This window comes from Bombus pyrosoma, linkage group LG10 (assembly GCF_014825855.1).
Source record: "Bombus pyrosoma isolate SC7728 linkage group LG10, ASM1482585v1, whole genome shotgun sequence".
Lineage (NCBI taxonomy): Eukaryota > Metazoa > Arthropoda > Insecta > Hymenoptera > Apidae > Bombus > Bombus pyrosoma.
In genome coordinates, this window is record NC_057779.1 from 1,772,953 (window position 1) to 1,840,425 (window position 67,473).

At 37.8% G+C, this 67,473-nt stretch overlaps 1 protein-coding gene across 1 annotated transcript; it reads right to left on the reverse strand.

Moving 5' to 3' along the window:
* Positions 1-10,897: 10,897 nt before the first annotated feature.
* On the reverse strand, positions 10,898-59,784 carry LOC122571574. The gene is made up of 19 exons (XM_043735504.1): positions 59,042-59,784; positions 40,978-41,038; positions 39,649-39,766; positions 37,436-37,929; positions 34,892-35,146; positions 33,975-34,291; positions 32,901-33,028; positions 29,502-29,628; positions 27,816-27,967; positions 26,751-26,949; positions 26,049-26,201; positions 21,144-21,440; positions 20,691-20,832; positions 20,460-20,611; positions 20,079-20,268; positions 19,843-19,996; positions 19,640-19,763; positions 19,411-19,559; positions 10,898-19,060 (listed from the first exon to the last, which is right to left on the reverse strand). Exons 2-19 carry the CDS (start codon positions 41,028-41,030, stop codon positions 18,872-18,874), a joined length of 3,393 nt encoding a protein of 1,130 aa, XP_043591439.1. The 5' UTR covers positions 41,031-41,038; positions 59,042-59,784; the 3' UTR covers positions 10,898-18,871.
* Between the last annotated feature and the right edge of the window lie 7,689 nt (positions 59,785-67,473).

Here is a 67,473-nt window from a genome sequence, read left to right on the forward strand (position 1 = left end):
GGATGATACAGTTTCGCGGAATCGTTTGATAGGTTGATTCGTGTTCGAGGTTCTTCGAAACGATTCCAAGTTAGATTGGATTTTTATAGGTTTGCTGGTTTTATCGATGATACGATGATTATCGTAGAATATATATTATAGGAATCATTAGAATCGCAAGGTTAATATTGGGAATGTAACGATAGGCGAAACTGATCAAAACAGCAGTTTCGCTGCAAATGCAATTTATTGTCTTCGCGTCGATTATTAAAAGTATGCTGGTACTTTTGGTAAAATTTATGTTGATTTTTGCGAAGCTTCTTTTCCACGTTGTGTCGTTTATCGATGATTTAATCAACGCTACAAAATTGAAATCCAAGAGACAATTCCTTTCTTCTTTTACGTCTCGAATCCTCTTGTACAAGAATTCGTCACTTGCGTTATAATTATGTAAATAGTTTTCTTGCAAATTTATTGTCAACGCAATTGTAAACATCAGCTTTGTCTTATTATTGACAATTTATGGGTCACAAAGGAGGTTTCTCGGCCAGTTTCGCAGGTCGGTTGAAGCGTGTCCGAAGGCGTGGCAGAACTTAATTACTGCTTAAACAGGAGTCCTCTCCGCCTACTAAAGTATAACCCATCATAATCCTCGGGGGCTCTTTCGCTCTCGACCCATTACCCTGCCAGAGGTATTATAGTTACGGCGGCTGGCCCCCAGTAAAGCAGGTTAGCCACTGGTAAATTACAGGTTTGTTTTAAAGCTGACCCTCGCAACCGCGCATCAATACGCTCTTAATTTATCTATGGTAAACGAGAATAAACTGTTTTCAAATTTTTTCTGTTCTAGTTAAGTCGTTCTTGACAATGTTTATCCCCTTGGTCTTTTTTCTATTTCAGGCATTATTAATAATTTATAACCAGAAGGATCTTTTTCATAATCAAACGAAACATTCTATTCTGAAAGGGTCAAAGTTGATATGTGAATTATTACTATTCGTGCGTGTGAACAAATACGATCGAACTTCTGAACAAACAAGTGGAAGATACAAACAAATAAACAGAACTATAAAAGATCGTGAAAAGTATAAACAAGCAAATCAAAGGTACAATTAAATAACCAAAGGATCGTGTAATTAATTGATTGAGATGAACTGAGATTAAAATTGGCCCGAAAATAAATTAGAAAAGAGCAAAGGATCTCGAACAACAAACAATTTCTGTTTTGCTTCAACTAGCAATCACAAATAACTGTTCGTAAGACTAAATTTTCTGGAAAAGCGTGGAGCACCAACCTAGAGCTTGCGAGTTAACGAGGTTGTTTTGCATGACGATGGGCTCGCCGTGAGATCGCCGCTGTTTTCCTCGGTTTGTCTGATTACCGTGGGAAGCATCGGTTCGCAGATATGTCATGGAAAAACAATGGAGGCAAACGAAGCGAAACAACGTCTTCTCGTTTCGTTATGGAACGATCGAGCGGAACGCGGAGCGGAAAATTGCCTCGGCGAGAGAAATCTCGCTGATTCCACGCTGGAAATTGGGGATTTCGAACGGTTAACTAGCCGAAGAAATCACGAAAGCTCGTTACTATTTTGTTACGTCATCGTCTTGCTTGACGAATTATCTACGAAATCTCTACGATTAAATAAATTGCGTATGATTGCTGAATGACTCGTCGCCTATTCAGAATGTTAAAAATTCTAGATCCGATATGCTAAGAAGATAATTCTATTCTTAACTTATCAGTGAAACCAAGCAGTGAGACGACGTAAAGTGTCGAACACTGTAAAATACTTTGATTTCTTCAAATGTTATAAAGTCGTGAGATAACAGAAGAAGTAACAAATAAAATATTGGACGAGTTTTTGCAATTTCTTTTCGTAATCTGCAACTGAACTAAAGAAAGCAAATCCCAGTTAAACTAAAGAATGGTTCTACAGGTACGTAATGGCATACGTAACAAAGGGTTAACATCTAGGTGGGATACACTTCAAACCCTTTCACCCTCCCAACGTGTTTCTCTTTTTTGTTATTAGCGATAACAAAAAAATTCTAAATACTGAATAATTCATAACCAGCTTGCTATAATTTTGTTTCCAAAATAGACCGTCTCCCGACAAATTGTACGATACGATGCGGGCCTCTTCGTTCCCCATTCACGGGTTAAATCACCCCCACGTGTTGAACGAAGCGGGATCCATCGTCAATCGAGTAGTAATCGAGTATACCCTGGGCGAATTCGATCGTCGCGGATAACCAGCTTATCTAGATGTCGGGAATTAGGTGTATTGTAACAAAACTCGTTGTTGGACGAGCATCGAGGTCGAAACAATTAACCCGCGTGCGTAGGCGTGCAGGCATTAAGTAAAATCGAATTGCAACGACTGTTTCGTGTCGTCTAATTGGCTCTCCGACGCTGTCTAACCGTTACCATGCAACCCTTCCTATGTGTTTGTTAGGAGAATGTTCTCGAGGTAATTGGATATCATTAGAGGGTGTCGATGATGAAGACACTTGTCCAGTGCTTCTTTCATTAGGTTACTCACAATGTTGGTTTGCTTTTGGGGATTAGTCAGTTTTAAATTAGTAGATTAGTAAGCGTTGCAATTTGTTAATTGGGACATTTTTCTACCAGAAATTTACTACTCTTCCCAGTACTTTCTGAAGTACTTTTCTGTTCCTTTCGTTAAATTGCCAGTGACGTTATTTAATTTGCAAGTACAATTTTAGAATATAGTTGCCTTCTTCAGTAGAAATTTGCGTAATTGTGAAATCAATAGTTAGCGAAGACAAGTTAATTTCAGATGAAAGAAACAAAGGCGCCAAAGAACAGGGCATCCATAAATATAAAAGATTCTTTTCTTTTTATCGTTTAATTTGTAATTTACAATTTATCCAGCTACACATTCGGTAAAATTTTTTATATAATATAAAAGATATACAAAATCGATAATTCTAGTTACGGCTCAATCCTAAATCAACTCAACTCTTGTTTAACCAAAGTTTACTTAGTACGAGAACATAACTTTAATTACGGTAAAATATAGTACCGTTATTTAAACCAATTCAGTATAAATCACTTCTAAGTGTACTCTAAACTGTACTTCCTTAAACTTCCTTACTATAATCTTCATTGCATTACTCTTTCCTGCTGCGTTCATTTCCTTAAAACTCGGAGATCGTTATCACGTCCTTGAAAAACCAGGTAACAATAGAACAGGTGTTCGAACCTTTTATATCTTAATTCGGCTTATCCCTATAGAGGATGTTAACCCGATTAACGAAATTCGCGCAGTGTGAAATGAAGTGTCTCTTTTGAAAGAAAGAGGAGCCTAAAGAAGACCGGCGAAAAGAACCAACTGTTTGTCGGTAGCCATAAAAGGAAAAGGAAAGGTTAATTCCGATGAAGCCTGGAAGCCGGACCAGGCTGTGGATTTTTAATTAAGGAATAATTAAAACAGAGCAACCTCTCTGCTTTCCAACGTGCCAACGATAAATTAATAAACCGAGTTACCGTTTGTTGCTCTTGTCTGTTACATTGATATATAGCGGGGCCAAGTTCGTTTCGCGATAATAAGTTTGTAATTAAAGCGCGGCTGTGCCTTTATCACGAGAGACCCTTCGTGTCTTGCAAGCTATGGAATGTCGTTTAACACGAGGATACCAGAAAATTATTGCAGCGATCTCGTCGACAGTCTCTTTTGCGAATTAAAACTAGTATTAATGAAAGAACGCGAATAAATATTTAGGTGCGTCGAAGTCTAAGTTTTGAGAGAAGTGAACGCTATAAATGATTCTTCCCTAGAATTCCACTACTAAAAGAATTCTTCTTCTAGGATTTTAAAGTGTGGAGGATGGTTAGTCGTGTGGTTTGAATGACGAGATATCTTGATGTTGAAACCTTTCAAATTTTGACATTTATAATTTGAAAATATTTAATAAATATAGAGAATGTTCGCTAAGAAATTGGTCACCTTACAATCGCGTTCGTTTATTTATACTGGTCGAAGAAGAGCCGGAAAATTTAATTTCGACTTTGTTTGACGGTTGCACATAGCGGTGACATTGTTTTACCCGCAGTTTATTTATTATTTCATTATGTGTATCCTAACGATATTGATACTCCGAGGCGAAACAGCAACATGATTCGAATTGTCTTCTAGCTCGTGTGCCGCTACAAAAGTACTGCGATAAGGAAATTTTCTTGAGTCTGATCTTTCTTTAATTTTACCCGAAACATCTCTAATATTTAACTTGGAAATACATTTTCACTCTGGATGAATTAAGCGGCTTTTCAATGAACAATATATATTTATAACATTATAATAACAATATAACTACTTATAAAATCATGGAAAATTCGCAAACGATATTATTATCGTATATCTTAAATATTTCTTCTCTTTATTTTTTATGTTGTATACGACGAAAGGTGTGCGATTCTCTTGAGGCAATTTACGAATAAAAAGTGAATCGCAAAGACACGGGATGCTTGCAACAGATAAATGACAACTATTTATATGGAATATTCGTCTAAAATTTGACGGAGACACGCGATCAAGAGGGAAGATACACACGTGGACGCAGCCAAGTGCGCTGGGAGCCTTTGCGCTCCATGCACGCAAGCTTAAATCCGGATTAGACGGATCACCCAGCGGGTGCCTAAACATCGATATAATCATAGGGTCGTTTCAGGCCCCGGTAGCAGCCTTGCCGATATCCTGATCGCGTTCTCCGCCCATTTAAACCTTCTAAAAATATTATAATTTTTGCGCCAAGCGACCGAATGGCTTAAAATTTTGTTTATCACCAGAGAACTGTATCAAAATGAAGCTTCGTCGACGATCGGAAGAAAACAGTTGCTTCACGTTACAATTACCAAGACCCAAAACGATCTATTCGCAAATTTTCGCAGAAATTTTATCTGCTAATAGCGTTAAGACAACGATACGAAATTAGTGGAAGTAACATACTTTTCCATCGAAATGGATGAAACACGTTTTTTTTCTTATTATTATTTAATTTGTACTTTACAATTTGTCCAGCTGGACATGATGAAACACGTGAAAGTAAACAATAGAGAAACTGAATTATTGGAAATTTCTTGAGAAGCACGATACTCTTTGGATTGTTCTGTGGTGGAGGGTGGGACGTGTTGTTGGCTAAATCAATAACAAGACGAGTTAATTTAATTAACTATATTTACAGATATTTTAAAGTGTAGAATACAAAGTTAATCGCAAGCGTTGTTCGCTTGATGGTACTCGTTATAAGATTGATTCGTTATACTAGTTCGCTCGACTGACTGACTTACTGACTTGATACTGATATTCATTCGCACTACTACTGACTCGTGGAGAACTTGGTCGTCTATTTATACTGGTCGAGGGGGGTACCGGAAGGTTTGAACTTGTCGCCGGTGGTAGGTTGCACATAGCAGCGAAATTGCTTTATCCAGAGATTGTTTATTACATTATGTGCGTCGTGCAGTGTTAATCCTCTGTGGCAAAACAACTATGCGAGGCATCTTCGTATCGCAACGTCCTAAGACGCATATGCCGCTACAGTTCTTTCAATCCTTAGATTTTCGTGCAAAGAGATAAACTCTGTTCTTCGTACTTTCGAAGAACGTTCTGCGGAGAGAAGTGGCGGCGTAAATATACCTGTGCGAACAGTCCGCGGACACGTGTACGGTCAATTAAAAGCTGGCTTCCAGAGATGCGAAGAGAGAATCGAGAAACGTGCAGGATAGAAAATTCCAGGCGCGGAAGCCGACCAATTAAACGGGATATTTATCTACACGCGATAACCACAGCGACGACTCAATTACGACTGTGTTCTCTATCGCCCAACGGAAATATAATTGCGGTTTCATTGCTTCTAACGTCTGTATTTCTTGCAACTGCGCCCGATAAACTTCGTATAGCTGCAAACGACCGACGGTGCAACGAAAAATCATCCATAGGTTTCAAAGATGCCGGCGAATCTTGAAATACCATTTCTTATCTCAACGAACAGATATTGCGTGTTAAATATTAGGAAAATTCTTATGAAGTTCAAATAATCTGCTTTTCATATCGTCTAAACGTTGTTACCAGTATCGTTAAGTGTGGTGTCGATACTTTCAGGACTTAATCCTTCAATTGTCATAGTTACTTTGCCAATCCCTTTTTCCTGTAAAATACTTTTTATTTCTTAGTTCTGTTACAGATTAGAAATTATTTTCGTACCTGCATGGTTATTTTTAATATTTCATTGCTTTAACGAACACCGGGAAAGTTTGTTTCAACGATAACTCTATGCAACATGTTCACTTTATGTCGAAAGGCACCCTGCTGGTATCACTGGGTTCTACCTAAATGTAGTTAGAAGCTGAAACATCATAATAATATTACTAAATACTGTCCGCATTTATTGCATAAACGTTATGCAATAATGTACGCTTGAAGTGCATATAATTTACATTAATCTTCTTCTTAATATCCCCATGGCGAAACTATTCAAGCAACGCGAAACATACATTTACCTTGTCAATTTTAGCCACATTACCGGACTTGGCGTTCGCATAAGCGGATTTAATGGATACGAGTACGTTCGGTCTACTAATTAAGACAAATATCGAAATCAGAGAATTGAACTCTGCCCAGAGATCGGCAAACTAGGAATTTTCCTTTAAACAGATTTCACTAAAAATCTCGCACACTTATAGTCGCTCGTCGTTGCTCGTTGCTCGTCGCCGAAAGAGAAATGTCGGAACTTCGAAGGGGTTGAAAGGGGCGCAAGAGGAGGGAAGTGGAAGAGTGACGCGGCAGCGACGATTATAAATTCAAGCTGAAACTTATAATCGTGTTTGTTTTAATTAGAACCGCAGCGTGCGGCTGCGTTCATTTAAGACTCGAAGTTGGCGGGCCCCCGCTCGTTTCAGCCAACGTTCGTTGCAGCCAACCCCCCGGAAGCCACCAGGCCCCGTAGTCTCGACTCCCGTTAATTTCGCGCCAGGCATTAGTACGTTAATAAACCGTTATTTATTGGCGCGCTCCTTAAGAACATTTATTTCTCTCGGTTCCGACGCATTTTCCGCCGCGCCTTCGTTGCACACTAAATCAACCACCGATCTCGCTTCACCGAAGCGGTTGCTCGCGCGAATAAATCTGCCGATTCCTTTTGCTTTTTTTTTTCTTATCCGCGTTTCCGCCCCTTTCTGAGAGAGGTCTGTCTGAAAGGTCACGAGGATTCCTCGTTTGCTTTCCTTTGGTTCTTAATAATATAATTATATGCTTAATAATAATGACTTGAGAATAAGAATTAGTATAATAAAGTTAATACTTTGACTGCAACGTTGGTCATATCACATCGCGGCCTTAAGATACCTACAGTTAAAAAGGAAATATCCAAATTCAGTAATAGATATAACATAAGAATTAACAACCACCAAAAGTCGTTAATTACTCAATTACTTGACACGACGGATTAGGTCCGCAGGCTAAAAAGACATTACCCTTTAGGTTTAAGCATTAGATTCAACTAGAACCAAACATACGATAAACAGTTATTATAAACGACATAGTACCACGCCAGAATAATTTACTTATAATTCCCAATGAGAATTGATTGTAAAATTTTTCCAAATAAAAAAAAAATGTCCTGCTACGGTTTCTCCTGTAACGCCACGGTGGTCATTGGCGACCCGAATTGTAAAAATTGAATGAAAATTGACAATTAGGGCATTTTGAATATAACCGGTAAATAGAAGATACTTTGAAATAAAAAGTGCCCCATTGAACAATTAAACATTTTTATTAGAACATCAATAAAAAAAAATGAGAACAAATATTGCATTTAACGGCGTACTGTGTTAAAACACCTTAAACATAAATGTGGCTCATCAGTGCAATCTGGACGATAGGTGGTCACCTTTTTGGTCCGATTCTTAGCAATTTTTCATCCTAATTGTTTGATCCTAATCTCTCTGTAAAATTTTCGTGCCAGGTTCGCCGGCCCTTCTTTCGTCTGCATTTCGTGTCGCAATCTTTGTCGAACAAGTATATTCGACGCCTCTGGTGAATGGCACTGTGTAAGGTGCATTGCAGGTGCCATTCTAAAATCTGGTACCTTGATTTTTGTTCTTGTTGCTTGTTTATAAAATATTGTCGCATTTGAAATTCATGTATTTAACAGTAACTCTAAGAGGGTTTTTCTATGTGGTGTAGAATACGCTATCATTTGATCTGATAAATCTACAGCACATTTTCCTCTATTGTAATCTTCCACTACCATTGGTGCATCACAAACATAATATTTTTTGCGGACCTCTACCATTTCAGCCGAATGTTTCGTCGAAATTATAAAAATAATCGTAATAATGTTTACTAATATCTTCTACACGTACAATATACTCTGGACGTTTTGCTTACGACGAAATAACGAATGCGAATGGTTTGTTGAAATAAACGAAGCCCTGTTATAATATGTCGCTATCAACTGTTACCAAGGCGCCACCGTGGTCACCCGTGATCACCTTATAAGATGAACGGTCGATTGGGGAAGAATGTTGTCTTACATCGTCAATTTATTATTATTTTGCCATTACATGATTTGGATAATAAAAATACTCCCGTGACGCCCTGAGCGAAACATGTGATGTCGGTGTGACAGTCAAAATGTTGACATATATTTTGATAAAGATAAGTGTCTTATAAATACGCGTTAATAAGATTCTACGTTTGTGACTGGGTTCTGATTTTAATTTCATATAGGAAGGTTTATAAAAGAGTTTCAGTCAAGGATTCTTCGTTTGTTTTGACTTGTTCCTATTCTTTCGAAACATCTCGAAATTTCAATGAATTTTTACGATCTCTCGTTCGTGCCGGGATCGCCAAATCAATTTTGGACGAGGAAGATTTATTTTTTTTTAATCGCTTCGTTGATAGCTTCCTAATTGAAATTTTCGTGATTTTTCCTTTCCATTTGGAATTTCAAATGAAGTTTAAAGTAGGCAGGTTGATTAACACTAGAAATACCACACCAGTCGAATCCACTGGCTTTACAATTTTATTTTAAAATTCCTACTTTATGTTATATCTTTTTCCCGCAATGATGTAATGACTTTCGCAACTATAACTAAAAGAATAATAAAATGAATTTTATTTTATTTTTTATTCATTCAAACTAGAAATAATTTTGTATCAAGGCTACTTATACCAATGCCAATCAAAGTGACTGGTACTTGTCAAAGTGTAAAAGAGTCCTGCAATCTATTTATCGAACTCCAATTAACCAGTTTCCTCGTTTTGTACAACTTGCCACACGTTTTTAAAATTTTTCCTGCCTATCATTCTATATGATGATATCAGTTATCAGGAAAATTCCGGATCGATCGCTAGATCGCTAGATGCTAACACTAAAAATACCACACCAGTCAATATGACTGGTTTTACAATTTTATAAATATGTCAACCCTCATTTAAGGATGCCAGATGGATTAATAACACCAAAAATGTACTACATAACATGGAATTCCTTCTGTGAGAAAGTAATAAATCAATAAATATAAAAATATTCTATTATTATGTATTTTTTAAAAACCAGTTATTTTGACTGGATTTGGTAGAAATAGCTTCGTGTTGATTATCGCTAGTTCTAGTGTTAAATGTATCAAATTCAGAGTGAGAGAATTGAACTTCTGAGTAAATTGATCCATTCATAGTCTTTCGAATTGAACTTTCCATTTTTGCTTAGATTTCTAAATTAAATTTGAAGTAAACTTTTTTGAATGAAATTTCCGTTATTCCATCGACAGTCTTTCAGTCGAATTTGAAAGTCCTTAGAACAATAATTCGAGACAAATATCCAAGCAAATGTGCGTGAGCGCACGTTTCCGCCTGGTTGTTTTAGGAGCACGCCGCACGGATTTCACGCGGATAGGTTTCAAATCGCGGCAAATCCCATCTCGTGCATCGTTCGCTCTGGATTTTCGCCCCATTATCCCGGAGGACTCGACGATCCTGTGCGATGAATGGAACCCTTCGTTTCACGATCCTCAACCAGTTACATCCTGCTACGTTGGATAGGAAGGCAAAACGGTGTGTAATCACTGTCGTCGGATTACGGTGATACTATTCCTCGAAGAATGACACGCTGCACGAATCCCTTCGTCCTTTTTCTGGATTACGCGAATACGGCGCGACGTTGATACGTTTTAGTTTGATTCTCGTGAAAAAGGAAATCAGCTTGTGCGGATAGAGGAGGATCATGAAGAATTGAGGAAGTCGAGTGAATGTAGATTGACTCGAAACTTGTTGAACGATAGCGTATTGAAGGTAGAAAATAAATAGTTTATTATTATTCCTTCTTTCTTTTTTTTCTTTTCCCTTTTTTTTTTTATAATTGATAGTTTTCTTAAGCGATAATGTGTAATACGATTTATTAGGGGCTGTAATAGTTCGAATAGGCTGAACGGCACTAGGGTACAATGTCTGACATCTGGGCATTGAAGAGGCCAGTTCTTGAGGAGTTATCCACTGAACTCTGAGCGAGCGAATGGTTTTTGATTACCGACATTCGGTAATTTTATTCATTTCCTCTGATTTTCTATTTGGATGTAAAATCAAAGATACGAATAACAAATATGCAATAAAGATTATAAAAATAATAATGTTTGATTTACAATTATTTGACAAATAATGCATCAACATTCTGTCCGCTTACCACGAAGGATAAAATGATTGCTATTTTCGATTGTGTAGCTGCACGATGACATCGCAGCCGGCAATACACTTTCACTTATCAATTCAATTTATCAAAAATATATTTGTAATAACATATATAATAATATTGAATATTCTTAAAACTTCTAAAAGAAAGAAATAAAATATTTCTCAGAAAAATAAAGACTGGGATATATGTGAAAAAAGTTTGCTACTCTTAATACATAATTTATTTCTCAACACGAATTTTCCATAAATATATCATATATCAACATTCATCATAGATATAGTGTTTTTCTTGCATAACTTGCATAGTAGTATTCTCTTACAGCACATACATCTTTGTCTTATCTCTTATTATGTTTTTTGTATTCTTATTCTTCTGTTTTTGTTTCTTTGTAGTATAATTCTTTGTACCGATCCGAGTTGCACTTACGAGCTCATAGCGCGCACCTGCCGTACCATTCTCCTTAACGACGAAATCCATTTTTGCAGATCGAAACACTCTTCCGGTATAATCGAAAATATCGACTTATCCCGTTCCATTTCTTTCCTTTCCATTTTACACGATATGCCCGGATATGTCTGGCAAAAAGTCACTTGTTTTATTGTCTTTTGTACTTTGAAACTAATCAATTTTCCTCGCATTCAATCTGCAAAAATATATTCCTCCTCTTCTTGCATCTTTTCGAAAGAACTTCAACGTCTCATCGCAGCCCTTAAAAGCTATCATTAAATAAAGTCACGTTAATATTGTCACGAGTGAAATTTTATCCAACCACGTCTTTTTTTTTCTGTGTTTTAGAAATTGATAATACGAGAGAAATGGAATTTTCATTAAATCGTTTCCAGTGAGTATAAATAACATTGCGATGATCCTATCGATGGACGATAATATTACAACAAAATTCGTGCGGGCTGAAATGTCACGCATGATAGCCTTTAAGGGTTTCGATTCTCTGATATATAAAATTGCATACGAGTAGAGTAATTCCACTTGAAGAATTACAGTCGAATGAAATTAATCTTCTGCTGTCGTTAATCTGAAATTATCACAACGCAGATTAATTTTGGGAATTAAAATTTCAAATGAGAATATTTTTTAATAATTTCAGAGAGCAGAATGTTACAAAGTGGGAACGAGTAAGCTCGTTCCTATTATAAATTCTGTATCGCGCGGCCCACGCGAATGTTCCGACATCATAAATTCCTTTACTTTCCTTACTCTCCTTCTTCTTTACTTCCCCCCGCCCCCCGTCTCGTTTTCTTGTTTGTTCTCGCGGTTTAAAACGCGAGACCGCTGCAGGTAGATGCATCTTCATATAGTTTAGATATACTGCTAATCGACACGCTACAACTCTCGGCCAGCAAGAGTTCATTTCACATTATTTCCTCCTGGTAATCTACTACCATACATTATACATTATATAGTATATGTTACGCTTATATAGATATTTTTTCTCCATTTTCTTCTTTTTTTTTTTTTTTGTTTTTATTTTCTATCTGCTTTTACTTAAGTTTCTGCGGACATTCCAACACACCGATATATGCGTGTATATGTAACAACGCCACTTTTGTTTCTCTTCGCCGTTCTTTTTGAACCGTTCAGAGGCCAGACAGTCATTTCTCACGCGAAAGGCAGTGCAAACATGGAATCTACTGCGTTTTACCTTTCTGTCAGCTTTCAATTTCTCCTTAGACAACCGCGGTAGCCTAACTAATAACGCTGATACGTCTGGCAACACGATCGAAGATTGATATTAATTAACGAAATATTTTACTTCGGGAAATTTGTCAACAAAGCTTCTGAAAGTTCTTCCAGCCTTTTGATCGATTACAGATTCGACCGTCTGACCATCGATTTACCGATTTTTCACGCAAGTTGCGAAATTACGTAAACACAGAATGCCTCGACGTTATTCTTATACAACGCTGATACATTAGAAGAAAGCTGTTGTAATTCGTCGCAAAGTAAACTGACAGATCTCCGAGACTCTCCGGATCTTCTTTCGAATTCATTAAAGAAATTTCATTTTGACGATTTTCTCGGTAACTGTATATTTTATCGGGAGAAGACTCGTGTCAGCGAAGCCCGAAACTAACGATCGGCCGATTCGAGCGATCGATGGCAATGACTGTCCCGGTTCCTCGTTAATGATAATTAGAAATCTAACGGTACAACACTGGCCTAAGGTCTATGTACCAATCACAGCGACACAGAACGCGTGGAATGTTTACCTACGTTTAGAGTCAACGTTAATCTAGCTGCGTATATTATAAATATACGTATGTGTCTGTGTATACATTAGTTATGTATGTACATCTACGTGTAACATATACAACATACAAACATCGCTTATGATTTAATTAAAATCCTTTGAACGAGTCAAAAGATACTCTTTCTCTCTGGCTATAGAATTATTTCATCTTGTAATTAATTCTTCAAACATTCTGCAAACATTAGCGGTTTCTTCTTTTTATTTTTCATTTTTTCTCCTTTTTTTCTTTTAATATATATTTTTTTATATGTATATATATATATATATATATGTTTGTGTATATGTATTTGGTATATCGACCACTGATTGTACGATTAGGATTTGTGTCGGGCACAACAAGCAATCACATTTAGACATCCCCGCGTTGTATTCGCCTGTTTCATCTCTTTTATATTATCAACTATGGAGTATTGGGATCGTGTTAAAAAAGTTAATTCTCTTGATATTCTTCGCTATGATTGTTCTTCGGTGTCGTTGTTAGCTGTTTCATCGAGGACCCGATCGAATAGAACGCGGGGCGAGATACGTAGCATATAAATGCGCCGTTAGCACGCGACTAATTAGGCGTGTGTTACACGTGTACTTAAATCTAATTCTCCTGCTTGCAAAACGTTTCCACAGAGAATTTCTATTATTTTCTTTTGAAACGGCTTGCTGGTATTTTTGACAACGACTGCTCTTGAGATCTTGCAATGACAAGGAAGTTTTGACGGTACAGTTTCGTAATAAAAAAAAAAAAAAAAAGAAAAAATTTGTATCACGCGCAACGTTTTCTTCGAATTAAAAAAGCACGTATTTTGATAAAATTCTACGATTAGAAATTGTCGCATGTATTTGATATTTAATGTAGTAATAATGATTCGATAAATTCCTAGTAATCCTGGAAACTTCCTTTCGGAGGAAGATCACAGAGCAACTTTTCCGCTACACGATCCGCTAAACCCAAATCGAATCGCGTTAGTATATTAGTCTATCCAATTATATCCTCCTCCCACGTCATTTACTTTCGTTAAAATAATCCTATTACACCTGGTTTATCCTTCGAAACTTCGAATTGACGTATAATTTACCCGATACGGATTTAGCCGATCGTCGATTCGATAAGTAATTATACAGTGACGTATTTATTATAACAACGTTCAAGCTCAAACGACGATTGTATGGATGCGCTGGTAACTATCCTCGCTCTTTCATGAATCTTAAAATTTACATATTTTAATTATTCCTCTTTTATGGTACACATCTGTCACGACAACATTTTTCTCTCTTTCCTTAAGCTAAGTTTCCTTATCGTTTAGACATTTCATTTTTTCTTACATCTTATACTCCGATGTTAGACGGCTCGAGTGTAAATCGTTCAAGATCGGAATATGTTTGTACAAATACGTTTACAGCGTGTTTAGGTGTGAGTGTGTATAAGTATACCATTTTCGCTTAGATAGCTTAGAATAATCTTATCGTAGATAGTTATCTCATTTTTTTCCTTTTCCTAGCTTTGTAATTATCGTAATTAATAGGATTACTTCGCTAATCGAAACATTGACTTCACAGGAGTAGTTACACAGTTTCGTGATATCTGTCGAAGACTTTCCTCTCGAGTCTTCTTCTAAGGAAGAAGTTTTCTTCCTTAGGGGGACATCGGTTATTTTGTGCGCAGCAAATTCGCGACAACCTCGAGTATTTCGAAATTAATCGATCTGGGAATTTAATCACAAAAAAAAGACAGGAGAAAAGCTTATCGACCAAATGTTCGTAAAATAAAAATTTCTGTATTCCAAACGAAGTCTACATGGAGTTGAGAAAGTAAGCGGAAACGAAGAAAAGAATTTCAAGAAATATAGAAAGATTCTAGCAATTAGAAGATTAGTGAAGTTTCAGAAAAATTAGAAAAATTCTAAAGGAATGTTAATAAAACCAGTGGAAGTCCAAGAGAATCGGGAAGATTATTAAAAAAACCTGTAAAAGTTGCAAGAAAGGATGCGTTTTCTTGTTTCTTTCTTAATTTAAACAAATGTGAGAAACCATAGAAAATGAGGGGAAACGTGATCTACTCGAAGATTTCACGGTACCTAACAAGTACAAACATTACAGCCGTCTTGCCTACGATACATCTACTCCTAAATTGACTACGATTATTGACTCGTAACGTTTGTCGCGTAAAAAACCTCTAAAATCATTCAATGAAACAAGGACTCTCACGATTCTCACGTTCCGCATGATCTACGCGCGTATCTTTTTCTCTTTTTTCGCTTTCTCTCGTCGTTTCTCTTGGCATTCTTCTACCCACGTCGATAAAAAAATATATAAAAATCCATCGTGCGAAACACGTTTCGTCTCAAAGGAAATATACGATCTTTTTTCTTCTTTGGTGCCGGGCCACCAACTAAACCGAGCGATATCGTTTCTGTAAAATAGATTTGTAAGTTCTCTTAACCACCTGCTTACACGTTAATTTATTTATAGACTTACGTATAAGTGTCGATTTCATGTACAAACCGCCACCTCATCACAATAGTTGAAGACGAGATTCGAAAACTGCCATTTGATATGAAATCTAAGAGAAAGGAGAAACACAGAAGCTACTTTTTTTTAGATGCAAAGCAAAAGTACTTTCTACGTGCTGTTTATCGTAAAACTTTGCATCATCCGCTCTCAAATCTATCGTACTGCGAACGTTTCTAAATTATTGTACGAAATCAAGCGTCCCTCTACTCGATTTAGAAAAATATCCTCGTCAAGAAAACGTTCTAACATTCCTGATTGTCCTGTTTGATTTTTAACTTCGCCATTTTACGTTTTACGTATTTTCTCTTTCGGCTTCATGTACGAGCTAACCAAAGCTTATGAAAGTAGCAGCGAGTAGTGAGACTGCATATGACAATGGGCAAACGCTTATTTTACAAGTTTCCTCTTAGTCAGACAGTAGCGGATATTTTAAACTAATGTTTTAAATTAATTCACCGATTTAACTAGAAAAAAATCGAGCTATAATATTTGGAAACCGAGGCAGTACTTCTTTAACATTGAATAGAATCTGGCAATGGAGAAACGAATTGTTGAGAAACATTCGAAAATCAAAGATTAAATGCTGACTCAGTTTAGATCTAGCGTTTCTTAAATTTTAAACTATCATCTTGCTCAACGACTACATCGTTGATACACGTTGCACGAGAGAATTGTTCAACGATCACATGCATATATCTGCTGGCTTACCGAGTTAAATTATATCCTAACGAGCTTACGAGCTAATTTATTGTCCATTCTGGAACATTTCCTAATATTATTTATTGTCTGCTCACACAGTATTGTCGGTTATTATTAAATGTTACATTATTCCTCGCTTAAAACTACCTGTTGTCTGGATACTAAGGAAGACTTTTATCCTCTAACGCGTCTTAGGGATGAAAAGTGAGCATTTCATTCGAGAAAAGGAACCGTTCGAATGATTACGAAACGAGAGCAAGCGTCGTTACTTCCGGAAACGGCGGAGCAGAAACACGTGGAAGCATCCTTTTACCTAGCGACGGTAAAACGTTCTCCATTTTATACAAACTGAAACCTCTATAGATAAATTGTCCCTTACGAAATATCTATGAAAAAATTCACGTAAAAAACAAGCTTCGTATTTCGAACAGTACAAAAAGTATCCCCGATGGAGAGAGAAAGACGGATAAGAAAATGGCGCTACGAAAAAACGAGGTCGATTATTGTCCTGACCAACAATACCGCTATTCTTATCGCTTAGAAAAAGTCTAAGTCAATTAGTAAGGCTCCTAGATTTTCTTCTCATAAACAATATACATATCAAGTACAAAGTATACTCGTTTTTAAAAACTATGTTCACTTCTTTTTTTTTTTTATCTTCGTCTCATCTGGGTGCAGATCAAAAAAGTGCTGGTGCAGAGTATTGTCCCTAGAATTCAGTCAACATGTGTTAATCTAACGTCTAAGCTAGCCGAGTGCTCTAATGAATTACTACAAGCAGCGTTGTATCAGTTATAATATCAGATACTATTTTTGCTTATGCTTCGAATGCTTTCACTATGAATCAATGCCTTCGAAGCACGGGCTGGAGATTAGTATAGTTAGTACGTATATTAGTCAAGCTTTAAACAGGGAGCTGAGAAAATTAAATTGAAAATTACAGATATTATAATGTTAGAAGTTAAAATCAGGAAATAATGCTTCCTCTAATTTCTCAAAGATTAAGAAAAGCAAAATGATTGTTAAATTTTGCGACATCGGTAGATTGAAATCGCTGCAAAGACATTTTGCTAGATTATTGACTATGAAACAAGTTTCATTAAAAATAACTGAACCTAACGATTGAATCGAACTCAGCTCCGATCCTAACGCTTACATATTCTATCTTTGCATACGTATTTATGTATGTTTCTTCTGTCTATACTTACACATGTGAGTTACATTACTATATAATTAATACACGCAACGCTAAACACGTATACATATTATAATTTACATCTACGTTAACAAACATACACCTTAGATTAACCATATCGATAATACTCTAAAGTAGACTCTTATAGTTAAACGAAACGTTTATTACGAATGCACTGATGCATCTCATGCAGTGTGTGCATAGTATTTTACCTACGTTGGGTGTGCGTTTGTAAAACTCGTACAAAAGTATCCGTAGCAATTTTTTAAAAGCAGAAGCGATCGTGTCTTAATTCATCTTGCATCTTTTGTAAAGAAATCACGATCCGTTTGTTCATTTTACGATCATTTTTTATTGCCACAGTTTCCAAATTTACCATCGAACAGAGACGTTCTTTAGTAAAACGCACACCCATTGAATTATCGACCACTTGGTGGCACGTACGCGGTTCCTCGAAAAACCGACGGTGATAGAAAATTTTCTTTCTTATCTCTTTCTTTTCTGTAATTATTTTGTCGCATCTGATGCAGAATTTTGACCGCCTCCAACTTCGACGGGAAGTTTGCGCACACTTTCGCTTAACTTACTTCGATTTTGGTTTTTCTTTTTTCAAAGTAGAAGCGGCCGTTGACTTTCTAGAAAATGGCGACGAGAGCTCGTTGTCTGAAGCTTTCTTCCTCCTTAGTATGTTTCCGCTTATTTCACCTTTGCTTTTGCATTCTTACCTAAATTTCTTATCGTTAAAGTGTAAAAGAAGCTTTTAGAAATTGATCAACGTAGAATCGAAATTTGTCGACGTTTGTCTATGTTGAAGTTTCAAAGTACCCTCTGCATAGAAATGGAAATAGAATGCAAAAGTCTAAATTCATTGCTTAAAGCTATTGTCGTAGGAAATCGGAAAGATACGAAACCGTTGTTTAATCTACGTCAACCAACTTCCTACTTTGACTCTGAACTTTGTTTAAATAATCGTACATGGATTATTAGAACTTGATCACATTTGCATTCATCCTTAATGTCGTCAGATTTATTGTCATTTAGAGAGAATGTCAGGAGTTCATGGTAAAAATACTTGTTGAAAGGAGCAAGTTTCATAGCTAAACGGAATACGAAGACTTTGAACTGTCTGTCACGGCGTCTGTCGTAATTGAGATTGTATCGTCTTTATAGAGAAAGATATTCTCGAAAGATTCACCAGTGTACAATGTTTCAAAATGTGCTATTCAAAAGGGAATTTGTATCAATATGTTCACATTTTGTGCTGGTAATAAAGTAGAATCTTTATAAGCTAACAGATCAACACAAACGGCTGGAATAATCGCGTCTACCTAAGTGTATAATTACTAATACCTTCAAAATACTTTTTCATGACACCTAACAAAGTTCTTTAGTTTCTTGACTAGACTTATTGTCATTCAAATTATTGTCTTAACTAAATACCTGAATACTTCTTCGGTGAATGACTCCTATTAGCGCGAGTCATCGTCGTCCCGATCTTTATTCTTTAATTAGCCCATACCTATGTCAGAGTACTTGGCCATCTCACTGCGAATCCAGGGCACGTACTTTGGCACATAAGCGTACACCCCTGGTAGTTTCGGGTGAGCACACATTATACCCCAACTAACTATTCCACCTACGAACCATTTCTCTTTGTCGTGCTCGTCTTGGCACAGCAGAGGACCTCCGGAATCGCCCTATTAATTAAAAGGGAAAATTTGCTTAAAACTCTGACTTTAACGCTAGGACTATCAACAATCAAGATTTCTACCGAAGAAATCAAACGGAGTTTTCCATAAAATTTTCATCAAGGAAATCGAAATGAAACGTATATGAAACGATATGCGTATAAAGCAAGGAAAAAGATAAATTTTTATCTACGTATTTTACGAAACAAAATCATTTAAATTTCCAAAAGAGCACTGTTGTAAAATCTTACTGTTGCTGTAAGCAATCATAGCTGTGGTAGTTCTAGTGTTAAAGATCGAAGTCGAAATTTTCATTTGGAGAAAAATTTCATTTTCAATTGTAGAATTTCCAAACTTACCTGGCACGCATCTTTCCCTCCATCCGGATATCCAGCACATATCATTCCATCGGTGACGTTCAATTCCTTGTACGTGATCCACAGATTACAAACTTCTCTGTTTAAGACTGGAACTTGAACTTCGTTCACAGCTAGCTCGTATTCAGAAGCTACATACAAATTGATTTCGTTAAAATTCTCGTATAATTTTAACAGTCGACACTTTACACTGTTAAGACGTATTACATACAGTCAGTATCGTTTTTCTTTCCCCAGCCAATCACAGTGCACAGTGTTCCAGGTATTAGATGGGTATCAGCTGTTGGCAGACAGACTGGTCTTAGATGTTCGTGAAACTGGACTCGTTTTTCCAACTAAAAATAATTGCAGACAAATTTTCCTTAAATAATTATTTCAAAGATATAAATTAAAGTCATATTAATTAGTATATACCTGAAAAAGAGCCACGTCGTTGTCCTGAGCGACACCTACATTGTAGTCTGGATGAGGAACGACTCTTTTCACTTTAAGCTTCTGACCAAGGTAAGTGTGCGAATGTCTTCTAGTAATCCCCAGTTGTATCGTCCATCCAGTTATATCAGTGTAACTGGTAAAACAACATTTCGTTATTTTCTCTATGGTAAGTTCAAGTTCCTTAGAAAAATTGAGAAAGGTGTGTGATGACTAACTTTCCCACGCAATGAGACGCAGTGAGAACCCACTGATCTGCGATCAGAACCCCAGCGCAGTAGAAGATCTGTTCAGGACCTCCAAGAAGAGCTGCTAGAAAAGGCCAATCACCAGGAGCTGATTCTACACCACCTACGATTCTCGTTTTCGCTTTCACGTGCCCATAAACCGTGTTTCTCCGTCCACAAGCTGAATAAAATTTATAAATTTGCAATAATTAAACGTATAGCTCGTTAACAGGTCCCAGATTTTTACTCCAATTTTTTTGCATGTTAAAAATTATAACGAACTATAATTCGTTTATATAATTCATTTTGGATACTTCATGCATAAAAGATCATGGTCTACTACTCATTAATACGTCGTTGAAAGTAGCGTACCATATTCTGAACAAGTTAATTCAGCAGTTGGATAGGCTTCTTGATCCGTGATACATTCTTGAAATTCTTTTAGAAGGTTCGTCCGGCGTGCCTTAGATTCTCTTTGAGTAAGATTCATACCTTGCGCCATCAACCTGGATGAAAGCGGCGCCCTAAAACGATTTAGTGACAGATATTTGTCTTTCGTCTGACAAGATAATATAATGGATATTTTATTGCGAATGTTCTTACGTGTATCCGAGCATGGAGCAGATGGTTTTAGCGGTATTCGAATCCCAGTAAGGGATACAGGCTGGCATGAACTTGCCCATCTCTGCGTGGTATACCTCCAGCCTTCCTTCACCCACGTCACCGTTTCTTTGACTCAGTCTCACTGGCAAAATATTAAAAAAAGATATAGACCTCGTAATGATATTTAGTGGGCGAACACAATTTCTGCGTTTATAAAATTGTGCATAATTATTTGCAGTCTAATTATTACATTATAGGATAAGTGTAACATATAATTTATTTTTATATGTCTAATATATAATTTTACTAAAAAATGACTCGTCTCCAAATAATTTAACGCTATCTCTCAGCTTCTATTTTCCTCTTATCTATTAACCCTTAACTGTTACCTATCAAATATTCTACTTCAAATAAAACAATTACCCTCATCTACAACAAAAATGCTTCACTTACAGCAATATCGCTCATCCTGACCCCAAGGACAATCCATCTCTCCGTTGCAGATGTGGTTAGCCGACATGCACCTTCTTTCCCCGCAGTGCAAAGCAGACTTGAACATGGTGTTCATCGCCAGGATGGGTTTCTTCATGATCTTTGTGCTGTTGACGGAGGAAGACGAAGAGGAAGAGGATGCTGCACACTCGCCGCATTCAGTCTCGTCGCTGTGATCCGCACAATCCAAGTAGCCGTCGCATCGCCAGTCAACCGGAATGCATCTGGTGCCATCGCATTGGAACCCACTGGTGCATACTGTGCAACGCGTGCATCAAGAAATGACTAACGGTACAGTTCTCTTCTACATACTACGTACACTCGCGTTTCTCCTTCGTTTCTGTATTTTATTTCCAATTTTTTTCATCTTGTTTTTTACGTTTTCCCCTGTACAGAGTTTTCGATGGTCTCGTAATGGAAGAGGAACAGATGAAACGTGAAAATGTAAAAAAATTGAAAGAATAGAGGATCAGAGAATGCATGATAAATGGCTGTGATTGTCTTCTGGTTGGGGATTTGCTCATTGTGAAGCTGAGGTATTACGGGACGGTATAGTTATCCACTTTTTTTATGTCTTTGTATTGAGATAATTAATGCAGGATCGATAATGTTAATCGTCGATGAGATTTCTAGGTACAAATCTTCCCTCTCGAGCGAGCATTTAAGCTTCTATAATATCACGTAATTTAGAAATTTGATGATTAGGTATGTACATTTTATCAAAATAATTATGAAATTAATCTTCTTAGTTCTGAAATTAAAATTAGAGATTGTAGTTATATCAGTTATAATTTGTATCCTTATAAACAAACAAAATTCCGATTAAATTAGAGCGTTAGTTATTAGTTATTCAATCCTTAAAAGGATTTTTATCAATTTACTTAAATATAGAATCATTTCTTTTAATTTGTCAGCTTCTTTGTAAGGAACTTCAATTATCGTAATTCCCGTAGTAATTAAAATTAGAAGCAACTTAAAATACACCATGAGAATATACTCGTATCAAGGCAAATATAATATCAAAGGTCTATTTAGCGAGTTAAATTTGTTCATGTTCTGGTTCTAGCAGCCATGAATCTTTCCAGCGTATTTAAACATCGGTTTCCTCGTTGCAAAACGACGAAGATGTCGCGTTCACGGCTCTTTGATAAATGTTTATTCACCGCAAGTATATCGTGACGCTCGTTTAAGATACATGTACATAGTCTCTCGAAGCGAACTCCATAAAGCAGGCCAGCGTCGAAAATCGCCCATAGCGCGATCGTTTAATATAGATTTTGCAATTAAGTTTCCATTAGCAGCGGGACACGCGTGCCACGTGGAATCGTAACGCGAGCTGATGCATCCTGATATCAATCGAACATCAATATACGTGACTTCTCGGAAATTTATATTATAAATAATGAATCGTGTACCATTTCTGTAAAATTCATATTTGTTTTACGCATAAAACTACGATGTAATACAGTGGCTTACGAACATTTACCTTAGACAAATTTTATGCATATATTTTACGTGTTATATAAAATATTAAAAAATTTCATTAGTCGCAGTGAGATACAACTTTAACGACTATTCAAATACCTATTTAAAATACCAAAGTCAAATACCATAATGATATACGACTTTAATCCTCGGTTGTTACATTTGTTTCACGAATTTCGGTTGTCACATTGAATCAGATAGACTCTGTTCAATTTGCAAATAGTTGTTCAAAAAATTGCAGTAACATCGGATCGAAAAAATGTGGGAATATACTTTAAACCTCTTAGAGCGTGTTTCAGTAAAAAAGAGGTTAACAAACAAAACGACATCGTTAAAAAGAAATCTTTTTTCATCTGTAAGTTTCGAAAACGAACATCTTTATGAGACAATGCTATATCTTTTTTACGTTGTTACATTTCTCGCTTAAAATTGAGATGGTGCTTTTAAGATGTCATACTCTGAGCTATAATACTCTAAAAAATAGCTATTCAATGCATGTTTCAAGAAAGATATTTATTTGACATATTGAAGAAGAGCAAATTCTCATCGACCGAGGATTAACGAAAATTTAAATATCTTCAATGAAAATTCAAATACCTATAATACAGATAATATATTCATAATATGCCTGTTAACACTCAAGAGTTCAACTGCCAGATCAAATATTTCAAATTCCATTTAAAAATACTTCGTATTATTAATCTTGATCGTACGAAATTCTTTACAAATCCCTAAGAATAGCCCGTCAAATATAATTTATGTATTCTGATATATGCTAACTAAACCGAGGGGTCGTTGAAAGGGGAAAAAGTGACTGAAAAAAGCACGTCGGTCGACGAGTTTTCGAACGTGGCCGTAAATTCGCGTTGAAGGGCGACGTTCCAAAAGGGATTCTAAATTTCCCCGATATTTCCAGTCGGCGTATAAATAGCTAGGATATAAAGGAGGAAAGTTGTTGGACGTGGAAAAAGGGAAAGAAAAGCAAACGGCGCCGAAGCGTTAGAAATCACGACAGAAGGAATCGAATGGGGTGACCCTGTAATCAGGGCGCAATTTAATTTTAATTAACCGCGAACGCAAATGAATCAGTTTATCAGACAGCGAGAGAATCGATCGTCGATTGCATTCTGTCGATCGATAACAAAACTTTCCAGCACTTTCCTTCGGCCCTGGCTCCATTCACCGATTGCAACGTGTACCTTGGACCAGCGATCGTTTAACCTCCCGATTGTCGGTCGGAACGTCCGACCAAAATCAACTTCTACTACTGAACGGAGAGGCAGCCGCGGTAGGAAGTTGTTCTCTCGTTTGTTGGAACCTTTTCGAGGGGAATTCTGTTGACTGTGAAAAGGGGATTGTTATAAGTTTCCGTTTTATAAAGAGTCAAATTTATCGAGGTAGAAAAGCGATAAGTTGGAGCCAGAGGTCCTACATTTTTATATATTTTATATTCAATATTAGGTTGTAGCGCGTGAAATGTCCAATTTCACGATGAACTGAACATATAATACCTCGGCTATAAAAAGTATTTGCATATACCTTTGTCTTCTAATGCACTTCTTTCATGACGATATTAAATCAATTTTATTTTACATCAATTTAGCTGCAAATTTTCCGCAATTAAATACCATCACTCTTTAGCCTCGTATCCACAAACATTCTAAGAACCTACATTTCCTTCACATTTTCCACGAAGGAACCTATTCGATAAAATCACAAGTAAGTCGATTTCTCCTTTGTCCAAGTTCGGTTTATGCGCGCGATAAACACAACGATGTTCGAATCGAATTACGCCTGACTAGTGATGCGTAATTTCACTTGGATCCGTTTGGCAAACCGAAGATGGTCGACATACTCTGTATTTACTCGATCGGACGAAGCTAAGAATCACCGAGGATGTAATTAAATGGAACCACAGGAACGATTAAGAAAACCGAATTGCTTCGGGACGATTGGTGGATAAACGCGGCTTTCCGGGAACACGACGAATGGTCAACAATGGAGACCATTTCGCGGCAAACAAAAGAGCTGTACACGTGGATGAACGCGCGAACAATGAACATAGGTTCAGCAGGTTAGTCGGCAATTAGTCCGGTTTCATCTCTATGCCGAGGGATTGCTTAAACAAAAGACGAACAACGAAGTCGCGTAAATATTTCCGGTCCCTCATTGTTCCGGCAACTACGAGGCGTTGGTGGATGAGATTCGAAAGTAGTTTTGTGATTTGCAGAGCGTTGTTCGCAGCGATCGATTTATTATCATTGTTTAAAACCATGGTTTTGTAACTTGATAGAATTTTCTTCTTCTTTTGGCGAAGGAAAATTCATTTGACCTATGTGCGATCAGATTTTTCTTCGCGTAAAACTGATTTCTTAAATGCTTCGATACATCGAATAGAAAAATGATGGATTGCTGTGCTACTTAGGTTGCGTCTTTTATAGAATATTTAACGTAAGATATTATTTAAAAATATCTCTTTCGAAAAAAGAAAATATTTTAAGCGAATAAGATACGTACAATTCACTCTGAATAAAATTTTCAACAAAATAATAACATCAACTTCCCCATATAAAAAAGCACCATAAAGTATTTATTTCAAGATTATCGTCTTACTACACGAACGAATGAATAAAGAATAAAAGCATCGTCTTAAGAAACGTTCAAACGTATTAGTTTGTGAAAAGTTTGCGGTTTGCGAACTCGTTTTCTTAATTCTAACGAGGTAGAGAGTTTCAAGAAGGGCGTGGATGGAGATGGCCGCGTCTTCCCAGCGTTTTATCGTGGGTCGTCTATATTCTAGTCGTCGTCCGGCTGTCTCGGTGAGATTATTTTAATCCCACGATTATCCATCTCTTTATCAAATGCTCGGACTTTATCCTCTAGACTTATCCATGCCAGAGGAACCGAATAAATGGCTATCGAAAATGACGAAACACCCATGGCCGACGGACAAAGAAGTGGTTCGAACCAAGTTCGACTTGCTTCTTTCGCACTTTTATCCGGTTATCGAACTTTTGTATCAACGAAGGATATTGCAAGGTGCGCAAATCGCGATTGGCTTCTTTACTCGAGAATTGTCTTTGAATCACACCTTTAGAAAGCTCAGAAGGTAAGGAATCGACTATAGAAGAAATAAATAGATTTTGATAGATTTGTGATGTGTGTAAATAATAATTGGATGAGAAGTGCAAGAGACTCGAGGAAATGGTATAGAAAAATAAATGGATCTCGGAGAGCGTGCTTCTTCCTTCGAGAATTGACTTCGACTCGGAGCCTTAGGAAGTTCAGAGTATACGGAAATAAGTAGGTTTCGAAGATCGTACGATCTTTGTTAGCGCAATCGAAGAAAATGAGGGTGAAGAGTGTCGTGATAGGACTTACCAGGTCTTTCAGCTCTTCGAGCTGCCTCCAGCACTTCTTGATGCCCCACGCACTCGTCCGGATTGGAATTTTCAGGGAACAGATCGCATTCCAGATACTCCGGCAAAGTCAGGCCGAACACTTCCAGGAAAAACCCACACCGTCTCTTGGTATCTAAAGAGAAAGCAAAATTCCTCGATAAATTTATAATAGACTATGTTTACTAAAACTTACAGGAACTGAATTTCATTACCCAGGGATGCGATTAGTATTCAACACTTCATGAAACAAATAACCTATTTCCATAAATTTATTGATCGTACGGAGGCAGCATAAATAATCACAAATTTTTAATTCAATTAAGAAAGATTACGTTTACAGCATCGGTTGCATCAACGTAATATTAATTCATGGAATTCATTAGCATGACAATGAGCGACTCACATGCAAAATTGTATAGTATAAACTTAGGCGTTTTATTAAAATTATTTGTCAACATGTTATTATTATATGATAGATAGTGTGCAACTATTAACGAACATAGATATGGAACAAACATCATCAAAATCAAATAATTGATGAAAGAAGCCTAGTCATCCAAATATATATAGCCTTCGCTGATCAAACAAAGTAAGTCAAGTCAAGTAATTAACCATCTAAATCGATATTAAATCTGGTCTGACGTGATTTATCTTGAAGAAAGAGAACGAACGGATAACTTACGAAAACAGAGACTACGGCAGGGTCGCACCACGTGGCCCCGAGATCCGCATTTCGGCACAAAAACGCTGCATAGAAAGAGGGCGGCCAATTCGTAGCATTTGACGTCGATCACAGCACCATAAAGCTCTAGCTCGTGCTGGGCGTCGCGTTGCCCAAAATTGCCCATGTAATTCGGGAAGATGGTGAAGTTATACGGGATCTGAAGGAATCAACAACGAAACGGCACACGTAAATGCGTCTGGCTCACTCCATTTTAATTAGAACGTCCCGACGTACCACTTACCTTCACGCGTCGTAACTTGCGAGCAAAATTATCATTCCTATCTCTCTCTTTCTCTCGAGGACTTTTCGTCGAAATTTACAGACACGAGTTGAAATGTTTTCAGTTAAATTACTTAGCCCTCCATAACTTCGCGCGGCTTACAATTTGAAATTATATCAATAGAAGTTCTATTATTTAATTTTACTTTAATCGTATACCACGACGCTCTACATTATTATCGTGTATTATCAGCGTACCGATATCAAATAATCTATTTATCATATTTATTGGTTTCTAGTCTCCAAATCGATGTAAGAATTAATTACAACTTTTGTTCTTACCGGCAAACAAAATTCCGTTACAGAACGGTAATTGTCTGATACAGTAAAAAAATCTTGCAATTTCTGTAAATAATTTGAGAACTTCTTTTTCCTTAATATTATCGTTTCAAATAGCCAAGCATTTAAAACTCTGTTCCCCGAATCGCGATTCGAACGAAAGAAAGATTAGTTTCAACTCCGCGCTGAAGAAAGATTAATTTCAAATATTTGCAAAGTGTGAAACAAACGAAAGAGAAATACCATGAACGCGGAGGAGCAGTCCACGATACCTCGAGCGTCTTCTACATAGTTGAGCATAGATAAAAATACAGCGATCGGACGACACGCGTGACATGCATTGTTTTAATTCGATTCGACGACTCCGGAGAATCTCCTGGACGGATTCCATGCGAGCTTATTGGAAATTATTTCCAAGAAAATCACGCACGGCACGTGGACAATGGTTGAACGTGGGAGGCTTACCTTATGGTACCTGCAGAAGGTCACGATTACGGGCAGACACACTCCTGGCGCCGGATTCCTTTCCTCGGTCATCGCTGGAACTCGTTCCGTGAACGTGACCATGTTCGTGTAGATCGTTTTGTTCTCTACTCGTATAAGCGTCTCTGGATACGCTGTAAACCAAATATTTTTTATCAAATAAAATGATTGTTTTGTACATTTAAGTTGATCCACTAATCGATGTTGTGTTAATGCAACATTTCCTTTTTAATACCTTTTTTTCAGTCAATTTAATATATTGAATTATTTGATTGATTTTTTACGAGTATTATTATTATCACAATTATACGAAGTTTGAAGAAATTGAATTAAATTACATTCTGTCTTTAAATTATGAAAATCTTTCTATCGCAGTCAGCTTCTTGACAATATCTAAATCACGTAATTTATTTTTCGTAATAATTTTACCTTTATGTAACTCTCAATCATTGTTTCACATTTTGGTCGTAAACGTGTCAATATTAATTTATTGAGGACGTCTGCGCATTGTACAAGTACGTACTCTCGTTTCGTTTCGACTGACTCAAGTCCGTGCAATTTATGGACCGCGTCGGGTTTCATACGGATACTTGATAAGCCACGTCGATTATTTCTATTGCGACCCTGCATATACCTACCGTATTTCACAACGTCCCTTAATGATGACTGATTTTCGTATATTTTTCATTATACATTACACATTCTAGTTTTAGCAATCTTCTTGCAATTAAATACGGCTACAACAAGTCAGAGAATCGCTGGTAGAAATTTAATGGAAAGCGAGAATGACAGTGATTTCCATGAAGTAATTGTCGACGCATTATTAATTCATTTTGCAAAACTATTTTATGATTTTTAATTTTATTATAATTATTATAATTGTTAATTTTAGAATTTTTTTGCGAATCATTAAATTAATTCGTAGCAAGCGAAACTGCCCAAAAATCGAGTAGCTTTGAACTTCGAAATGTCTTAGTTTTAAGATCCGACCTTTCATATCCCGTTGGGCGATATTTCACCACGTCTCCTTTGATTAACGCACGTCTAATGGATGCTGCAAGAAAAGTATTGTACGACACGGTTTTCATACGCTCGAGTGCCTTCCGTCATTGTGCACTGCCACGCGCGGCACATTACGAGCCACTCTTTCAGGTACTCGAGCGAAACGTGCAATTTTCTTCCATCGACATTCTCGCGGAATAAACTCAAACTTCTTAAACAAACTGATATTTCCCGAAATTAACGCGATTCCGCTTCACAGTCTTTATTATATCTTCGTTTCCTTTCCATGTTACTGTGTAGATTAAACACTACGACTAATTAAAATTAAACAAAAGAATAACGATGACTGGGAAAAAACCGATAGAAAACAACGGGTGCATTGAAGAAAGTTGCACGCGAAGCCGGTGTTGATGTTTGAAAGCAAGTAGCACGCGGGAACTGGGAGCTCTATTGATCTTTCGCTACCACAAAGCTCCTCGTGCTACGTGCTCGTGCATTATACCACCTAACGTCACCAACATTTACGTTTGTCACCGACGATCGTGCAACAACGTTCCACGTTTCATCGGCAATTCATTGCGATTACACTCGCGTACATGTACGTCGTACCGTTGACAAATGGATACACGATATGTTTTAAGTACGATAAAAATGGTGTCTACTTACACTTGAAGTAAATGGTCAGACCTCCGGCGATGATCAACAACGCGACAGCATTGAAGAATACCTGCACGAATCTGAAGCGCAGGCTGCCGTTAGTCACATAATGTCTGCTAGTCATGTCACTGATTATCTGAAAACGATTTGAGGGAAGCTATTGTAGTTGGCGTTAATGGTTTCGGATTTTTCAAACTTATTTAGGTAGAAGTAATAGAGCTTTAGTTTCTTAGATTAATTCCTATCTATATATTGGTCATAAAAGGCACCGTGATATTAACGATGGTAATTAAAACAACGGTAGTAAACTTTTCTTAAACTTAACCACAACTTTGAAAACTAATTTCTTTACCGAATTTGTGGACAACTTTTTATATATCTTTTTATAAGCAAGCTTTAGCATGAAACATAATTTCATATTAAACTTGTTTAATATGAAATTTCTTACTAATTTTTATTTTGACAACTTGCATCGATACGAAAGTGGCCAAAACAGCGAGATCACTAATTTCCACGATATAAGAAATTGTTCCTAAAAGGATAGAAATTACGAATAGTCTAGAGAATGCTTTATAAATTATCAAATCAATCTCATTCTTTTCAAATCATTATCCTAAGCTTCCCCATTCAATCCTATCGATCATTTCAATCAAATAATCTTCCATAATCCACATATTCAATTTTCATCTACGATCCACGTATCCCAGTTTTCATACAAAAACGAATATCTGGATAGTCATACAAAAAGAGAATGATTTCGATGTGGTGGACTAGAACGACAAGGGAAAGGCTGACTCGTCGTCGCTTACATAACTCTCTGGAAGTATATCGGGTGCACGGATGGAGGGAAATATTAGCCAGCGATGTCGACCGAGCGTACTATGCTCGCAACAGATCCGTGTTTGAGGAGTCAACGCACGCTGACTACATGTTGGTACGCACTAGTCGACCCTCTGGCACCAAATATCGATTATTATTTCCTCACAGTCCTATCGCACCGGCGAACGACAAATTACGTTCGTTGACAAACCCGACTCGCCGAATTCCTCGCCGCTTTTTAACTTCGTTCGACCTCCGTTCCCATGAAATTTCCATTTCGACGCACGAAAAAGCGACCTTGCCATCCTTCACTCGCCGGTAATTACATTAGAAACTTTTTCACAGTCCCGATTTTTTATTTGAAGTGGTTGTGATGTAAAAAATGGTTGGTTTTATAGGTGGGAGGAGCTGGAGGATATTCGACGGGATTAATTTTAACGGTCGTACAAAGAGCTTCATTGGTCTTAATTTTAGTGCAGTAAACGTTTTTGCGTCGTTACTTTTCAATGTCCTTTGATATACGCGGCATAAATGGCATTGGAGTTTTGTAATATCGAGTTCCACTATGTGTGATTCACTATGGGAAACTCATTCGCGATTAAAATGCATTAATTCCATTCTTTATACCCTTCTATAATGCGTAAAACAGTACACGTTAGTACACAAGCAAACAGGCAGAAGAACGCGTTCAGTCGTCACCACTCAGTCATGCCCTAGTCAGACACATTCTAATTAGACACATTTCTTAGACGCATAGCTAGACGATTTCTAGTTTCGATTGTTATGTAAAGTTATATTTATCTGATACCTAAACACTCTTTTCCTATGTATTTATATATTTAGAGTACATAATTCTGAAAAACTTTAGAATCACTTCTCGGTTATATTTAAACCGAATCTGCAACATTGAAGTCAGTTAATTACGTTTATTAATTTTGTCAAACTATCGATCAATGCTACAGACGTCAATAACGATTTCCTTCGTTTGTTTCCTTCACCGTGTGTAAATGCAGCGTCACAATGACATAATAAACATCGCGTTTTTACCTTTCATCGGTACATCTCATTAACGATACGGAAAATTCCATGAAGTCATTTATTTTCAATAAAGCTAATCGACGAAGAGGAGAACGCGAAACGACAAACCAACAAACGAAGCAATTAAAATGGTAGACTGTCGGTTTCATAAACGTTGCATCGACTCGCACCTGTCCTGGAAATTTTCGCGAATATTATCTGGGCTTACTGCTATTTTCGGCGTTAATAACGGCCACCGGTGTTCGATATAAAGTGATATCAGCCTGGGTTCGATACCGGCTCCCAACATTTCCCACCGCTATCGAGCACATAACTCGGAAAGAACACGCGGCCGTTTCTCCGATTCCGAACAAAAGGAACAAATGACGCGAGTTATCGATCCCCATGGAAACGCACGATCCCGCGTTCATTTATTCCGGCCATCGCGTTAACCCGCCGCGATCATCGCCGATATCATTCGCGAAAACACATTGAAATTCCCATATCGAGGCGATTACGTGTGACCTCCATCTCATTCCGTGTTTTAATCACGTTTTAATCTTGTGTTTCGAGAATGATTTTCAATAAAATTACAAAATATCTAAACCTCTTGCATAATAGCTTATCAGACAGTATTTTTTACAAGTCAAATATTCAGCTGAGTTTGAAACTTGGCAACACTCGTAGAATTTCGACGTTGGTAAAGAACTTATCCAATTTAACTTTTTACTAAATTTATGCAAGAGGGATTATTAGACGCGGAAATTTGTAACTTATGGCTCATAAAATATCACTAACAATATAGAAACCAATTTTGACCCTCAACTGATGTCAACGAACGATACGAGCAGCACACAACAATCTAATTTAACTTGCTTAATTCCACAATATTTCATGTTAATTTGTACTTTGTGTCTTCCCATTCCCATGAGGATCGATGGGCGCTCGAAACGCGAATTAAAATTAAAGTAATGTAACTGAAATCCAGGCCGAAGTTTTACAATTACTCATGACCCAAGTTATCCATGCCAAGTAATTCATACCAAGTTGCCCGCTCGAAGTTTAAATATGATATTTCAAGATTAAACAGATGATCTATTTACTTCACTCTACTATAGAGCTTAACCAAAAGGGCCACAGAAGTAGTAAACGACAAACTTTCATCATCTTCGATCCTTCGGCAATTCAATCTCCGCGCAACCAGGGCCAGCTTCCGGGTGATCAATTAAACCGAATTGACTTCAAACGTTTCCGGCTTTCTGCAACGTGTCAACAAGGTCGCTTTGGAGTCGACGCTGGCCTTCAAATCCGCGCTCGGCCGAGCGTACGAGCCTTCAGAAATCGTTTGACCCTTAATTCTGCGCGTATATCTCTCCATATCGTTCTTCCTTCCTCTTGCATCCTCCCTCTTCCTCACGCTCCCTAACCATCCGTTCGACGTTACGTAACAACAGCGTGGGAAACGAACGCAATCGATAAACGACGGAGCGCGAAAGAATTAATCGTGCCGTTTTCGCCGTTACGTAACGGGGTTTCGTATCTGCGCATTGAAAACGTCCCCGGGCCGCTTACCTTGTGATGCAAGGAGCCGTTGTTACCACCGTGAACTCTGACGATCGCCTGGAGGCTCGCTGGTGTGCTGGTCGATTTGGTGATCGTACGACCGGACGAATTGTCCGGCTCCGACACCAGTGCCCTATCTGAAAATCCCGTCAGAAATTTTCATTGACATTAGCAAGATCGTTGAGAAGGGCGACAGAGGCGGTTAGAAGACAAGGATATGTTATAACGCGCTGTTTCTGTTAAACGAAAGGCTGAATTCGTGTCACGTAGAAGCCTCGCGACGGCTCGCTTTTGTAACAAACGAGCCGGTGCAATTGAATAGGAGGTAGGGGGAAATGACACGAGTATCAGGATGATTAATCGAGATCGATTTTTAAGAGGAGTGAGTCATTTCGCTTTTTTTCCCTCTCTCCTTTTGATTGTAATTAAATCGTTGAGTCCGATATGGAGGAATATTGGAACGAAATGTTTGAACAGAAATTCACATAGAAAAGACATGATTTATCAGAGATGTAAAATAGGTTTGAACGATCGGTGAAACTGCTTCTGGTAAACGTGTTAGGTAGGTGGGGTTAGTTTGGAAAATCGCGTGGATTTGTTACGTTAACGGAACTAAACGACGCGAAACGTGCGATTAAGACGCGTCACGTAGTGCTTGGCATCGGTTACATGACTCGATCCATCACCAACCGTACTCGCTGCGAAATTTCTCAAATATCGGTCATAGCTCGGTTAAGTGTGTCTGCTAAATTCCGAAATCTCAACCTATTTCTTTCGCTTGAAACGTCAAATTCAACTTTAACGTTTAGCGTCTCTTGAAATAAAAAATTCTAGTCTATTTGTTTAATTCATTCGAAGCCGATCGCTAACTGAAAAAGGAAAAATAGAAATTTTGATGTTCCTGGTAAAGGACTATCCATTTTCTTCTCTATCTTGAAATTAATGGCACTTTTTAATTTCATACAATATTCTGCGCATTTCGCAATTTTTCCCACTTTCGAATAAATTAAAACATAGTGAACGTCAAACGATAAAATCTAATTCTATTTCTTTTATCACAACAATCGTCAAATTCACTTTTACCTGGTACTTTTCCGTATTTATGGGGTAAAAGGGGAGCCTCCATGGTCTTGCTGGTGTAACTAGGCGAGCTAGTCTGACTGAAGCTATCCGAAGAAACATTGCTGTCCTGTCGAACGCTAATAGGCTTTGGTACGGAGCTCTGTGAGATCGCGCTCAGGGGTGGCGGAAGGTTCGTCTGTGTCGCCTTCGGTAGCTTTTCCAATTTTTCGCAGTTCCTTTCCTTCCTCAGATTGTGCTGCAAAATATTCCTCACCCTATCCATCTCCGGCTCGTGTTTCCCGCGCGGTCCCGTTTCCGCGGATTTCTGCTCCTCGTACCTGATTTTGGTGAAAGAAAAATGTATTTGAACGGGGTCTTTTAGTCTTCTTTTCGGAATGTTTGAAATACAGGGGGAACACGACAAATGGATGAGACTGAGATTTTGTAGAATATATGTATGTAAGAATCTTTTATGGGGCGTGGAAAATAGCGCAAAATCGTCGAGAGGGGAAGATACCAGAAAATAATTCGGAACGTAATAAAATCCTTTGAAATACCGTTGCAATATCCTAGAGATTTACGACTCAAGTTAGAATCTTAAGTAATATTGTCGAAAGATCTTAAAATATCCTTCTACTTATTTGGAACTTTAGAAATAATTAGAAATGTTATATATCTTGTTAAATTTCGTTGCAACATTTCGAAAGCGTTCGACACACGTTAATACTTTAAATAATATTATTGGCAAATTTTAAAATATTTTCTGCTCGTTGGGAACTTTGATTACAAGCTTATAAAAATATCGAGAACAATCTATCTAGTTTAAGAAGTAGCTCCATATTTATCGTCAGGAACTAAACATCGTTATACGATTCTTTGAATTCGATTCTCTACAATCTCGGGTGTTTTCCAAACTTATAAAGTCCGTAGGTACTTACCTGCCGATAGACCTCTCCTTGTTCCCTCTGAGGTGATCGTCCTCCTCGTATAGCCGTCTCTCAAGTTTTCTGGAGGCGGCCTGAAGCTCTTCGAACTTGCATCTCTTCTCTGCTTCGCGATGCAACCTCACCAGGGCTGCAAACTTCGTCTCGTCGTCCTGCAGGGCCTCCCTTCGGGACATAGCAATTTTCTCCCGAGACTTTCTGTCTGCAGTTTCCTTGCAGCCTTCCTTCCCCGTCTTCGACGACTGAAGCCTGTCCAACAAACGAACGAGCAACCATCGTGAGCTCGTAAAGGAGTGAAAAAGTTGGCGAACGAGAAAGGCATGTAGGGTGGATTACGGTCGATTAAATTAGCCCCGTAAGTTCCATCATTTGATTTATTAAAAAAGTGCCCCGCGGAGTTCTCTTGAGGTGAAATTACCACAAGTGGTGATATATGTTTTCTTCGCCACCCCTTTGATGTCTCGCCGGCCTTTAACAAACCATCGCTCCCCTTTTTGTTTCGTAACAAGTACGAAAGGGAGCGAGGTATTCTAAACCGAAGTTCGTAATAACGAAATGAGGGCAAAGGTGCACGCGAGAAGTAGAATTCTATTAAACTCCGGTGTTAAGAATGGAAGGAAGTCTGAATTAACGACGTCGCCGTCTTGTTTCTTCTTTGTATTTCACTTGTTTGTGTTCACGTAAATTTTTTAATTCTGTACCAAATTTGTATGTAAACATTAATAGCTGTACCCTGTAAATTGTAACCTTTGTAAGAGAAGTCGTAACTATTTTTTACATCATCACTGAAATTTGTTTGACATAGTAATTCTCTTGTTTAAGAATCCTCTATTTCATTTCCATAAAAAAAATTATAATCATATTCGCATTTGCGAAGGTAAAAGTCAACCCAACAGAGATGCATTTGTCTTTTATTAACTTTTTTTAACCTCTACCATCGTGGAAATTTCGGTTAACGAGTTAATTTTCTGTTATGAACCATTTTCCGTCGTCAAACTGCAATATCTATCCGTCAGGTGTACTAAAATTGTAAAGAAGCGGTCGACGTTCCCTCGAAATGCGGAGGATGCTTTTATCCTCATCCTCCGGAGCACTAAAACGCACGTGGCGAGCGAGCAGAATATTAGGACCGTTTACGACCACGGCAGATCGTTTCGACGAAACGTCTACTCGAACGCAGAGATAGAGTCGAAGCTCACGCTTCGTTTAGTCTGTCGCGAGCGTAATCGGCTGTAGCGTCTCGACGCTAATTCCTCTGCCTCGAACACGCTCGTCTGCATCATTCGTGGCTAGAAAGTTGGCCAATTGCAGTGGAAGGAATGCGAGTTTGACTAGTTTATAATGTAACAGAAACACTTTTCTGTGGTATGATATTAAGAACGTTATTTTTTTATTATTTTATCATTTTTTAAATATGGCATTGAAATGATCGCATTTACAACACAGTCATCTATATGTATAGATCAAGAAAGGCGCGAGAAGAGCAGAAGATATTGAGCAAAAATGAAATCCCTAAACAAACAACAGATAATTTGACAAATGGCCAATTGGAGATATTTTATAAATTAGATATTATACAAATAAATAAGATATTTTATAAATTCTGTCTTCACATACTGTGACTGAAGAAAGTACTTGAACACTATTGCATTTATTATAACACAAACATACGAATTAATTAATTAATCATTTGTTAGTTAATACTAATTAGTTAGGATCAAGTATTACATTTTGTTGAAAGACTTCTTCATTGAGAAATTTATACAGCCATGGAAGAACGTCTCTCAAATATAGTAGCTCCACGTACGTTCTACCGTACGCGAACGCTTTCCAACGATGTAATTGCTTACTGTCATTCATGAAGAAACACTGAGATTCTTCCTTCTACTTGGAAATATTAGCTTCATTTTGGAATTCGCGTTGTTGCACGCGTACAACAAAGTTTCCTAACGTGATTTCGTCGGGGCGACACGGTGACATAGTTTAGGGCGAACCAACGTTACGTGGAACGAGGGGAATTTCATTGGAAGCTCGGCTCTGACGCGTGGGTAGGTTAAAAGGAAAGAAAATCGCTGGATGATACGAGGTTAGAAATGATATTTTGAGGGATAATTTAGGGGTTCGGAGGAAAAATGATGAAACTTTTAAGTTGAGGAAATTGCGAGTAAAGACAAATTTTAGAAAATTGGGAAGAATCCGCATTGAAAAAAAAAGAAAAAAGAACGGATTAAATATCTTTGCAACGAAAATTTGTAACGAGATTCTTTGGATAAATCTGAATTTTATACACATATTATTTATTATAATTATCCCGCTGCTGAAAAAGCTGATATACATTCGCACCTCTTTCCCACTAATTCTCCCCATTATCACCAATAATTGACTGATTAAGTGCACAAATGGAAATAAATTCGATGCTTCTTGCATATTTGATTAATTATATTATGATATGAAAAGGCATATACATTGATATAAAATTTAAATCCCTCCACTTCTCCTTCGGTATTCTCATCTATGAATCGCATCAATTTCTCTCACCTGTTATTCTGCACATTCGCCCCCTGTCTCTGTCTTCCTTCTCTAGCCTGATCCTTGAACTTCGACTCGGCGCTCTTCACGATTCTTTCGTGCAACCTCTTCTCTAAATCTTTCGACGCCTTCTGTAACTCTTCGAAACTGGATTTCTCATTCGGCTTGCAATCCTCCTCAAAATTCGCTTTGTCGAAGTCCGCCACAAAATCGTTCCCCTCATTATTATTTTGCGCCTCCTTGCTGCTAAAATTCAACGTATATTCTTGGTTGTCCGGTTGATCCTGAGCCTGCAAGGGACCCAGATCGATTAACTTCTCGTTGTTCGTATCGTGAGTCCAAGAAGAGGATAAAATCGACGAAGAAGGTGGAGTTGGATCGCTGGCTTTCCGTCGATTCGTCTGACCCTCCTGTCTCGTCGGCAGTTGTATCGGGATCGGTTTCTCGTTTTTGCTCCGTTTTGGGATCGCTGGCGGCCGCAGTGGTATCGGTGGCGGAGCAACCTGCGGGATCAACAAGTTTCTCGATAGAGTTCCCCTCCGTGCTCCCTTTGTTCTACTCGATTGAACTGCTATCCCTCGAGGATGCAGATAACGAAGAGTGAAAGCTGTGCGTGTCGCCTTTTTCAACTTGCATGCAAAACCGAAGAAGCGGAAGTTATACGCAATTTTTCCTTTCTCTTAATTATAACTAACTTTATATCTTGGTTTTGCAGCAGAACGTGTGATTTTCATTGCGTTGAAAATTTGAAAAATATGATCGGACATGATACTACGGTATCAAAGATATTGGAACATTGCTGGCCTTAATGATCATTAGACTACGGATTTTTATGCAAATTCATATTTTTATGATCGCGATGAAGCAAAATGAAATCTAAACAGAAGTTTCATTTAATCGTCAAATATAAGTACTATACTTTGGATGTTTCATATATTTGTGCATTCGTACGTTATATGTGCTCCGTTAACTCTTGCGCATTCTTTTCTCTCATAAATGCGTAAAAATTCACAGCCTAATGATTAATATATATTCGGCTTTCATAAAACTTCCGGTTCTCTCAGCTATTTTTAAAAAGACTTATATCTTTGGACCTGTTAGGTCGTCTTCACACAAAGTTTGACTGTTAAACCACGAGATATCCAGCAACCAGTAAGAAAGGAGGAAAATTGTAAAGAACAATAGAAAGTGTCGTGTTAAAAATACTTGCAACTAGACTATATAGCTCCGTGTATCCGTGTGTAGTGTATATATGTAGATGGTGTGCGTGTGGTCAGAGTGACGATTGTCCTCGTGTCCAGACTTGTCTGTGCAAAAGAACCGACGTGATTCAGCTTGATCCACTAAACCCTCGTTTGTCCACTAATTACGTGGACCCTGTTCGAGTAACGTGCGAACGAGTACCACGACGAGAACGTTTCGTTCCTCGTTGTTTCTACTCGATTTACTACGACCACTTAAAACCAGCCGGTTAGAGATTACGCCGGCGCTTTTTGCCTTTGTTAATTCGTTTAGTGTCGGCGTGCCACTAATTATTCAGTTTTAGTCGTACGATTTAGACGAAAATTCCATCGTTTCTCTACAATACCAGCATGATGTATAGAAAAAGAAGGAGGCTCGTGAACTGCGGTTATTTTCCTTTCAAATTATTCAGCGTCAAAAGTTCAAATTATTCGGTGATATATTCTATTTCCTCACTATAATTGTGTGGCAAGAGATTCACCGTTGATAATTGGGCTGCGAATGTTTGTGTATTTATTGGAAATTTAAATGCGAGGAAATATACAAAAATAAAATGTACGAAAATATCCAAAGCGAAGTATTAATTGGACTGCGGACTCGTACGCGTCTATGGTACGTAATGGTAAATTTCAATCTGCGGAAATACACAGGATACATATTAGTATAGAAATATATATATAAAATATTTATAAATACCATACTTTTTACAATTTATAGTACACGAAACAGATCTTTATTTCTTTACATTATGTTGGCGAAAGTATGAAATTAAAGTCTGCGTGGAAATATACAGTTTAATCACAACTGTGTAACATACGATGTATATAAAAAAATAAACGAATTTACATATTGCAAACGCTGCATACAAGTATCCACGGAGATTTAACTTTTGGTCGGAGCAAAGAAAGTGGGAATTGGGTGTCGATTAAACTGGAATCGGATATTAATCGAAACAGCGAAGTTATTTAAACTTTACTTACCGTAGGTGTTGCGGAATGGCGGCGTGGTATCGGCGGTGGAGCGCCACTTCCGGCGGGCGGGGGTTCCGGAAGCAGGGACGTTCGTGCCGGTAACCCGACGCTGTGAATTCTACTCTGTCTGGAATTTCACAGGAAAATATTATCGCCAGAGGGACAAACGAGATCCAACGACGTATTTTAAAAATGAATAATGGTCTTTATGGTCTCTCGTTATAAGCCTCTTGATAAAGAGGAGGCAAAGGGCATCGGTAATTCGCAAAGATATCAATTACTTATTACTCGCGCGTCTTTGATGGATCAGGCTCGCCAATTAGCTCGATTCAGCGCGTGCCCTTTTAACGGTATAGTTTCCTTTGTAGAAACGCTTCACTCGAAATCCGTCCTTCAAAGTGGAGTCATAGAGGTTCTAGATCCGGGATAATTAATGCCTCAATTAATATCGAGGACGAACGCCGCGGAATCATGTGACAGTACGAGCTTGATACATCAAGTGTTGGAAACGTGTTTAGAAGTTGGTAACGAGGACGTTTGCAGCTCGAAGAAGCTGGTAATTAGGGACACGAACTTCATTAATCCTTCGTATTAATCATTTGCCTTTCGTATAAATTAAGAAACTCGTGTCAAAAACAGCGCTTGTCAAATTTTTCCATTTTCTATCATAATATTCCAGTAACCAGAAGCAAGACACGTAGCATGATAAAATTCATATTGTAAAAAATGGTCCGTGTCTTGATTTATTGTCGAATGAATTATAAACCGGTTCTATAAACATCATACTTGTTACCTGATATGCAACTTCGTAATTTAGTTACATTTAATTACACACGTAAATATATAAGCATGAATATTTTGTTGAATATTTTCTTCTTAATGAGAATAGAAGCGTATTGACCAGTGATAAAAGCAATTGAGTATCCTTTTGCTTTCCTGGAGAAAGACAAACACAGACAAGAGTCGTTTTCTTATAAGCTTCGATTTCTGGAAAATAGTTGGAATTTTTCCCCCACGTTGTTTTCGCGTTTCGCGTTTCCTTTTGAGTTTTACAATCAGTAATGTAATTAAGGGTAGAAAGTGGAAACTTGGCGATTAAATATCCCGCTGCGTTTATACCAAGTTCTCGGTTACAAAGTAACAAGGTAGAGGGAAAAGTTTCTTACACCATCTAATACGAAAAACAAATGGTTCGAGGGCAATCAGATTTGAAAAAGTTATCCCATTAAACAGGTGAAAATTTGAAAAAAGGCAAGAAAAAAGGACGATGACGAATCGACCGGATTTTTAAGGAGTCCTCGACACCAAGTAAATCAAGAGTGATTACTTTTTAATTACCTTGGCTGACGCGTGGGACTCGTATCACCGCCATGTGCATCCGTTCCAGACATTTTAAGCGCTGCAATGAACGAGAAAAAGGTTTGAGTATCAGTGAACGATCACATCGCCGGAAGTCGTGCAGGAGTTACAGCGAATCGATCGCGCGAACGAACGTCAAAATCAACTGATAAAACGACCTACCACACGTTCGCGTCCATCGGACGCGCGCCTCTTTGCGATCGGTTAATTACCTGACGCAATTATAACGCGTCCCATTTTCACTCGTGCCGTCGAAAAGCGTAAAATCTATGCAAAACGTAATTCCATGCGTAATTAGAATTTTAATACCTAGTTACTTTACAAAAGTGTACAAACGATATGTGAAGTTAAGTTAGAAGATGGTAAATCAAAATTAATTTCCTTGGATAATTAGGTTGTTCTTTGAAAAATGAAAAGGAATCGCGAATCAAGTAAATAAAGAAATTAATAAAACGCAATATTACCTCGTTTTAAAAATGTGAATCAGATTCCATGGTACGTATAATGTGATTTGAAAAATGTCAAAATCTTAGTTGTCTGATTATTTTAAATTTCAATATCCAGATTCCTTATGAAAAGGTTGTAACAGCCGTCGTAAACGATACATAAAACTAAATCAAAATACGCCAAAAGATAATCCAGCTAACAAGAGTGTAAACTAATTTCCTCGAAGAATAAATCTCCTTTACAAAGACCAATAGCGATTCGAGTAAACACAAAACGAATAGAAACGAAATTACGATTCACGTTAGAAATATGAACGAAATTCCATCCATTCCGTGTACAACGACTGTACAAAAGGACACAAGTGGGTCACGTGATCTAAAATAAAGAAAAAAAGAGTGACGCGGTTCCGTCGGCGCTTGTTCGAGCAAACAGACTAGACGGTTCGCGCATGGTGACAGTGCTACTTCGGCTCACTATCAGGCGAAAGCACTATTCAATTTCCTGCTATCTCATCGGCCTGTGCACCCTTCCACGAGGGTTGGCTCTACCAGACTGCAGCCGAGGGATCGATGTGCCGGAACCCACCCCCGCGTTCTCGACAAGAGCACTCCGCGCCTCTCTGTAACACTTCCGTTTTAAATACGCGCCATATTCGTGTACCCCTTTTGTCCTACGCTGTCCACGCGGACATGATTTTTCCATTCGAACGACTATTAAAGGCGGCGATTAAGTTAAATTCGTAGCCACTTCTGCCGAGTTTCTTTAATAATACTTGAGCGGTGTTTGACCTCTCGAGAATGCTGGAACAGTAAATTTTGATAATAGCAGGAAATTACGGAAGTGACCTAGGTGTAAGTTCTTCAGCGTAGAAGGACAATTTTTGAACGAGAATTCGGAATTTAGGAATCTTTTTATCATTTTAGTTTTGATGGAGATATATCGATGAAGTCGATGCAATATCTGAAGCATGGATGTTTATGTATTTATAGGAAATTCAAAGGTGGAAAGGTTTAAATAATATCGCGTATCCTCGCATCAATTTTAATGCACCATCTTCAAAACTAGCGAAACCGTCGCTATTTCAACGTCATGCTTACAAGTCTAAATACTTCCATCTGGATACACTAAATCGTATCTGCTTTCCAGTTAACAGCTTTTCAAATCCCATAGATCTTTTCTATCGAGCGTTCCATTGACGTGTCATTCAAGCGAGCGATTTACGACGCGCTATCATCGTTCTAAATTTACTGTATAACTATACTTTGTTATCTATATTTTGCAAAAATGTTTATTTTCGCTTTTCTACGTATCTGTATTCGGCAGTCTAGCTAACCTTGTAAATACGTGTATTTTAACGGGCTGATCCCCGTATACAGATAAATAAATAAATATCTACGTAAAAATACATATAATATCAAACGTATTTAGTGCAATATTCAGAAAATGAAAGAATTATTTATTAGGTTTCATTCATAACAGCACGAATTTTCAGTTAACATGCAGAGTCTACCCACTTAATGAAACGAATGGTACCTTAGCGTTGACTTAGAACTTAAATAGTTTCTTAACATTTCTATTATCTTGCTAACACGAACACTCACCGTGGAAGACGAAGTAACTCGTTAAAGCTCTACATAAGCTTCTTTCTTATATTCTTACAAATATCTTTCGTGAATATTCGCATTCTAACGACAGCGTATTTAAAATAAGGATAATATTTTACATTTTATAATAACTCAGAAATATTCGCGCTCCTTTGACGTTCGGTTTGAAAGTAAGGCGCATTAGTATACGAATCACGAGGATAAGAATTCCAAAGAGTCTTCCGTTTTTCAAATGTCTGCTCCGAACAACTCTTTCCTTCTACCTGCGTCGTAAACCTCTGGGTCAAGATGATCCTGACCCACATGTCATCCATTGAATAAAAATCCTCCTGACCTACATACGATTTGACAATCGATTTTTTTACTGGGACAATGATTTCGCATGATCGTTTAACTGGCGAAACGATATCTAGTTAAGCAGAACATTGAATAGACGTCTGTTGGCCTATTGCAAGCTCGGCACGTTGTTTCATTAACTTACTAAAGAAACTTCGAGCGATATGAAGCAACTGAGGAGGAGCTTTTCGAATTACGGGCGTTTCTCGAGATATTTTTCCGACTGTCGCATTTTTATAATCTACAGAAATTACTATACACACCGATAAATTACCATTGTTGTATTGCCATAATTCACTCAGATACAAACAAGTTGATTAAAAAAGAAAGGTATTTTTTCAGAAACGCGCTTTTTCGGTTTAATATATTTCAAATTACAAGAGATACACATTTAAAGATATTCCAACTTTCACGAAATGTCGACAGAGAATTTTTATCAATTTTCATCTTAATATCTTTAAACAATACGTATTTTTTTTAATCTATCTTTTGTACTTCGCGTAAATACATGGGATTCAATGGATATTGCTCGTATAAAATAAAAATAGAAGAAATGTTATCTGCAGAATTTTTGTTGCAAACCTGCTTTTGCAGTTGTGTTGGAAAATGCGAAAAGCTAGGACATTGAAAATTTATTGTCATTTTTGGATAAAAACAATGCTATAAAATTAGAAAGAATTATTAAAAATTAAATTTTAATACATGACACGATGTGTCTTCTGCTCGATAAATATTTTTAAAAACTCTTATATCTATTTTTATTGCTTTATAACTACTTAAATGTGCGTTTAATGAGATACTGCACATATGTAATTACCTTCGATATTATAATGTAACGAGGAAACCCGCTATCCGAAAAAAAGGTGATCCAAAGTCATTTCTTTTTTTTCTTTTTGAAGCTTCATTATTTTTTACTGAAATTAAAGTAGTCGTTTTTTTCTTCTGGCGTCATTTTATTCTATATTAAAAATGTAATTTGTACAGTATCAATTTTATAGGTTTTTCATAAATATCGCGATTCCATAAACGAAGGAGGGTTTCAATTTTGAACATTTCAGAAGCACGATTTTAGCAGATACGCCGGTATTCCAAATAGCTGCTCAATTTTAGCCTTCAGCTAGTTTAATGGCGAGAATTAAAGAGAAGATCCTAGAATCGCGACGCACTCGATGCTTTTCATTATGTCGCCATTTATGTATATCGCACGTTCGGCGAATTTTATTGCATTTATTCCATGTTTCCTTGTGAAAGACATATAACAATTTACGAGTTGACACATAAATGGATTCCTTTGTTGTATTGCCGAGAGGAGACAGGATGTCACGATTGTTGGAAATGTTCGGAATACAGCGGATATGGAGGTTGAAACTTTGTCGGTGTATTTGGCGTAGGCACAATGAGGCTAATCAGCATTCTAAGCATCTCATTGACATGCAACGTCGACAAGCAACACAGTTTTAGGGGTCAATTACACCGACGACGAGAAATTAACTCGCTGATTCACAAGGACTTCTATTGCTCTCTCGAGCCATCAATGATAGAGAATAAACTACTACCTAATTCTATAGAGATCCAGAAAATCGTATAGCTCTAAATTTACATTTTTACCATTAAATTCTTCATTTTAGTTTCTACAAATTCGGAAAATTATATAATTCTAAATGTACAGTGTTAAGATTACTCGGAAAAATTCCGCGTCTCAAATTTCATCGCTTAAAACTCTATAAATATTAGCATTCTCTATCACTAAAATCTCTTTTTGACATCAGATGTCCTTTTTTCTTCAGTGCTGACACTTAATCGGAGATTGTTTCTTACGAACACAGGCAAATTAAATGAAATCGGTTGCTATCATCACCTGCGTTGTGACCATTTTTCCGAATTCTTCTCCAACCGATACCCCATGATGGGAAAATGTAAATTTCGCGGAATCATAGCGAATATCGAATTTTAATAATTCCTCGAACCGCGGAATGAAATTGCGGGAGCCAATGAGAGAAAAAAAGTAAATTACCATGGCCCTGTGAACGAATTTCAATAATAAAAGAATGTAATATTCGACGACCTCGGATCCACGGCTCGTACAGTCAATGATATTCTCGAGTTTCTTAAGCCTAGACGCGAGTCTAAGGAACCGAATCTCGCGTTTGATGCTCTTTATGAAAGTGATTCAATAAAATCGACGAGTCTCTTTCGTTTCTGAGTAATACCATATATTAAAATGATGTTGCTTCATTGTATCTGCGCTCGTTTTATTACCGAAGCACCTAATCAAAATTCTTCTCCAAATTAATGTTCCAATAAAATTTTCCAAGCAAAACTTTCGTAACAAGTGGTGCAATTTGTGGTTGTACGTAAGTTATATAACAACCCGGGTTGCTTTCCGATATTACAAAGACAAAAGCACACGTGTGGCCCATCCGAGAAATTTATATTGAAACGCAAAGTTAGCCCTGACTCAATTAGATACGTATGAATGAACATTGTATTTAATTATCCCTGGGAAAGAAAAATCAGTTTAGACAAGGCGTTGATGGAAACCGGAGCGCGTAAGTAGAATCAGACGTTTCCATCAGACCGGACGTAGTACAACTTATTCATCGAATTTTCTACAAGTTTCTGTCATTAATTAAACTTTACCGTTATTTTTTCATAAAAAACGAAATGCTTTAGAATATCAATAACTAAGAACGCTCTATTTCGCAACACATTTAAAGAAATTAATACAGATATGTCTATTGTTCTAAAAAAAATATAAGTAATAAAAGTTTCGAGATCTCTTCGCTACTGTTTTTCTACTGTTGGCATTGCTCAACTTTCGTTTTGAAAAGATGATTATTATCCATAAAAATTTACAAAAATTTCATCGACAGATTCGTTAGAATCATTTGAAAATAAAAGAAATATTAAATTGTATATATAAAATAATTGTAAATATAAAATAAAATTGTTCTGAAAATTATTAAAAGCAGCTCAGGCATAGTCAAGTTAAAACGATCTTCCAAAAGATCTAACTCACCAACATCCAGAATCTTTTGCATACACGCACAAACCCAATCGGCAGTAAAAAAACTCTTAACAAGCAAAAAATACCAAAGAGGAAACAATATCTGTTTCAGTCGAGAGAGGAATCACTCGATCGGGGATTAATTCGTACGTCAGCTTCGACGGATCCCGGACACGCTGTTGACGCACCGATGCTGCGCGCTTTATCAAACGCTGAGAAACGGCGAGTGTCAACGCGCGATTGTCAACTGGTCGAAGTTGGATTATCAGCTGGTCCCATCGCGGGACCGGTTTTCGGATTAGAGTGGCCGACGAAACTTCGTATCACGTTGCGGCGTATCGATCGTTTCGACGGGGCGGGACACGAAAGGAAATATCGATGGCCCGGAAAATCCGTCACCGATCGAGACAGAGTCTAGTTCGACTCTAGCTCGAGTCCATGCTCGCTTATCCAGAGTCACGCCATTGCAAACTAATCGAATACAGGTTGATCGTTGCGCGCGTTTCCTCGTTGAAATAATCCCTCGAAAAGATACAAAAGAAGGCTGCGAAGTTACACAAAACTCGGCCCGCACCAACCGTTTACTTTACGATCGATACATTGATTGTAGCAAGTTACATAATAAACGCAACAAATAGTTTTTGAGGCAATAAAAAGTTTAGAAACTCGTGGAAGAAATAGCATGTATACTTAGAGAAACTGTTAAACGAACAATTAATCGAACCGTAAGACAACTCACTCGGAAGATCGTAATGTTCATAAATCATAAAATACGTAAAATTTGCAGAGCCCATTAGACTGCTTCCACCTCGAACAAGGCCAATACCACTCTCGCCTATCGCGTTATTTAAAATGCAAAGCGTTTAGAAGCTAGATTAATCAATCTCACGAAAACTTCTTCATTGAAAACTATGGAACAATTTTAAATTTACCTTGAAACGTAGTATCTATTATGTATCCTATCTTATTGGAATTAGTGGATTTATAGAAACAAACCAGTTGTTTCTTGAGAATTGAATATCAACCGCGCACTTGTGTAATAGAATTGAGAAGCTGAGAAAAGGTAGAGCTGATTACTTAAGCTTGCGAGAGGCTCATTTATCGTTGGTGCTTTCCTGAGAGCTAAAAAGATGGTACGCGGTCGTACATGATTTCCCAGACGCTTTACACTTACCTGAAAATGTAATTTCGTCCATTTGTGTAATGGATCGTAGTGGATCCTGGGGAAATACCTGCGATCGAGAGGCTGCGAGTCTCGTCAAAGCGACCAATAAATGCCAACCACAGGAACGCGTACGAACGGAACACAAACAGAGCAAGCGAAGGGCTAAGATTCCCAAAAGACGCTTCAGAATCTCATTGTCTGATAATTGGCGTATCTCTGCAGCGAAATCTCGAAACAACGAGGGCCTTGGAAGGGCTCCACGTCCCCACGGAGCTTTTTTCTCTCTCCTTTCCTCTCTTCGTGCCTCGATCCCTTCTCATTTTTGTCGTCGGCGACAGCCGTCGACAGGAATCCGTGCGTTTTGAAAAATTAATCTCGTTACTACGCTTGACACGATGCTCGTTTTTTATGACGATTTTTATGAGACGTCGTTATATTATTTTGAAATAATGAGCGGAGTGGGCGGCTAGACGGTTATCGTTTCCATGAAATTTGATATTAAAGCTGAATCGTAAAATTTGATGACACAACTGTTCATAGAATTGTCGGTTAGAACAATATGCTGCGCGTAATATCATTGCGCGTTGCCTAATCCATTCGTTGGTTAAGCGTAAAAATTTGTAATGTTTATGTCACAAGTGACATAACTCGAACAAATTTTGCAGAAAAAGCGGGAAACTCTTTGAAAGGTCACAAAAAATTATTTACTGAACGGAGGGGAATCTTTGAAACATTGACCAAATACTATTGCTGTAATTATCCAGTTTTTAAATTCTCCTTTGTTGGTTTTGATGCTTTTCTAACACAGGACTAATAATTTCGAGTTGCGGCACTTCTGAAATAAATGAAAATAAAAAGAAATCGCACAATATTGTTATACTACAATTACTACTATATTTTCGCACGTTCGCGGGGAGACGCGATCTCGAAGAAGCGCACCAACGGGAGTCGTAAATTCCCGTTACGATTGACCAATCGACGCCACGAATCGTACGATTCCTTATTTCTTGTGGGATAATAAGGGTGATTAATTGAAATAACGCTGCGGTTGACGGGTTACTATATATTTAATCGATCCAACAACTTTGGTGATACAATAGTGAATGCTTATGCGAACAACGACGTGTGAGTACGATCTGAGACTCTTTTAGTATCGTTGCGTTGACTGACTGTATTCAACCGAGCACTTGAAGATGACTTGACCGAGAGAGACGTGGTGATGACTGCTTGACCACTTGCTCGATAAGTGCTGAACTGGAACTGCCCGAGAATTGTACTGGACTCGGAATTGGAGTTGGAATGAGAAGTCGGAGTCGGAATTAGAATGATTTGGAGAGAGTGAGAAACTGAACTGGACTACTGAGCTGTCCTTAAGGTATCTCGGAGAAAAGCTTGGTGTGGGTGTGTCCTTTGACCGAAGAACGCGGATTCGTTATTCACACTTTTCGTCCAGGAAGTGAGGGTAACGATCCGCGATGCTGATTGGTGATGACCCACTCTAATGAACAGGAATTGCAGAAGTCTCCCACCAACGTAGAGCGGCGGTGGACTTTGCTCCTGACGAAAACAGCCTTTTACGATGGACATGTGTTAGATTTTCCCATCTGATGACTGTCCGTTATCCTTAAAAGCGCCTAATGAACTCAAGGACCTTTCCAAGACCCAGCCATAAACTGCAAATACTTCTCGAATTAGAGAATTCTCCAGATATGTAATTAGACTGGTAAACATGTGTGGAGACAATGCAGCTAAAGGGTAATGTCTTTATGGTGAGTCATTGGGTCTATTGAGAATCGGGATGGCTGTAGGTTGACCGTAGGCTGCCAGGTAGCGAGGGATGGCGTGTAGATGTCCTATGCGCCGTAACAACTACTACTTTCAGTTCGTGTTTAATCCACTTGTGAAAACACTCACGACAGAGGAACTACCTTCCTAAAAATATTATTCCAGCATTAGTCTCGCACTGAATTAAAATCACGAAAATAAACATAAATGGACGTGGCGCGTTCTCCACGCTCAATTCTAAGACCATTTCTTACCAAAACGAGCGAAAAGAGCAAGCTCGGGGATCGTAAATCATTTATCAAACGATGCACGCAATACCTGTTGAACGTTTGAACGGATGGAGCGCATCGTTCAACTCGATTCGGTTATTTTAATGCGATTCTTTTTAATGCGAAACTCGACAGGAACAACAAAATAGACGAGCTAACGAGAGTCTCTTATCCCTGTGAAGAATCTCAGACGTTAAATCCGCCACTACCTGCTCGATAAACGAATCCTCCAATTTTAATATTAAAATCCATTCAATCTCTCGTTGTGTAATATTCCCCTTTTGCCTGGCCAACATAGTCCCGCCGTTTAAATAATCGATCAAACTGCGCGTGTATTTTAACCTACTTCAATTATTCATCCGACAGTTAATTAGGCCCAAGCCCGGCTCGTTACTGCATCCGCCAGTTGTAGTCCAAATTTTCGAGTACATGTTACCAACACTTCGTGAACGTTTGCACGATGAAATTGATGTCTGCGATTACGTAATCGTTGATGTAAATTCGTTGTTTCATTGTTTGGATTATATACTTCTATTATTCTGACTGCAAAAACACTAGTACTCGTCAAAATGATAAATACAAATTTGTTAATGTTACAGTACTTATGGCAAAATTGAGTTTTAGTATTATTGAGGTAAGGATCTGTGATTAAATTGTGAATTTTCTTATGCGGATCCATATTTTTGTCCAGCGCACAACTAAGGAAATAGAATGTAAGGAAACATCTAAATATCACAGAGATTTAAATATCAGAAAGAGAATTCTGTAATCATATCATATGTATGTCATATTAAATGAATAAATGCATAAATTCGCAGATTAGCAATAACGTGTAGTTAATTATCTACGTTATATTAATTTAATTGTAATTGTTTATGTATAATTGTATATAATTGTATATGTATGTATAATCTGTTTAGATTACAGGTTGGTAATTCTAGCGTTAACGCGACAAGTACTCGCAACGTATGGGTCAGTTCTCTCGGACAAGCAATTCTTTGTTCAACGTTCCATAAGATGACCACTATAGGATGATAGATTCTGTTACTTTTTACACCTTCGTGATTCTTTAAGAATATTTGTAGAACGAAAATTAAATTCCTGGCCCCAAGTATAAATCACATTACAATTTCATAAGATGATCGATCTCTTAAACTCTTGCTGCAGTAGCTACTTAAGTCACTGTAACTTCTTCATTATTGTAACATCATGTCAGCCGACGTAATATTGAAACATTATGTGTAATTTATATTTGAAAGTGAAACTAGAATTCAATCTGAATTTTATTACGAGTAGAGCCTGTTTTAATTAAATCGGATCTGTAATATATGTTACTGACGGATTAAAATAAAATACGCTGCAACCAAATGAAATTCCTTACGTTTCATAAAACTACCATTCTTCGTTTGTTAAAATATCTTGTATACTATTTCGAAACTTTCGAATAATTGAAGTTCTATCATTTTCTTCGCTCCATCTTCGCCTTTCTTCATTCAATTTAAGATAATCATTATCGGTCGTTATTTTGTAGTGACCCGAATAACTCCATTTAAAGGATAATATTTTGAAAAACGAAGAAATGCTCGACGTTTTGATTAAAGAAAAGCAGAAAAATCAATCCATCAACTTACTTATGTCTGACAAATTCGCTTTCATTTTACTTAGCTTCGTATTCCCCTAAAATCATTTTTGAATTGCTATGTAAACAAAATTGCAATTATTCAAATCGAGCTTTTCTGTGAGTCAGATCTATAATCTATAATTTAGATCTTCTACTAAATCAAAAATATAATCCAAAGATTAGAATAAAATACGCTATAAACAAACAGAATTCCTCCTTTCCCACAAAAATTCTATCAATTTTTTTACTGGTGTTCGATAAATAAGTTCATATTTCACTTAATAATTTCACATTCCCCTAGAATCATTTTTAAATTACTATATAATCAAAATTACAATTATTCATTGCAATAATTCAAAGATTGGAATAAGATTTCCTATAAACAAGTAGAGTTTCCCCTTCTTCGCAAAAATCATTTTATCAACCTAAATACTGATGTCTGACAAATATGCTCCTATTTCACTAGACTTCGCATTCTGCTAAAATCACGCGAACCTTAGCATCGAATAAAGACGTTCGGGCATTTACATGCAAATACCGATTTCACCATTCTCCAGCGGGCTCCCGGGGCTTGTTTACCCATTTATATCGTTGAGTAGACTCTATCGATTCGGAGCATCGACGTCCGTATTCGACTAACAGCGAGTCACAGCCGCGATTTGCATACGATTAGGCATATAGAGCGCATCCAAATAGAGGGTGAGAGAATATGTGGCAGCGATTTCTCGATCTTATCACGGTTGCTTCCATTTTCCTCGTCCTTTTTCATCCGGCTTTCCCAGTTCCGTGAACACAAATCCGACCCGAGAATCCGTCGGTGATAGGTGTATAGAGGTTCACCACCGTTGTACCGGCAGATCCTGCAAATCCTCCGAGCCCCGAAGCTGTATGCGAGGAACTACAATGGACAGCCTTACCGTGGAATACGCTGAAAAATCCGCATCGACCCACATAGTTGAGAAGACGACGGGTTTGAGCTTAATTGACGTCGATATCGTGCCATCGACTGGGATTTCAAGATATTTTTATATTTGAAGAGTTGCGAGGAATTGGACATTCGATTGATAAAATTTGGACTTGAAGAGGTGAAAAGTAGAATAAGCGTATTTTCTTCTAGAAATGAGATAAGCATAGGAAATGATACACAGGATTTGTTCTTATCTAAAAGAGAAATGCTTCCTTCATGACAGTAATGATATTTATTGTTTAAAACTACACAGAGATTCTTCTATTTAGGTTCTATTTATATTCTCCAATTTAAAAATTCTAACACTTGTACTAATAGAAATTCAATTGACGACGAAATTGAAACAAACGAATAGAGGAAGAGCGTTTGAATAACGATAAATATTAGTATCTAAAAATATATAATAAATTTCTGATTAAAAGAACTTTGCATAAGACATGGTATCCAGATCCTGAAATTAGTGATAGAAACTATCGAAAAAAACGACGATAGCTCAGGAAATAATGACAGAAAATTCGTGGAGACAGGTACCAATGTTTTGTTATAGTGGCAAGTGAAACGCTGTTAAGTAGCTTGATTACTATACGGCGGACCATTGTCAAGAAGGTCGACCCACGCTCTTGACAATGCCTAACACAGCACCAGCCGAAACGTCAAGAGAGAACCGCTCGTAGAGCAAATAAACTTTCGAGCATCGCTGATGGGAAATTACAAGGGGGAACTCGAGTGGGATCCTCGTTCTCCTTATGTCGCAGATATTAACTGAATTACTACTTGCTCTCGGAAGAAGCAATCACTACTGTTTACTTGCTCCGAATTGCTGCTTGCTTGTGAGAAGAAACAATCGTGTTTAGAGTTTAATTACAACGAGTCATTGCGATCAGTACGATTGCTATTTACTGAATAGAAAGATTACTATTTATGTTTATAGGGGTTGCAAGAAAGCTCATTAGCTTAGACATGCCTGCTGCAGAAGCATCGTAGCAAGGAAATTTTATGTTGCAATTAATTTTATTTCTTCCATTTGGATGTTCGGAATAATAAATGAGCATTAAACATGGTTTTAAACGTGTTAAATCTGAAAGCTACAGAGGAAAAATAAAAGTTCGAATATGGGAAATGTGGCGTTATTTTAAAACCTGCAAAAAAAAAGAAAAAGGAAAAGAAATTCAAACATTTATAAAATTAAACAAGCTTATTAAACAAGACTCATAGAGTGTCTTTAAAATATTCCAACATTCTAACTAACTGAGGATGGTGTGGCAGCGTATCATATACAACGTTATTTCACGATGTTCGAAATAAATCTCTCAAAATTCCAGTATAAAGTCACCAACGGCGGAAAAAGCATAAATTCAAAAGAAAACGCGAAGCTGTCCCATCGATGACTGACGATTTCGTAGGAGAGGAGGACGCCGTCGTGGCAGATAGAAAATAAAGCCGACGCTTTCCGGCGCAGCATCATAAATCAACGGCGGACCGTTCGCCGGTCATAAATCAGGCTACAACTTTTCATATTTATTTCACGGTCCACGCTGATCGGTCATGCGTGGACATCGTGACACGTGGACCGGTCTCCGCTTCCTGACAGCCTATTTTCGAGCGAATATCGCGGGAATTTGCATCAGTGACGCGGCCCGGCGTAAAGGAGAGCAAACAAACGACCCGTGAGCTTATTTGTTTTTTATTTCGGCCGGACAAAATTCCCGCTTCCACGTTTCTGTATCGATGCTCTCTCGTGAGCCCCGTTCAATTTCAATTTCGAAATCTCTGACGAGTGACGAACGACGATTCGGTCTTAATTTCCTTGCCTGTCGAGATTGATATTTGCTAGATTTTAGAGATCATCCTTGAGAGATACGAAACCCATACTTTAAAAAAGTGCAAGAATGGCAAAGAGAACAATTTGAAATTTAAATAAAGAAGCTGAGAGAAGAATATGTTCAATTGATGTAATCACAGTGGAGCTTCATTCACCGGAACGAAACGTAAAGCATAATTAATGAGATTTTTATACCCAATTATAAATTTATATAAAAATAATTGAATGCTTTCTAATAATTTTACTTCGTTTGCTTCAAGTATAAAGGGCGATGATTGCATTGTTTTTATATTACTTTGGAATTATATGGGAAAAGATTGAAAGAGAACTTAAGAATACAATTTTCTCTGGATCCTGTATATTGTAATTTAAAAGTGTTTCAACCCGCAAAGATCCAGCGCTTCGAAGCTAAGTTCCACGGACAGTATCGATTCCCTTCTTGTAAAATATGGCACGGCGTTGTCTTACACGCTCGTAGACACGGAGCTTAGTAGTGTCGCGCTGCAAGAAACGACGGGGAAAAAATTTTACGAGATCGAGCCACCCGCGGGAGCCATAATTTTTACGCGATCGATCCCCCATATTTCTTTAATCCAAACCATAACCGCGATATGACTTTACGCGGACATTTCACACGCGTCGCAACGTTGCGACAAAGGGAATCTGAGCGACGTACAAACCAATCTCTTTTCCATTATCTTCAAATAAATACTAAGGAAATCCTAGAACTGTAAGAATAGTCGTTTATTTACGTGAGATCCGATTATATCGCTTTTAAAAATTAAAATTACCAAGAATCATTCCTTATCTGGCTTCGTTAAGGTTACTTCTCTAATTACTGTTGCTATTGTTATTCTGAAACTTTCCCTGGGATTAGAATAAATGTCTGTTTAATCAAGGTACAATTCTAATTGCAGCAATTACGAAATTCTACGAACGGCGTCGATCTTTTTCAAGAGGTGTTCGATTGGCATCACGAAAGAAATCTGCGCGAGAAGCCTCGTCCTCGCCTCCTTTGAGTTGAAAGGCAACCTGACGCGAAAACAGAGAACAGAAGCTATTGTTCACTTCTACGAGAACGAATTTCATGTCTCGAGTTTCCTAAGGCGAACTTCTTAGAACAATCTTTTTTTTTTAAAGAAATTAATATAAAATTCAAGATACCACTTTGTAGAAAGTCAAGATTCACAGATCGATAAACGTCCAAAGTTACAAGGCTACAGATTTCCTTTTTACAATCTTAGAATTTTGCGTCGGATAAGACAATTGAATGATTCGAACTTCCTAGAATTTACTTGTGAACTTAAATTTGCTTTATCATCGAACTTGTTATTATATTTTCCAGAAAAATGTATTAATTCGAATAATTTGTAAATGAAGAATCGTGTAATTCCATTAGTAACGAATTCGTTTGTGCAAGAGTGTCCTGCATATCAAAAAGAAGATCGTCGCCTGTTTACGTCACTAAGACGCAGTGCTATAGGTCAAGCAAGTAGCAGAAATTTATTTCGCCGTAACAATAGGGTGAAACTCGTTCGAGGAGAGAGATAGAAATGTTCAGTGTAGATTGTCGAATGCATTAGTAATCTAGGCGGTCGAGGACGAGAAGAAAGGGACATCCGATACATTTGATCGAGCTCGTAAAAGGGCACATCCCTCAAATAGTCCTCAATATCCGTTCCTCGTATCTCGACCCGCCATTTTATAATGCAACCCACATACTGTCGCACGGCGTTTCAGCCTTGATTTCAGGTTTCTTTCTTTTCTTTTTTTGTATTAAATGGTTGCCGATGGGAGGGCAAAAACGTGCCCTTTTTCGTTTCTTTGCGCATGGCTATCCTTGACCCTTCGGCTATTATGAGAATCTAGTTTCTTTCCCCCAGAGCTTTTATCAACAAGTGTGGGAGAGTATAACGTTATCCAGGAAACATGAATCGGCATAAATTATTTTTAAAAATCGTCTAGAAATTCTGGGTCATTTCGTGATTCAATAAAGAATTATTTAAGAGATTATTTAATTAATTAAAGAGCTCAGCTGGAACTACTCAGTTCGAATGTATTTTTTCTGGAAACGAGATAAGCGCATAAGATCTTTATTTATTTGGAGGATTATTTTAATGAATTTCTAAATCTTTGTGAGTAGAAACGGTAATACGTTTGAACGCATAAAAGTAGATTTCTCCTAACAGACTTCTCTACTAAAATTCAATCTCGCTCCTAGTTACGTTAGATATAAAAACTTCCATGATAATACCACTTCTCTATCGAATCTTTCCACCTAACACGAAAGTGGACACGTGTGAGGCACAGTGCGAAGAAGCTCGAATTAATTTCGAGGAATTCGAATTGTCGCTCGCAGGCTTTCGTAAAAAAAAAGTAGCAAGTTCTTACTCGAGCAATTTCCCTTAACTTCAACTTCTTACTTAAAAGAAGTTGGCCAGATGGTGAGCTTTAGCCGGAGGAAGTGCGACTAGGGGAGTAACATTTGCAGTCGTAACTCGATTAAAGGAAAAAAGACAGAGTTACAGGAACGAAGCATAGAACTCTTCCCTTTCTTTCGTAACTCGACTCTCCGAGGAAAATTTATCTTACGGATAAATTTCTCCTGCAGCTTTCGGATTAGAACTATTAATATTCGCGGAACTGAGTTCCCTACTTTTAATTTAACTTGCAAGATCGACGAGTTTCGTGAGGATGTTGAAACAAGTCGACTCGTCATGCCAATGTTTCCAGCACCGTCTTCTGCGTCTGACGTTCTCGTCATTCCGTTTGATTACATTCCTGAAAAGTGTAACACCATGGCTCCTTAGCGTTCCACGCTCCTAATATTCGCCGGTATTACGTGGCACGCGGATAGTTATGTAATTTTGCGCGAACCAAAGTTGGCGGTGAGATTGTACTTTGACATCGTTTGATGCTCTTTTTTCTGTGCCGTTGAAATAAACGATTCTGCGTTACTTGTACGATAACGTCGCTTCCCATATCCTGCCCCTTTCATGGCCAAAGGATAGAATTCCTTGTAAATTTCTTACACTTTCTACTGCCAGCCGTAAATACGTGATATATGCGAAGAATATCCTGGCCGTTTTGATATGTACGTTTTATAAATACAAACGTAAACAAACGGCATCTATATATCGCATAAGCATCAAGGGCGGACGTATCAGTCAGGTGGCAACAAAAGGACTAAGGAAGAAGGCTGTAGTTCTCGAATTCTTAGGTTCTGTCTTGCTCTTATTTTAAGAAACAAAAGGACCTTTAACCTTTTACATGTGCACAATATCATACTTTAGCAACTTGTTTATTACCGTTTGTTAACTACTACTTTTAATCTTGTCAAAATTAATCTTTTTTTATCGGTGTATGTTTTCTTTGTAAAAACGCCAAGAAATGTACGTTTCCATTATTATTTAACTACAAGTTTACGAAATTCGAAAACTTGAGAACGTAAGAATGTACAGAGTGCACATAATATGAAAAAATGCATGAAATATCGAAAACAATTCTACGAAGTAAGAAGTTACTACATTGATTGCTACAGAAAGAATTTTTCTCACAGTCTGAAAACATTCGAACCTCAAAGTGTTCGTGTTTTAAGAAAATATTTAGCATAGGATTTTTTGAAACGAAAAATTACGGATATCAGTAATTATTCCCTCATATTTTCCTTAAACTTAGAAAACTTCTCAAGCAGTAAAAAATACAATTGGATCGAAAAAGTCGAGTTACAAAGATTGAAACGTTTTATGGTAATCTGTAGGTTTACATTGTAACATGTTCTGTTATAATGTTTGCGTAAATGTTATCGGTGATAATATCCTCTCTATTGTCCCACTAGCCATCAGATGAAACACGATTTGCATGGAACCAGATCTCCAAAATCTGCATTCTATGGTAATCTCCGTTCGTCGTGTATCAGTGGTTGAGAATTAATTAATAGACGAAACTGGCAGGCTCGTGGACGTTCGTATATTTGCCTTGTTACTGAAAGATTACGCGCCGAGCCATGCTTCGAATGCAATAATAAGATTAGCTTCTGTACGAGAACGCGTGTTTCTCACACTGAATTGATAAGAACGATCGCTCGAAAAAGTAGAATACATCAATTTCAACTCAAACGATTTCGATTATCAACGTATATCTTTCGAAAATTAAGAGTTTCTCGATGAACACGGTTCTAGTTTGAGCAAAATAGGAATGTGAAATAATAACGTGCAAGGAAGATTAAAATACGACTGTAATTTTGAATGATATATCAGAGTAACGAAATACCTTTTGGACGTAGAAAATCGTTTCAAGAATGTTCAACTCGGAACATTAGCCAACACTGTTACGGTGTAACGACATTTTCGTATCTGTAGCTCGTAGAAAATTGCTTAGTGAAACGTAGTCGCAGAAAATATTTCAGACCGATGGTGGAAAAGAGTAGAAAACGATAAAAATGATCTTTTGAGGAGTAAATAGTCGTTTCAGATACACTATGTAACCAATATTTAAGATTACATATTTTCTATTACTAAACAGTAATTAAGTCTAAATTATAAGTAAAGTATAGAATTATCCGTTTCTTTCGATTATTGCATACAAAATTAGATACCATTTAAAAGAACAATTCGTTTGGCTCGGTTTAATTGGAAACTATTCGATTTTCCCTTTGTCGATTCAGAAGTAACTCGGAGGTCTGGACGGTGAATTTCGCTAATTGTCATTGGTTTTCAGTGGTTTCCCCGGTACCAAACAATGCTGGCTACGGAAAGTCGAAACCTGGCAAGCTACTAAACGTTGTGGCCTGTTAATCTGCAGAACGTTACCTCTTTTAACTAGAGGTTCGCAGCTTCGTGAATCCTTATAAAGGAAGCATCCCCTATTTTCGTCCCTTTGAGATCGCTCTCAAACATCTACTATAAACGTTATACTACCCCAAACGAGATTAATTCACAAGCCAACTAACGAAAAAGGCACGGGCGAACTTTACAAATATTTAATAAAATTGAAAGATAGAAAAATAATAAGAGCTTACGAGTTTGTCGGAGACGATGGCTGATTCTCGATCTTCAGGAACGGTCTCTTAAAGGTGCTAACGATCGGGATTCTCAGCTGCGAGTCGCAGAGGCAGCGTCGTCAGCGCGCCACTTGAAAAAATATCTCGTCCCGCCGAGCGGATTTTCATCTTAGATTTCTGCCGCGAAAGGAACGCTGACGCATCGATCAACAGAATAATCGTGCAGCTTCTTGATCCATCTCTTCTACTGCGCGTAAGCTCGAACTTCATCTAATACGAACGCTTCGCATCCTATTCCGCGTTTTCATTCGATCCTCCCGGTGCCAGGCGTTCTTCTTCCAAACTTTACGACGTCCAACGTTTCCTCGATGAAGATACGAATACTTAATTTCAAATAGTACGAACCTATTGTCACGTTCAAGATTCTTCCTCTATTCTTCTTTCTCTACAAACTCGTGCAATTTCAAGCTTCTATCTTCTTCTATCTTCTCTTGTTCCTGCCCGATCTACGCTCTTTTCGATCCGTTTAAATGATCGATGGATTATTTATGGATCTTCGAATTGCAGATCACTGAATTCCGTTGATGTACCCTCTTGAAACCGCTTGAAATCGCTCGACCTGGCACCAGGGTGATACAGGGACACTATCCGATTCTTGCAGGTCGCGTAAAATCGACGATCGTTCTCGTTCGGGGCACACGTGGAGCGAACGTGCGTACTACATGCGTGGGTGGTAGCGTACTACTGAGTTTCACGCTCGCGAAAAGCCAATCTCGACTCACCCCCACCTGCGCCGCATCTGAGCGCCCTTCCAGCTCCTAGCTCGTCTTCGTCCCCTCTTGGCCGCTCCCGAGCTAACCCTCTCCTCAAAACGAGTTTGCGCCCCTGCCAGACTTTGCGTCTCCCTCTTTCACTTTCCCACTTTGCTTCTATTTCTTCCCTTCTCCATCACCACTCGATCTGACCGCAGACAATGACACGATCACGATGCCGCGGCGACCGAATAGGGCTAATATAGCTTCCGATGTTCCTTTCGGTATCGCGAAGCTAAGAGAGGATCCAAGCGTTTTTTTTTCACGATCGATTTTGTTTGTTAGTATAGAGGGATAAATGTGGCGAAAATTTTGGGGGAAGAATTTTTCTTCGGTGCTGTGGATATTATTTTCTTGGTAGAGAGGGCTCGCTGTTTCTTGCTTCTTTTCTTTTTCTTATTCTTCTTAGAGGGAAAGGAGATATTAATATTTGAAGATATGTTGGAAGGAAAGTATCGTGGTCGTACAACTTTCACTGCAAATATGATTTCGTATGTTAAGCGATAGTTTTCGTACAGAGTATTTCTTTTAAAGGAAAATATCTCGCTTGGAGGAAAACTGGCCAGACTTTCCACACGAAATAGAGTTTTACTCCGATCGAAAAATCTATAGCCAAGCGTTTGGACATTTAAAATGGTCAAATTTTGTAAAAACGTACGATTAAAAATATACGTAATACGTAAACTCATATTTTTTAGCAGTTTAAGAGATTCTTTCAGAAATAAATTTAATTCTCTCCCTTATTCTATAATTTCTTTAACTTTTTACTAATCCGCAAAATTTCGGAAACCAACCTCGACAGTCTTATCTCGAGTGATTCATTGGTGCGACCACGGTTTCACTTGGTTGGCGTGTGTGCATTTATCGCCGCCGATTGCTCACCCCAACACACGGATAAATGTTTTATCTGTCCCGGTTGATCCCTTTCTCGTTCGCTTCCGTTGTTCCGTTCTTCTCCCTCTAGCGTACATAATTCTGCCCCTGGCTGACTCCCTTTCGGTCAGAACTCGGAGCCAGGGCGCCATCCAGTCTAGCCAAATAAAAGTTCGGTGTCGTCGTCTGGTCTCGAGCGATCCCTGAATTCGGTGTGTCTATATCAAGATTAGGAACTGGGATGGCTCTAGCTTGGTAAAATTCTATGTGAATTCATGAGACGAACTCCTCGTATGGATACCGCTTAGACCGATGAGGGAGCCCGTACCTTCATTGTGCACTTGGAATATTCGAAGATTTTGTGATACGCTTGGTTTAACGTAAGAAAAGTTGGATTAAGAGTAAACGGAATGTTCTTTTTACGATTTTATCGAATTATTATAGGAATTTTTGATGGATTCTCTTTTAAAGAATGAACAGAATCTTCCGAACAGTTGCAAGCGATTTATAAGAGTGATAGTTTCAATACCGAGAAGGTTTGTGGTTAAGTATAGTAGAACAATTTCAAAATATAACGATGTAAAGATAAAGATAATATACAGGATATGACGTAAAGCAACTGAAGAACATTCAAGGCTCGACTTGGGTACAGATTTTCCATATTATAAGCTTCTGTATTTTATTATAAATTTTAGTTAGTGATATGTAGGAAGATTTTTACGAATATAGATTGCACGCAATTGTCAAATCCTTGTGAACTTGCAAAATTCCCGTGTATGTTCTACTTTACATTTGATAATTTCTCCGGGAACTTGTACTCTTCGTATCCCTTTAGTAGACGTTTTCCCCGTTTCAAGATTCATTCGAAGACACAACGTCAGCAAAAATTACCCTTAATAATACTTCCTTTCATCCCTGTTCTTCTTCCGAACACTCATTTCTCATGTCGCTTCGCGATACTCGCGTTGAATATTGCCCGAAATAGACACAATTATTGACCTGTTTCACCAAATTCCCCTTTAACTAGCTCTCCATCGTAACAACTGAAGATTTCATCGAATAAACATCGTCCGACCAGTTGATTAACGATTAGAGGGTACTTTTATCGTCAGAATTTTTCTCCATCTTTCGGAGGAACATTTATTTCTTTCTCGCCTCTGTAAATTACATCTACAGGAGGATCGTTTGTCGCTGTCCTTTTATCTCTTCCTCTCGTTCCACTTCCTCGGCTCGTCTGTTTCAGCATCTTGTGCCCGACGTTCGTTATGAAGCTACTGCATCGTTCTTTCTTCGTTTTCATCCATCGAAGGAAACGTATCTTCCAAAAATATGGAAGAGTCTTACAGTTCGCCCGTGAAAAGTGGAGATCATCGATCGGTAAAAACCAGTACTGGTTAAAAGAAGGATAATAAAGAGTCTGTCACGAAAAAGAATCCTCTCGAAACTTTCCTAAGAGACTGTGATTTACTTAGTCACGATAAGCTTATCGACGGACGATCTTATAGCAGGTTGAACCTGTGAAAAGTATTGGGATCGTTCCGCGATTGATTTCACAGAGTTTCGACAGGCATATGTCAATGTCCTGGGATAACGAAGCAATAGGTAGCAGGAAGATTTTATTGTCGAGCCATTTCGTAAATAGTATAGCACAGTGGGAAAATGGTACAAGTATATTTAAAGAAAAAAGGAAGCGAGATAAATACAGACGACATATATTAATTTTTCATTTGGACGCAACAAATAGAAAACACGAATGTGACATTTAAACACAGTTTAGTGTTTCATGGAGAAACATGCTGTTTCCTGTATTTTAATGAATTCGAGGAATTCGTGTGACTTGGAACGAAAAACGTCAAAATAAAGTGATTGAGTAACGTTGAATTATTCTTAACAGTAATAAGTGGCCTCTTTTGAATTGCAGAAAAACTTCGTTTATACGAACTCCATTTATATTTCAACGGAATTTTAGTAAACACTTGATTACATTAAATCATTTCCTCGTATAAAATGTAAACTCCTATTATACTGCGATTAAATATCAGTAGTTGGGAAACTTCAATTATTACGTTTCTTATATGATTAGAATTCTCTTCATAGATTCATATGAGCAGAATTCTATTGTACTATACAGGATATTAAAAAATGGACAGTATTTATCTAATGTGATAAAAGTGTCGTTTGAGACGTATTTCTCAGATGATAAACGACTTTTCAGTTTCACGCTGTATTATTTTGAAAATTGCGAAAAGTATTCTCGATAAAAGAGTTGGCAAGCTGTATAATCGTAAAGGGAAATAGAATGAACGTGTGAGAAGATTGTACAAAAATATCATTCGATGGTTATTTTTCAAGTTATAAGCGATTTAGTTTTAAGCTGTGTTATCTTTAAATGTGCAAAAACAGAAGTCTCAATTCAAAAATTGGAAAATTCCATAATCGTAGAGGGAAATGAAACGAATGTATCAAAAGATTAAGCTAATTGAATTCGGATCGAGGTATCTGATCCACGTTGAAAACGACCAAAAAGAAAAAAAAAAGTATCTGATTGTGTTTTATCGGGCGCACGAAGAGACAAAGGGAGAAAATTAACAGTATTATTGAAAAGATATATCGAAGAGGGCGAGGGAAGGGAAAAGTGAGAAAAGACACGGAGAAAAACAAACTGCGGCTGTACATATCGATCCATCGCGAATTGGCACGCAAGCATTCGCGTTTTCCATTCAAACACCAGATTATGTCGTGTTATGTTACATAGCCTCGATGTAAATTTCATTATCGTCGGCGTAGCGAGGATTCGGTTAAACGGCGATTCGTGTACTGACGAGAGTCTGTATGGATGACGATAAACGTAGGCATTCGCTATTATGACACACGATGTGGATTACCGAGTAATTTCTGCTAATAAATTCGAGCAGTTGACACAGTTTCGATTATTATGTGAGTTCATAACGTGGCTTGTTCTGTATTCAAATCCTATTATGCTCTCTGGATTATTCTCAATTCATTTATGCGATAATATCGAATATGTTCATAGTATTAATTGTTTGAAAAATTTCAATTTTCTATAAATGATTTCTTAATAGAATATCAAATTACAGTATCAATTATTGTATTTATGTTTAACGATGAAACGCTCTAATGAAACGATGAAGACGTTACAATTATTACAAACTTCTCTTGGAATCGTATGGTATTTCTTAAATTCCACTACATTTAACTGTGTTATAAAAATTCACGAAGAAAACACTTTACATCATCAGCTACTGCTGTTAGGCGTCTTCTGTTATATTTTTCTGAAACTTCCAGCTTCGAATCAAATCCCAGACAAATCGCATAAAAAGAAGTTTACAAACGTTTAAAGACAAAAGAAATTTACAAGATCGTCGCAGTACCGCCTGGTTTCTACACAGAATTAAGAGACGATCCTGGAGAAGCGACGATAATAGGTGAAAAAATTCAGCGAAGCGAGAATCAAACTTGAAGATGTATATACCGAGAGAACTCATCGACAGATTCAAAGCTAAAGACGAAGAATCGGCCGAAAGATCTTTCTCGCAAGATTGTATCAAGAGTACACACACAGAAACTATCTATAGGTGCAACCGAAGCGGATATACATAGATGGGTCGAGCTAGTTCCAGCAGCGGAGATAATTCGACGATGCTTTTGTGCCTGAAATGGCTATAAATTGAAGCAACCTATCGGAAAGAGAACGCCGGTGGATCAATGCCAGGAGCTCGTTTCATCGAAAATCGCGAGGAGAAAGATTCGAGCTTCGCGTCCCTCTTTTAATTTCATTCCTCATTGTTTCTTGCTCCCTACGCCCTCGAAAAATCGAGAGATTAACGGAGGCAATTTCGAGTTGCTCTGCCCACCACGTTCGCAATTCTATATCGACTATTGTATCCTGGAAATTCCATTTGACAAAGCGCTATTTTCAACCGATTTTCTTTGATTCCCGATCCACATTGCCCGATAGAACTTCATTTTCAACCAGCGTTTAATATACATCGTGTTCCACGCGATAAATTAACTGGAGCAAATTATGCGGAGGCTGGCGGCAGAATCTAATAGCCGAAGGGAGGAAGCTTGTTGAATTTCGTGGTGCTCTTCAAGATGAACCTGAGAACGCAACGCGAGTAATTAGACGATCATCAGCCTCGACCTACTTTTATCTTTTAAATCTAATTAAAGGCGATTAAAGTTATGGATTCGTGATTTTCGTTTGGTTAATTTAGGAAGAGAAAAATTGCTAGGGAAATAACTGGAAACACTGGTTGGTGTAGATGTCAAAGGCAGAGAGTCGATAAAATCGAGGGGGCGGAAAAGGTGGAAAAACGAGGGCAGAATTATCGGCGGGCAATAATTTAAAGGGACGAAAGTCAGCGACACGCGTGATCGATAAACAGGAACAGCAGGTTCTCCCGTTTGTTTGCGATCCAACGGGGATGATAATTTCACGTCGATCCATTAAGTTAGTTAATTAAGCGTACGCGTTTCGCCGCGGCGATCGCTTAACGAGTTGCTGCCCCGTTGATCGATTCATTAATTCGCGACTTTGCCGGATAAGCCGGTAGCGAGGGACCGTGACCGGCTGAAAATTCTCTAATCCGTGATATATCTGAGAAATAAATTAGGACAACGTGGTAAATGTCTTTCGAGAAAATTTAGATATTGTACACGTGCGATATTAGGAAATCGCAATATAGGGAGAAATATGTTCCAATAAGTTTAATTAACCCGTGGCACTGCACATGTGGTTGCTCAATAGATCGACGAAGTACGATAGAAAAGTGATGATATTAGAAGCACGTAATTTTGAAACTTACTATCGTTAGCATTGATCGTGTACTAGTAGAGTAAAATTAAGAAATTAAGAAGAGGCGGAGTGATATATTCAGTTTTCGAGAGACTCGATTTATAAACTGTTTGCTTCGTAATAATCTTTGCTCAGTGCGAATAAAGAGTTCTGAAACTTTGTAAAACTTTTCAGAAGGGATCCACAAACGCGCCACTTGCATACTCGTGTTTCAGAAGTATACTTGTGAAATCCAGCATGCCCAACCTTATTTTCAAAGCGTAATTCTATCTTAGAAGATGTAAAACACTTTCCCCTAGTGCATAAAAAAAATCCTCTACCACTTGCTTAGATATGCTATATAATGATGGACATATTATATAACAGCAGGTGGAATATCATCGCTATCCGGGGATAACTCTCTCGATAAAGGATTTAATAAACGTCACGGGATCCGGATACATGGCGTCCCCGTGGAATTATAAATTTTTACGTCTCACGCGGGTGTCGATACGTTCGAGTATCGAAAGAACGACGCAATATACGTCGCCGTTTCGCCGCGATACGAATGTCGCGTTCTTATCCTGGAACCGTATTCTCGAAACGGAAGGAACTGGCGACGGAATAGGGACGATCCGCGATATTCGTCTTTTATCCCTTCAAAGCAACCGAGAGAAACCTCGAAGGATCCCTATGAAAGATTTAAAAGAAATTCCCGTCCCTTTTAGCAGATCATTTTTCATCGATTATCCAAGTTTCTCTACATAAATATTCGTCAAATATTCACCCCAATGAATTCTTTCAAGAGTTTGAAGGAATAAAATGTATTCCAGATTTCGGAATTATAGATTGCTTCTCGTGGAATTCTGCGGTGTTATAGTTTATGGTATTTTGATTAGGGTAACAAGGGAAAGTCTTCGTGTGTCTGTTAGTTCTGTGATTTCTGATGAAGCAGCCGTGTTGGCAAAATGTCAGAACCGTCTCTCAGAAGCAGACGGCTTACAGCAGGAAACCTCGAGCCAGTATTAACTGTAAGACCCTGGCTATGAAAGCTTCAAATATCTCGTTCCTATCAGGCCCGTACACTGTCGAGAGAACGTGGTTTGCGATCTACGATACAAAATCTTCTTTGTTTAGATTTGTGGATTAATTTGTAAACTAATAAGAAGTCAAAGAATTTGAATGACTTGCTGGAGAATTCGAAGAAACTACGTAAAAATATAATACAACGGAGAGGAGAATGTTCTAAATTTGAACAATTTTATAAAGTTCGATATTCTTTTTTTAAAATGAACAGGTGTGAATGTTGTGTGTGTGACTCGACAAATTCATGGCTTGCTCGCCAACGAAGGAAAAAAAGAATGGTTAGCAGAGGGTGATGAACGAGACAAAGGAGGTATGCAAATGCATGATACACGCACATTTTTGTGCAACAGGTGGCCATCAGTTGCAAGAAGCGATTGAGTTAGAAGATTCGTTTGAACAGCCTCGTGTTTTCGATATTTAACAACCCGATGATACGATTATTTTGATAAACTCGTTCGATACGCGATATCTCACGATACTTTCGATATGTCCGATCATACAGTTGATTCCTTCTGTTTCTACGATTTAATTTCGAAACAATTTAAATAATGGAAGACAATGAAAGTATAATTAAGAAGCAGGGCTTGGAAAATCTGGGCTACCTTAATGCCTCGAATTCCACTAAAACTGATTTCTTTAGTCGTTTGGAACAAGGTGATTTCCAATTCAATTCCATTCCGCGAATACCATGCTACTCTAGCGCTCTAATGAACAAGATGCTCAAGGAATCAGGTTATCTAAAACAGTTGGAAAAATCCTGAAGATTACATGGGTTAATAGGTACACAGTGTTTAAAAGTAAGACACATGTATTAGGTTGTCCGAAAAGTTTCTTTCGTTTTATGAGGAAATAACAGGCGCGCAACGTTTTTTGTTTTATAT

What these genes read in the sequence shown, in the direction of transcription:
- LOC122571574 (XM_043735504.1), bottom strand. Translation starts at nt 41,030, where the DNA reads ATGTCTGGAACGGATGCACATGGCGGTGATACGAGTCCCACGCGTCAG. An exon ending in GCCATTCCGCAACACCTACG is followed by an intron (nt 37,930 to 39,648) that starts GTAAGTAAAGTT and finishes TTGATCCCGCAG; the next exon opens with GTTGCTCCGCCACCGATACC. An exon ending in TCAGGATGAGCGATATTGCT is followed by an intron (nt 20,833 to 21,143) that starts GTAAGTGAAGCA and finishes ATATTTTGCCAG; the next exon opens with TGAGACTGAGTCAAAGAAAC.